The sequence below is a fragment of the Rhipicephalus sanguineus genome, chromosome 10, assembly GCF_013339695.2.
Source record: "Rhipicephalus sanguineus isolate Rsan-2018 chromosome 10, BIME_Rsan_1.4, whole genome shotgun sequence".
NCBI lineage: Eukaryota > Metazoa > Arthropoda > Arachnida > Ixodida > Ixodidae > Rhipicephalus > Rhipicephalus sanguineus.
The window spans coordinates 77,672,227-77,744,079 of NC_051185.1; the positions used below are offsets into that span (position 1 = coordinate 77,672,227).

The window sequence follows — 71,853 nt, forward strand, 5'->3', positions numbered from 1 at the left end:
CTTTGTATCGACCCCCCTTACAGCGGACTACTGTGTAACTCTTTTGTCCAACACGCTGTTGCATTTCTTTTATGTGTTTCAATCTTGCCTATTCATGTGACATACACATGACTAGTTTTGTACTTGGATATTATTCTGGTGTTGTTGATGTTGGTCTGCATTGTTCCTACTGGCTTTGATGTTAACCCAATCTTTTCTTACTTTGCATCGACCCCCGTTACAGTGCCTTACACGCCTTTGCGATGCTTGTAAGGCATTTGTAAATAAATAAATAAATAAATAAATAAATAAATAAATAAATAAATAAATAAATAAATAAACAAACAATTAAATGTCTTAGGTTGGTTGAATAGACTTCGACGAGGGCGAAGTTCTCGTGAGCAGTGCCTCACATTTTATCTGCTTAGGAGTCCGTATACTAAACTTGGGCTGTAGCACATGAAGGACACACAATGAAACACCTGGGCGTCGATACGCGGTCCTTGCTTAGCGTGTGTGCTTTGGCCTGAAAGAACATGTTCTGATCACTTCGCTGCCTCATCCCCCCCCCCCCCCACCTCTTCTCATGTAGGGCAGCAAGGGGTGGGAAGTATAGCTAGGGTTTTATATAAAATATAGCTAGATTGAATTTGAGACTATGAGCCAACTAGCCTGGCAACGAAGTCTGTACAGCTGGGTTATCCATGCACATTTTCTAACTAGCCTTCCTGCCTTGCCTTCCATCGTTTCCTCTCTCTGCTCTCATACATATGGCCACTGTGGGCTCACTGGGGGTCCTACTTCATACGCGGTGGACCTGGCGGAAGCATGGCTCTAACACGGCCATTCTTTTATCTTGTGAAGGGATTTTTTTCTCTGCATCACCGAGAACCTGGCTTGCTGTCGGTTTTCCTGTGATTCGACGTATTTTTACCAACCTGTCGTCATTCATGTGTCTTCGATACCACCGGAATCAAGCAACCCGTATCAAGTATTTGGGCAATCTACCACCAGCCACAGATCTGCGACGTCAAGAAGCTACGCCGATATAAAACAGCCGCTTCAGAGCTTCACCTTCAATGGGTGCGGTGGACCTGGCGACAGCATGGCTCTAACACGGCCATTCTTTTACATTGTGCAGGTTGGTTTCAATGATTATTCCGTCCGTAGCGACTGTCGTTTTTTAGTGATCCTGCCGTGCCCACAACAATTTTTCAAGGCAGTGTATGAGTGTTTCTATGCTCTTAAAATGTTTTTGTGTAGTGATGTTGAACTTAACTCCGGTCCTACAAACGTCGAACTGCTGTAAAGGTTCTTGATGGCCAAAATGCGTTGAAGGAGCAAATATCTGCACTTAACACTAGAACTGAAGAAATGATCACTGACATTTGCGCTCGGCTATCCGAAATTGAAAGACACTTGTCTGAAGTTACAGCCAAGACAGCTAATCTAGCTAATCTTAGTGACTTGGATGTTGCGGTCATATCATTCCAATCTCCGTGGGTTTTCAGTCTGGCAAGCTTCCTGATATTGAAGATAGAAGCAGACGTTCAAACGTAATAATCTACGGGCATCCTGAGGAGTCTGGAATGACCTCAAACGTAAAGTAATCGGTGAGATATTTGAGGGGAAACTTGGTGTGAAGTGCTCATCTGTTAGCCGCATTCACCGACTTGGAAAGAGGGCTGCTGAAAGGCCTGTCATCATTTTCTTTCAAGACTACAATGAAAAGAATTCTGTTTTCAAGAACGTTGGCAAACTAAAAGGAACAAAATTTTTTTGTTCAGAATGATTACTCGCGCGAACCTTTGAGGAAAAGAACTTTGCTCTGGGAGAGTGCTAAATCTGACAAACAGCTTGGAAAGAAAGTATCACTGATTCATGATAAGTTACGCATCAAGGTGATTTGTTTTTTTGGGACGAAGCAAAGAATGCAGGTCAGTGTGTTTCAAATCGCCATGAAATATCATAGTCTTCGTGAAATTCTTCGCTGGACAACATCAGAATTTTATAAATGTTGACGCCCGTAGCCTTATCACTAAAATAGACCAGCTTGAGGCCGTCCTTCTCTCTCATGTCCACACGTCACCGTTATCACCGAAACTTGGCGCACAAAGATATTTCTGACGATGTCTTGATTCCACCTTCGTACAAAATATTTCGTCGTGATCGACGAACTAGAGGGGGCAGAGTTGCTGTAGTAGTTAAATCTAGCATTGAATGCAGTTGTCTAGATGCAATTGCTGATGTTGAATGTTTATGCCTCAAGTTGAACCTGCCTGGCACTGTTTTTCTTTTGTCTGCGCTCTACAGAACCCCTGATTCATCACCTGATGTTTTAATTGCTTTACGAAATCACTTACGACGACATAATAAACAAAAAATCATACTTGTCGGCGGCTTCAACCTCCCGTCAAATAACTGGAGCCGCTTATCTTACAATCCGGAATCTGCACGCAATGCTGATATAATGTTTGATATTCTTCCTGAAAACAACCTTGTTCAGATTGTCGAGGAAACCACGCGCATTGCCAATAAACGCAGGTTCTGTGCTTGATCTTGTGTTCTTAGATCGGCCCATCGCTCTTTACGATGTTTCTGTTGAAAAGGGCTTCTCTGATCACTTGCTAGTTTTTGTTGCATTTGCACTTCTTGATAGTCATGTGAGGCATCGGTCTGGGCTCAAAACTGTGAAAAGCTACATGCGTGCCAATGATGATGCAATTTTGAATCATCTCGAAACAGAACTTGCTGTATTTTCTGAGAGCGATCCCTCACTGCTTTGGTTGAATTTTAAAAATATTTGCCTTCACTGCATTGACCATTTTGTACCCAGTAAAGTTAAAAAAAACGGCCAAACATACCCCTTGGATAAACAGACACATTGTTCACTTAAAACGTAAAGCTAAGCGTCTGAGAAACCGGTCACCTTCTTCGCATGCATAGCTCGAAGTTCGATCAGCACTCTCTGAGGCTCTTCAAAAGGCGAAAAACTTTTACTTCAACACCACCTTGCCTAACTTTATCACATATGATCCGTAGAAGTATTGGAATTACATTAAAGAGCGCAAGGTGCCAGTAAATAAAATTTCGCATAATGATAAAATACTGGATGATCCACAGGCTGTAGCCGATCATTTGAACAACCAATTTCATAGCGTGTTTGCTGTTACTGCTGAGAATCTCCTCGTTGAATTCATTTGATGTTCATCTTGTATCTTATGAGGGAGTCTTTAAGATGCCTCTCAAACTGAAAGCAAAATCATCACCTGGACCGGATGGAATACCTAACGCGTTCCTTCGCCGATATGCCGAGTCTTTAGCTAGGTTTCTTATAATAATATTGTAATCTTCTTTAAAAACCTCTTACATTCCTCATGATTGGAAATCGGCACGTGTGCTTCCCATACTAAAAAAGGGAGATCCGTCGTCAGTTTTAAATTACCGCCCAATATCTATAATTCCTTCCTGTTGTAAGCTCATTGAGCATGTTGTGGCCACCTGCATAACAAAATTTTTACAGGACAAGAACATACTATCACCCCACCAACATGGTTTTAGAAAAGGTTTTTCCACCGTTACTCAGCTGGTTTCCGTTGTTCATTTTTTAGCGTCCGTTCTCGACAGGGTTGGTCAAGTCGACATGATCTTTTTAGAATACAGCAAAGGCTTTGATCGCGTTCCTCATGATAAATTAATTCAAAAACTATACATCATTCGCCTTCCCGATTATCTTATTTCCTGCGTTTCCGCCTGCTTGAACAACCGCACACAATATGTCGAAATAGATGGGAAAGCATCAGGCCGGTATCGGTATCTTCAGGGGTGCCCCAGGGCAGTGTCCTGGGGCCATTTTTGTTCCTCATTTACATAAATGATTTAGTTTCAGTTATTGATGAACCAATGAAGATAGGCTTATTTGCCGACGATGCGTATTATATAACGATATTCATTCCTTTGACGATCAACTCGCGCTTCCCGTAGCCTTCAGTAATATCTTTACTTCGTGTGGTAAATGGGGCGTGGAGCTTAACTCTGATAAGACTGTACTTCTTCGCGTCACAAAAAGACTTCGCTCCCTTAAATTTTCTTATTCCATAGGTCTTAAACCCTTAACTGAGGTTTGTGAATATAAATATCTCGGTGTCACTAACAAATAACTTATGTTGGAACACCCATATTGCTGGCACATGTTCTGCTGCGCTTCGCAAACTTTGCTTCATACGACACAAGCTTAAAAATTCACCATCACATGTTAAGCGTCTGGCTTATGAGCACATGATCCGACCTAAGCTATAATATGCTTATATTATATGGGACCCGTACACCAACGTCAGTATTAACGCGCTTGAAAAAATCCAGCGAAAGGCTGTGCGATTTATTTTTTCTTTATAGGGCTACCAGTTTTCCGTCATGTCATTTATGGAATCTCATCAGGTTTTTTCTTTGCAGTCCCGGCGCAAAGATCAGCGTTTAAACTTTTTGTATTCCTTGCTTAATGGGAAGCTCGGGCTCGACCCAATAACATACCTATCTCCACTTGCATCGCAGTTCACTCGTCACAATCATCCGCTTCCTATAACTCTTTACTTTGCCAGAAAAAATGTATTAAAATTCTCATTCTTTCCGCAAACAATTACAGAATGGAATAACCTGCCACCTGACCAACTATTGTCCTTAGCGCAGTCAAGCCTCCTCCTAGGTTACTCTGTAAACAGTCTCTTTTTCTAGTCTTATTAAAATTGGTTCTATTTCATTCACTTGATGATTTGTTTCACTGTCACTGTATTCACAATCATATATTTGTATTGCCTTTTCATCGCCTGTATTACCTGCATTTCTTCTTTCGGATTCTGTTGGTATTGGGGCTTGTTATCCACCTTTGTGGTGCAAAGTTTTGATGTTTTTGTATTCTCACTCCTGCTTGGGCCATGTGACCTGCAGTGTTTCTGTAAATAAAAAAAACAAAAATAAAAAATATATATGAAAGTAGGATCCACAACTGGTTGCTGGCATCGAGACTTTTGGCTTTTGTTTGATGACAGCGAGAAGGCACGCTCTCGGCCGAGTGCTGCCGAGGTGATAAAGCGCCCATAATGCCCTGCAGGCGACCCGATCGCTCGCTTTAGAGCGGCGCGATAGCAGACCCCTAGGCCTTGTTGAAAAAAAAAGGTTGCAGTGGCTTATTTCGGCTATGCCAGGATAACGTAGCGTTAGCAAAGGTTCAGGTAATTATTCTTATCTTTCCTCATTGTCTAGGATTAGCTTGATTATCATGCTTACTGCTGTTCGAATGATACACACGGTATACGTATTATGTGGCACATGTATATTTATTTTGCCAGGCAACTACTTCGGGATCCGATGAGTTAAGCTTCTCCGCTCTTCTGCGCCGTTGAGCAGCATTTTCGCTCTCCTTCTCCATGGCTATACCACACTGGCAAGCGCCAGTCAGAGGCGCTATCAAGCGGCTGCAGCGCAGTGTCAGACGGCGACTGCACAGCGAAGGCGAATAGCTGCGCGCGCGCCGGCGCCAATACGTCTGCCAAGGCTGCGACGTCACTCTTCTGGAGAGCGCAGACCGGTGGCGACGCTGTGCGCGGGAGTTGCCGGCTCCGGTGCGTGACATCACTGATCCTCGCGCATGCGCAGCACGGCTCTTGAGGATCCACGCGAAACTGGCTCGGCTAGGCCAGTGTAGCTAACGCTACAAAGCACATACCAAGGTCTATCCACATAGGTCGCGAAGCTTGGAACGAAAAGCGGTTCAGAACCTATTGCCACCGGCATCAACATGGGGAGTTATGGGAGGGGCAATTAAAGCGCGACTAGGTTTGGAGGGAACAAACACTAATAACAAAAAACCAGTTTTATTCAACAATAAGACAAGACTTATATTTTGTGAACAAGATTTGTTTCTAAATCACGTTTATTTATGCACAATATGCAAAGAATTTATAAAAATGTTTACTCATTGTCAAAAACTATTTTATAGCGCCCTCTGAAGAATGGCACATGTCATTGATCTGTAATGCAGGCCTTGTTGTGTTCGGAAAGGTGCGCGTAAAAGTTCGTCTGCTAGGAAACGCCCCCTCACGTATTTTGGTGTCGTGCATCTACGTTCGTTTTTCCTAAATAATTCGTTGTGAAGTTAATTTTTGCTGTGCGTGGAGTTACGAGGTGCGCTGTATCGCGGGTGAAAACGTTATTAGTACCGTGCCCGACGGGTACGGTGTCCTACGGGACGATGCGGCCAACGGTTGGCGCGGAACCCTTTCCCCGGTACCCACGGAAACGATGTGCTGTACAGGGCTGCAGCAGCAACTCCCGTACGCCCGGCGTTTCACTGCATCGTTTTCCTCTTACTTCCACAAGGTAAGGGAAAACTATAGCACTACCTGTTAATACGTGCACGGGGGCTAGTATAAGGGGCCGTCGTGATGCATTAAAAAAAGAAGAGGGGGGGGGGTCTAAAACTTGTTGTCACGTTACAGTAATCACTTGATTTTATCTCAGGTTTGGCTCGGAGGAAGTGGTGTCAAATAATCTAGGACTTCTCAGCGTATTCCAATAGTGCAAGTATTGTGCGAAACTCTGATTGCTTCAAACGATTCGCTTTAATTGTCAATCTGAATGTCTTCCTTATAATGCATTGCGATGCTTATAGTGACCGTTGCTTCCTGCGCTTGCATGTACCTGCAATCTTTTCATCGCAGTACTGTGTTGTGTTGCTCTTTGCTGCGTTGGTGCCACATCTTTCCTGTTTTATGTGTTTTTACTTACTGTCGCCGTTATCATTTGCATCGATCAATTTCTCTATTCACTTGTCTGTTGCGACACTAGCCTAAGCAATGTAACCACGAAATTTCAGGCGTGAATCCTGGGTCAAGTTCTGCAGAAACTCATCTCTGCTTGACAAGACGCCGGGACAGCTGCGGTTCAGAGTGGCGTGTTCGCTGCACTTTCGTGAATCGGCATTCCTGCGGCCCGGTTTTCTGCGTCGAGACGCAGTCCCTACAATATTTCCTGTTATCAGTAAGTAGATCGCTGAGCTGTCTTTCTCGCTACCATTCTCATGCATGCACATTTATTCGTACGAAAAATAGTGCGTTTATATTTAATATAGCAGGGTTGATATATTTCGAGAGATTTGATAGAAAAAACGGCCTTAACAGAATCATAATAAGTCATTCCTAGGTAAAAAAGTAATACGTGCATACTACATCTTTCTAACAGGTTCCGATTCTAACACCCATGATGGTACGTGTGGTGATCGCGGACAGAACCACGTCCAGCCTTCCGAAACTGAAGGTGAGCTTCGGTTCAACTTTTCACATAGATTCACGGGGCATAAAATAAATCTTTCCCGTCGCGTCTGCAGAGTCGGGTTCGCCAGGCCACGAGAGCCCGTACAATCCTGCAAATGCATCGTCCATGGGCTGCAAACTGCCTGATTAGACGGCAGTGCGCATAGTGTCCGGAGTAGAAGAAACCTTTCTTTTTGAAGTTCAGGCAACATATAAAGAGCGAAAACCAGAATGCTGCCCTGCAATAAGCTACTATTCCCCTTTCCAAATGAAGAAACAGCAGGGCGGAACACAACTAAGGACCACGGCGACCACACCTACGCCCGTACATCGCATGGATACGTGGCACCCCAGGAAGTCCCAGGTATCTCCTGGCCAATGTACTCTCTGCGCCACTCTCGCAGACCTCTTCCTTTATTCTTCTTTTGTTCCTCGTTCGACATGCTATATTGCACCATATTATCTCCCTAATTCGCAGAACACCGGTACAACTACCCATTAGACAACGCTGTTCCTGCACAAGATTCCGGCACTGATGCGGCTCCACAGACTCCATCGATCCTCGAGCCGACATACATTCGCTACTTCCTGAAGGCAGTGCCTCCGTGGCAGAATGCTATGGAGTAGAAGGTAACCCTGCATCTCGGAGCTAAATTGAGCAACGTATATACAGCGGAAGGAAATACCACTGTTCTCAGACAATAACCTCAAGATAAAAAAACTGCAGGGGGCAGCGCAATGAGGAATCACTGCGACTACACCTACGCCCGTACATCACATGGATGCGTAGCACCTCCCCAGGAAGTCCCAGGTATCTACTGGCCAATGTACTCTCTGCGCCACTATCGTAGACCTCTTCCCTTATTTTTCTTTTGTTCCTCGTTCGACATGCTATATTGCACCATATTATCTCCCTAATTCACAGAACACCGGGACAACTCTCCAGTGGATAACTCTATTCCTGCACAAGAGGCCGGCGCTGATGCGGCTTCACAGGCACCGCCGGCCGCACAGGCTCCAACAATCAACTCTGTCCCTGACGTAGCTTCTGAAGTTTCAAGCAAAGGTGAGCATAGTTATATAGTGCAAGTCATCTTGAACGTCAGTCTGCTATATTATTTCGCAAAAATGTAAAGCAAGAATAAAAGCCATAACTACAGTAAAAATTTTCTCACCATTGCAAAAGTACGTTCTGAAAGTCAATACGTCCTTAATTAAAATACAAAGACACCTGTTGATGCGGTGTACTGCTATTGGCTATTTGTCTAGAGGTCCCTAAATTATTATCGTAGTGAGGTGTCAAATATCGCGACTAAAATATAATTTGCTGCATAGGCAGATGTTAACGATAAGAAAAAGTAGTCTTTCAGAAAGATAACTGTGCCTGCAAAGATTTATGCAACACCGTAACACAAACAGAAAAGCAATTTCTGTGACTCTTTGTGCATGTATCGACGTACGCACCATAAAGAGTGACCATTCGATTAGGCCTATGTTCAATACATTGTTAAGTTTTCTGTATCTACGAATATTTATTTTACTTGACCTCAATGCGCTGAGCGCAATCTCATACGACACGAAATGTATAGAGCAGACAGGTCAGCCAAGGCGCAACTCGTCAAGCGACCACTTCTTTCCTGAAATACGCCGAAATATTCCGTCTATGTCACTCAGCAATATGAAAGTTCGCAGGTGTACAGTATACTCCATATGCCTTAATATTGCACAAATAACTATCCAAAAAATTATATATATGCTTTTTTGGATAGTTTCTACAAATCTTCTTTCATGCATCTCTGACGTGAAAATTCTTCAAGCGTATCTCACAAGCTTACTCTGCATTGACGTTCTTATGTCTGAATAGACAAAGTATAACCTTATATATGTACTAGATGCATTGTTTCTGAAAGGTGTAAGGTCATAAAGAGAAGACGCTGTGTATTGCCGCCATGTAGTGTATTGCTTTTTCCATAGAGCAACTGTTCCCAATGGCATGTGCGCAATAACTAATGCTTAGAATTTTGCATCGCTTCTTTAAGATATAATGAAGTTTGTCTTTGAAACTCGGAACGATGTCACAAAGAGTGGTCAATATCACACGCTCACCTTACGACTTCTAATATACATTAAACATCTCCACAGTGCACTCCCTAAAGAAACAAAAACCGCATCTCCCACAGCGCCCTGCTTGAGTCACCGCGACGTGCGGAGAAAAACCAAGGAACTCAAGGCGAAGCTGCGGAAACAACGGGATTTGAACCGGAGGGTGCAAGCAAGGTTGCAGAGGCAGCGTCAAGCCCTAGCACTTGAGGAAGTCGTCAGGATCGTCCGCTCACACGTATCTCCAGCTGTTGCTGTACTGGTGGAGGCTCAGCTGAGGACGAACAATGTGAGCCGCTTTTGTCGTCGTTGGTCTAGCCAAAACAAGTCCTTTGCCCTAGGGCTGTACTTCCATAGCCCAAAGGGCTATAGGTACTGTAGGCGAGTCCTCAGGCTTCCGTCAGTGCGATCCTTGCAGTTATGGCTTAAGCGAGTGCCTTTAAGAGTTGGGTTCTTCCCGCAAATTTTTGTCTTGATAAAGAGACGAGCGGCAACCTTTTCCATGAGTGACAGAGCCTGTTGCATTGTTTTCGATGAAATGAACATCAAAAAAGAGCTTTCATACAACCCATCACGTGACCGGTTCGAAGGCCTGGAAGAATACGATGGTGTTCAAGGCAATAATCTTTGCAACAGGGCTCTTGTCTTCACGGCGAAAGGTATCCGATCGTTATGGAAGCAACCTCTTGGCTATTTTTTTGCTCATCGAGGGGCACCTGCGAGTGCTTTAAAGGACCTTCTTTTTCAATGCTGCAAATCTCTTGGGGACGCTGGCTTGGAACCAGTGGCTGCTGTCTGTGACCAGGGAAGCCAGAACGTGTCCCTTTTTGCAAGTCTTGTGTCTGCCGAAGAGCCCTGCGCGGATATAGATGGAAGGACACTCTTTTTCATTTTGGACGCTCCCCACTTACTTAAGTGTCTGCGAAACATGCTGTTCAAGTATGACTTCAGAATAGGGGATCATCTTGTCAAGAGTGATTACATTAGACAGGCCTACGAAAAGGACCGCATGCATGAGATTCGTTCTATCCCAAGGCTGAGCGACAGACATTTCAATCTGACATTTGCATCAAAGATGTCAGTAAAGCTGGCCGCACAGGTTTTCAGCAACCACTGCGCAGCTGCCATGTACACGTTCGTAACATTTCAGCAGCTACCCGCCGAAGCGATCCATACCGCACGATTCGTCGAAAGGGTAGACCGCTTGTTTGACTGCCTCAACAGTTCTCGAAAAGTGGGAAAACCTTACGCACCTGCGATCTGCAATGGTTCTCTACATAGAAAGTTTTTGAAGGAGTGCATTCAGGTGTTCGAGAACATGCAGGTAGTTGGGTGCCCGAGGCAGCCGCCTTGTGTGCGCTGGTTTTGTTTGACAATGAGGTCTATTCTAATGCTTTGTGACCATCTCACCAATCATTTTGGATTTGCCTATGTATTGACTAGAAGGATGAATCAAGATGCGCTTGAAAACACCTTCTCCATTGTAAGATCGAAATCAGGGGCTAACACTAACACAACGGCTCGTCAGTTTCAGGCCGCTTTCAGGCACCTTTTGGTGAGTAACTTGTTCAAGCTCTCTGAAAACTCCAATTGCACCGAGGACATGACATCAATCTTGGCTACACTCCCCACCGTCTTTTCGGCGCCTTCTTCGGCTCTTGTTATCGAAAACATAGCCCCACTTGAGATGGAAGATGATCCCTGCGCTGACGAACCCTCGGAAATAGAGCAAAACAACCTTGTTTTTTTTGCAGGTTGGCCAGCGGCAAAATTTTTAAGGTCGCATTCGTGTGTCGGGAAAGCCCACAAATGTATTCTTAGGGTCGAAGATGCCAAGTTTACCGAGGGCAACCAAGTTCTTATTTACTTGAGTGCAAAAGGGGCTGCAGAAACAAACTTTGGAGGTCTCTCAGTGCCTCCCCCCCCCTTTCGTGTCCTTTGTTGAAGGCTGCGAAAGTGTCTTTGAAAACGCCATTGATAGCCTTTTCTCCACGAGCAGAGTAGGGCACACGCTGTGTGTGCATCTTCGCGAAAAGGTCGAAAAGACTCTGGCCGTTTGTGAAGAGGAGGTTTACGACGCCTTGTTTAGTCTCTTCGCTCGAGTCCGGCTGCACTGGTTTGCACGAAAAAGAAATGCCGAACTTCAAAGTGCACAAGTAAAGCGTCAAGCTATGCAGCAAGCGCAAAGACTCAGCAATTAAGTTAATTTTGTCAAGGTATTTTCCAAGCGGGTCAGCCGCCGAGCACCGTTACCCCTGTGGCAGAAGGTGGTTGATTCAGTGACCGCCGTACCTAAAGGGTAAACAGCAGAGGTGATTCGCATGTGCTGCGATAGGGTCGAACCCCTCAATAACGAAATCGACGGCGAAGCCAGTTTTGTTCGTTATCGTGAGGATTTCGTTGTCGCGAAATTCTCTTATCTTGCTCTGTTTCACGTTGCTTCGAAGGAGCTTGCCTTATCGTGCCTTATATTTTAATAAGCTTTGCATACCTTCGTTGTCGTGGGCGCAGAGGAAAATGCGAATGATTTCAAAGCATCGAGAACTTCCTGCGAACTTACTTGCCTTTCATAGGTTTTGTCGCTTTCGTCACTCTCGCCGTCACTCTGACATTCTTTGCGCACGCTTTCAATGACAGCTTCGTCGTTGAACTCTTCGTGAATGATCTGGACGGCTTCAGCGCACGAAACGTTGTGTACTTCAACAGCCTTGAACTCGTGGCTACACCATCATCCTCATGAGGTTCATTATTATTATCATCCGACCTAATGTGAACAACCTAATGGTCGCAACCATGCTGTTCGTATGTGTCTGACTTGTCGATTTAAGGGTGCTGCAATTTTCGAATTTCGTGGTTCCGAACCAGTTCAGGGGCTGGAAAAATGTTGTGGATCACTTCTGAAACATACGTTATTGCGGGAGTGCGTTTTAAAATCTCTTCGCTGTCGAGAGGGGAAGGAAGGAAATAGCAGAGAGAGAAAGGCAGGGAGGTTAACCAGTGTAGGCAAACGGTTTGCTACCCTGCGCATGGCAAGGGGAAATGCATTGAACTCTATGGACGCTTGCCGGAGACGCCAGACTTCGTTGTCGCGAGAATTTCGTTCTTGAGGACCTTCGTAATTGTGAGGAATTGAACTGTATTTCCTGCGGCGAGTCTTGGATGGTAGAAACCATGGAGATGATCCTCATAACCTTCGGGGAGGGAAAGGAGAACTCATGATTTGGAATGTCCGTTTGCAAACACAACCATGCATGTAGTTTCGACAGTTCTTCTGCGAGTTCGTGAGAATGCGGACTTGGCAATTCGTGGAGATAGAAAGAGTGATTGCTTCTTCTACCATTGCACGCACTCCGAATATCATTCAGGCTGTTCCCATTTACTGGCAGTTAAGAATGTAAATTGCAGCCAAGGCTGCAGCTGTGAAGACGTCCAGATGCGGTCCTGTACTATTAAGATAAAAAGCAGTTGACTGTTGATCCCATGTTTTTGATAGTTATTCAGCTTGAAGTGCGCGCTGATCGTGTTCTTGAGCTGGGTGAATGAGTCTTTGTGAGCATTGATCGGTTGACTTCGATGTGGGAGCGTACGTCACGCGGGGTATCATGCGACGCCCCGATGCTGCTTATTTCATCGGGACTTGCTATCCTGCCTTCTGGAACAATGCACACCAGCATTTTAATCATGTCTTATTGCAAAAGATTTGCATACACTTTAGATTGCGCTGTATGCGCCCCCTCAGATTACCAAAGTCAGGCTGGCGCGTTAGCTTGCTTATTTTCCTGCGACCCTGAGACAAAGGCTGTCTAATGAATGACTTATAAGATGTTCAAGCCCGCTGCTTTGTTTAAGAAGCGTGTAAACCTGACCATATTAACAGTGAAAAAATTAACCCCCCTGAATGTTAACTACAAAGGTTCATACCTGCCTACCTGCAGGGGGGAAAATGTTAAAATGGTGTGTATTTGCCGCACTTACTCAAACAGAGGGTGAGTTTTCATTTTTTATATGTTTGACTCCAGATGAATCCATACATTTATAGTTTGTTAAGGCAATGCACTGGTTATTTTTTCTTGTTTCGAGGTGAATCTGTTGTTGAGACTTTCATTGCAAATAATGCTATGTGTTACGGGAACTGTTCTAACACCCTGGTTACGGCTAAGAAGGTCAATTTTTTGACGCGTAAAGAAAATCGTAATGCATATTGTGTGCACGATTATTCTGTACGTATTTCCATAAGTGCTCATTTTGTACATTGTAATAAAAATGCATTATGTTTATCCCGTAATAAAATTGAAATGTCATCAGTACTGCGCGACTATGCTTTATTTCTTATCTTTGAACTGAAGCACACAAACCACTAAAACATAATTTATATATTCTTGATCAGTACATAAGACACGCTCGCAATTAACCTGCGCATGTGCAACGCAATTAAACAACCAAGCAGTGGCGCAGGCAGGAATATGTATTGAAGGGGAGGGGGGCACGTTTTTTTAATGAAAGGGGCAGGGAGAGGGCGGCAAGCAGAAGACAAGTGTGGTAGTGTTATTTTGTGCTCTGTATCTCATGGCAGAAAAAGAAATTCGACAGGGATGGAAAAAACGTGCCCGATTCCCGGTTTGCCAACCACTGTAATCAAGGTAAACAACTGCTCGCTTTTATTAAGCAGCGTAATACATGAATACAGCATAAAGTTTCCGAGAAAATGCAAGATATGTTGTCACCAATTCCGAGGCGAATCGTACTACAGTATGCTTAAGTACACTTCTCTGATCACGGGTCTGTACTAGTTGAGTTGACGTTGATTTGAAAAACACTCGCGAAGCTTGGGCTCGCCAGCTCGCTCGGCCCACGGCGATCAAAAGCCTGCAGAGCTATTTTGAAGTCAAATTTCGCGCTAATGCCATTAAAATGAAGTCACTTGTTACCGGATATTGCGTCACATCCGGTTGATTTTTTGTTCCGCCGGAAGTGTTCCCTCCTCACACAGATGGCGCTAAGGCCCATGAGCAGCATAAGAGCCGTCATTTTTTGAACGTATAGGCTTCTATGGAAGCTTCGCTACCATTTACATTTACCTTGCACATACTGCGGAAAGCTGACACGGCTATGAACTGCTCAGTAAAATATTGCAGTCGTGCGCCCCGCGTAAAGGCTGCAAGCGAAGCGCAAAGTTGCTGTTTTCTCAGGCGCCCTCTTTTCAAACAGAGGCCGGTTCTCACTCTCGTCGGTGCCCGCAGCGCCTTCCGGTTGGCGTCATGTATCTGCTGCTCCACGTCGCAATGGACATAGCATCCTCATTGGCTGATAGCCGACATAAATCGAGAGCGGCGTTCAGACAAGATGCGCTTCTTGCCACGGGGTGCCGCCACTTGTCGGAGCCGCACTCCTCAGTCTGCTAAATTTACACGGTAGCCACACTGGTGCGCGCGAATCATAGCGGGAGAGCGATCGCGTTTCACGACGCGCGCTGACGTAACATCTGTCCGCCGTGCCATCCACCCCTGTGTAGCTTCTAGTGCGCTCGTTGGGACCAAACAAGAGAGAAAGCGCTGAGAGCGTGCGCCAAACCCCGGTAACTCCGCTTGTTATTGACGGATTCGAGAAATTTTTGCGGCAATGATTCGGGAGGCGGTAAACTCCGACACTGAGGCCATCAGATCATTATTTGGAAAATTGGTGTATAACCCCTTAAAAATCTTGGCCACGGTTTTAGAAGTACAGGTGCAACGACGCAGCACCGGCGCTATGCGCTCGCTGCGTCGAACTTCGGTTCCTCCGCGCAGTCACGCCGCGAGATGGCAGGAGCAGTCACGTGGCTCACAGCGGCGCGCGCCGGCCTCTGTTCCGCCTTAGCCAAAGCCACGGTGACAATGCAGTTGTCGCCACGTTGCTTTCTCGTTTAATCCTTTTTGTGCGATGGCAGGTCACGCTATTCGAGTGAGAAAGCCGTGAAATGGGCAAAAAGTGTTTTGTGCCGCGGTGGAACTCTGGGTACAAGACCTGCACTGAAAAGTCAATTTTTGCTGCACACCGAGATTCGGAACGCCTCAAGGTTGAAGGGGTCCGCTCTATGCATGGCTGGTGCAGAAGCCTAGCTCCGGTCCCAGCCGCAAATAGTCGTACCGTGCACGTGTCAACAGATGAAGGGGTCCGCTCTGTGCACGGCTGGTGCAGAAGCCTAGCTCCGGTCTCAGCCGCAAATAGTCGTACCGTGCACGCGTCAACAGATGAAGGGGTCCGCTCTATGCATGGCTGGTGCAGAAGCCAAGCTCCGGCCCCAGCCGCAAATAGTCGTACCGTGCACGCGTCAACAGATGAAGGGGTCCGCTCTATGCACGGCTGGTGCAGAAGCCTAGCTCCGGTCCCAGCCGCAAATAGTCGTACCGTGCACGCGTCAACAGATAAAGGGGTCCGCTCTATGCATGGCTGGTGCAGAAGCCTAGCTCCGGTCCCAGCCGCAAATAGTCGTACCGTGCACGCGTCAACAGATGAAGGGGTCCGCTCTATGCATGGCTGGTGCAGAAGCCTAGCTCCAGTCTCAGCCGCAAATAGTCGTACCGTGCACGCGTCAACAGATGAAGGGGTCCGCTCTATGCATGGCTGGTGCAGAAGCCTAGCTCCGGTCCCAGCCGCAAATAGTCGTACCGTGCACGTGTCAACAGATGAAGGGGTCCGCTCTATGCACGGCTGGTGCAGAAGCCTAGCTCCGGTCCCAGCCGCAAATAGTCGTACCGTGCACGCGCCACCAGATGAAGGGGTCCGCTCTATGCATGGCTGGTGCAGAAGCCTAGCTGCGGTCCCAACCGCAAATAGTCGTACCGTGCACGTGTCAACGTCCCCTTCCCCTAGCGCGAGTCATCGCAGCTGCGACGGTTTCGGGCGAATGAGACAACAGGCTAGAACAACAAACAACACTTTATTGCTACTCTAGCAATAACGCGTAAATGTCGCGTAGAGAGATAGTCCGCTCTAGCAGAAAACAAAGGGTAACGCTTACACCTTCGGTCGATGGTCGGCTCGCGGGTCTTGGGGCGGTGAAGTGGTTCCTGGCAGGTCAGCAGAGCAAGAGAGCCCGTCTCCCCGTCTGGTCTGCTGTTTATCCGCCTCCCGTCTCCCTCCCCATCGCGAGCGTTGTTTCCTTCGCAGGGCGAGTTCACTTTCTCGCGAGCCGGGATGCGAGGATTGGCGCGAGGAGTGGCGGGAAAGAAGGGGTTGCCCGGAAAGGGCGACGGTGCTCCTCTCCTAGTGGCCCCTTGGCTCCCGCCGTCAGTTCGCGATCATGCCAGCCTTAAGGAAAGGAAATGGGCGCGCGTGTTCTCCCACAAGGTTTGGCACCATGCGATTCCGCGCAAGGAACGCGAGCTGCAGTCGACTGATTACGTGTGCAAGAAGCACTTCGAGCCGATGTACATAACGAAGGCGTGGCAAGCAGTGTACAAAGGGCACGTTCGTGTTTGCTCAAAAGGCGGCTCTGGCTAATGACGCCGTGCCGACGAAGTTTTGAATTCGTATTGAGTTCATCGTCTTGAGTTCATCCACGCCGTGTGTTGGCCCGTTTTTAGATGCGAAGTATCTTAAGGCCGAGCTCAATCCGGTGGTGGTGGTGTGCGGCGTGACCACCCTTACTGCGCATGCGCATACCCTCTCCACACACCTCTCCACTCACCCTCTCCCTCCCCCTCCCCACTTTTCCTCTCACTTTCCCTCTCCCCTTCCCCTCTCCACTTTCCCTCTCCCGTACCCCTCTCCCCTCCCCCTTTCCACTCTTCCTCTGAAACGCGGGCTAGACATGCCGAAATTCTCTCCTGCGCAACGCCGCGATGAGCTCGAGCAATGCCACCTAGAAAAATATTCTAGAGGGCGCTGGCTCGAGCGAATGCGCGTCCCCTCCCCTTCTCTCTCCTCTCCTACGCTGCCCCCGTCTCGCCCGCCTGTCGACCGCGTTCCCCGCTCGCCCTGTGAGAATTAACGGCCAGGCTAGATGGAAGATACGACGCGCGTAGCGTCCCTCTTCGCGTTCCACGACGCGAGGTCAGTAGCATGCCCAACGAACGCCAACGGAACGCGATCGTGCAAGTGCTTCGGCTTCGCATCGCCTCATGGTCCCCTTTAGCGGGAGATGGTGTAATTTGATTTATAACCATACCTACATGCGTGTGCAGTCTTTCTCTCTCCGTGGGAAAGCTACGCTTGTTAACAATGAGAATATGTGGGGTTTTACGTGCTGAAACCATGTTGTGATTATGAGGCACGCCGTAGCAGAGCTCCACAAATTTTGGCAATGTGGTGTTATTTAACATGCACTGACATCGTAGAGTACACGGGTCTCTAGCATGTCGCATCATCAAAATGCGACCGCCGCGGCTGGGATTGAACGAGGGAGCTTCGGTCAGCAGCCGAGTACCGTAACCGGTGTACCACCGCGGTTGACTGGCTACGCTCGTAAAGACTCTACACACCGCGATCGACGTGTTCCTTGAAAGACAAAGTACTAATGCTGCCTTCGGGTGACTATGCGAGGCATAAACAGTGAAAAATATCCCTCAATTGGCAACAGAGAAGAATCAGAGACACATATCCACTACTCTTAATGTCTCACCTTCTCGCAGTGCCAAACCAGAATGCTTTTCCATGTCCTTCGTCGGTGCCTCAAACTTAGCTGCTGGCATTCTCTAAAATTCAATATTTTATGCACGACCAGCTAAAAAGTATTCGTCACACATTTCTTGATCCGCGATCAACGACCGCAAATTACTTCGAATGTTCGGTACAGCAAAGACTGTACGCATTTTCTGCTGTAATACTACTGCTAATAGGTTATTTTTTTCCAACTATCTAAACTATACTTCTACAAATAGAACTAGTGGCTGTCATAATTCAGCGTGGCGTCACTGTCATATGTTTAAATGCACGATTTTACATGTCCGAATGAGGAAAGCATCCTCCTATTGCGAACCTTCGAGGTGGCAAAGTCAACATATTCAGCAGATAACGGCTGTATCGTCCAAATTTCGATTTATTCGCAGCTTTTATTTATTTATTTATTTTTGCCCTCGTTACTGCGCGAATGCACAGCTTTTTATTCATTTAGAGGGGCGTTCGCGGCTTCGAAGAGAGCATGCCCAATGCCGCTCATGAGCCACCGGTGGTGTAGCGTCATCTAGGGCCCTGCGCACAAAGCGCCACAAACCGCGGACAGAAGTTCGCCGCTTCCGGAGGCGCCGTCGGTCCACCTGTAATACTTCTAACACCGTGGTCTTGGCTAATGTTATGCGGCGCGCTCTGTACATGAGACTATTATTACGATGAATACACGTTATTTAGCACCCTCTTATATTGGCCTCGAGGAGTTACGGAGTCGCCCTCTATCGGACGCGCCTCGATTGCGTGCTAGGCAGGATATCGCCGGCGCGCTCCCCATAGGTTTTGCTGTCGGCGCTCTACAAAAACACCTCGCGGAAGCCCTCCAGGGCATTTCTGTAAGTACTTTCGAAATGAACTGTGCTATTTAATGTCAAGATAATCATTTTCGACGAACTGAAAGCACAAGATAGTCTACAGTCGCTGTCTCTTTGCAAAAAACGGAGCACCCGCTTCACGCTGTCACCGCGTTGGAGACCCCTGAACCGACTTCTTGCGTGAAAAGTAGTCACTCGCAGAGTGCAAACTATGTGAAATATCTCGTTGGAGTAGACTGCCTGTATAACCAGCGGAGCATAACAGAAAGAAGCCTCAAGCCAGCGATAGCACGGGTTCGCGACGACTGACGGTGCCTCTGCATGTATGAGCGTCTGCATGTATGTTCATACTGATGGTTTCGCTTGTGCTACGAGCGCGTTTTGGCACCGCGCTGTGAACTTTAGGCCGCAAAACATGAGAATTTGTGAGTAAACAATTAACTACTGTTGCGCGGACGCTATCAGAGCAGTTCAAAAACAATTTCCTTACAACTGCGGCTTCGGTGCGCATGGAAACTTTGTGATCTGCCGTCCCGACGATTCAGTGTTTTTTTTTTCTGTTTCGGTCTAAATTCGGGTACATTTCAATGTCATTTGACAAGCTGTCGCGCACTGCGTATTGATCGGTCTTCTCAGCGCGCAAATGCCGCTGCTTCTGTTTCTTTATGCAGCGCATTCGTTTTGTTTGGTGCTCACACAAAACGTGAGCAAATGTGACGCCTTTTTTTAATGCTCCTTAGTTATCGTTCCGTTTGCATTCCAGTGAATTTGCCGCTCTCTGTCATCAACAAATTCATAGACCAAAGCTTCACCACTTCGAGATTGCTGGTGGAAGAAGAACCAGTCTACGAGACTGAGCATGTAGTAGCATGCGACGCCTAGGGAAAGAAAGAAAATCAGTAACGTTTGCCGGACTTGTTCCGCAAGCGTCGGCTGTGAACTAGGACCCACATGAACTTGAAATAGCGCTGAATAAAATAGAAGTTATTGCAGCAACCAGCAGCCGCAAAACAGGATAGTAATTATTTGGCGAGTACCCCAGCAATTTTGGCAGCAGTGTCGTGTCTAACGCGAACAGGGTGGCATCTTTCCTACGTAAATAAATGAGGCTCCAAGAAAATACATGGGGTTGGCCGGTGGCCCGATCACCGAGGCAATGCAAAATTTATGTAGCTTATGAAGCAATGCATGCCTCATCAAATGGGAAGGTTGCCCGTCGGCGTCCCGCATCGGCGGCGTCAACACGAGTGATGCAAAAAATAATCGTCACGTGATGGTGTCACCATATGACGTCATCATGATGTCACAGATCGCCAAAATATGTAGCGTCATTATGACGTCATATAATGTGACGTCAAATGATGACGTATTCACACGTCATGGTCGCCTTGCATTGCCTCCGTGATCGGTCACGGAGGCCGTGCAAAACCGCGTTAGGCGCAGAACGCTTTTGGAGGGGGGCGCGGGAGAATCAGTACATCGACTGACAAGAAGAAGATGGCTTTCGCCTTCTAGTCATCTTTAACAAATGCATAAGGGACCCTGTGCGTTTCTTTAATTTAACTTATCTAAACAATGACTTGCGCATCTGCAGTCGATTTTGTGGACGCTGAGCACGTGGCCGACGATCAAGAGGTCGCATCGGAGGCTTCTGAGATGGCATCGCACGTGGTAAAAGTAGCGCTTTTACCATCCTGTGGCAAATAAGCATCATTTGCCGGCGGGGAGCGCGCGCGAGCCATCGTCTCAGTGCGCGCTGTCTGCTACTCACCGAACATCGCAGGCCCGACGCAGTAACAAGTCTTCGTCGCGGAAGTGTTTGTTGCACACAAGACTCGTAGCGGATGGCTACTTGCCGGTTCTTAGCTTTCCAACCCATGCTTCACGCTGTTTCTTGTCCCGCGGTTACCAGTGCAGGCTGACACTGGGCTCCTTTGTGTAAGCGCGGCACTGCGGCACCGAGCAGTAGAGCCCCATATTCGTCGTCTTCGGAGGCAGCCACTCTATTACAATGGTTTCAATTGTGTAGAAAATGAGAGAAAACTTCCGAATTTGAACAGACCGCAGCGCATGTGGGACTTGAAACTCGTTTTCAAAGCACGCGGCAGTGCGTCACAAGCAGCCGACGCGGCCGCTGAGACCACGTGATCCTGCCAAGCACGTGACGCCGACGGTGGCGCCGGCGTTTCCAGTGGTGGGCCTCGAGGCCAATACTTCCGTAGCTCGGCGTGGGCGTGGAATGAGTAGTCGATTCTCATTTTAAGTACTGTTGTTAAGCCGGTAAGGCATGGACGATGCTCAGGTGATCTGTCTACAAAACGACAAAAAAAAAAGCAGCAGCAGAGCTGATTTATAACCTCATTCCGCTCGATTACAATGTATTTTGAATTACAGCATCTTTCGGAAATCGAACTTTACAAACTACACCGCGACCGCTTTTCGTGGCATCAAGGCTAAGTCCTTTCTACAAGGGTATGCGTGCCACCTCGGATAATTCTTTTTTTAATGCGACTTCTACAAAAGGTAATCAGTGCTAGTTTCTTTTACCGAATGGGTAACAGCACAAGTAGTTTGGAGAGTGTTCATCTCAATTTCATTCTTCAATTCCTTGTTTTTAACGCAATCGTTTTTGGCCACCTACGTCGATTACTGAACCTCGACGTATTAGAATTGTTGCCTTGTGAAAGTGTGCTCTGTAACCCAACGAATTAGGAGCGGCATTTGACTTACAACATGTTTTTCAGCGCCGGGTCAGTACAACAACAACAACCAGACGAAACAATTTTCAGGTATAAATGTCCGCACAAATTTCGCATTTCCCGTGGGTTGGTCAATCCGGGGGTGCAGACTACGTAAAGCCAGGGCCAAAGGGGCGTGCTGCCTGTGCCGGGGGGCACTAAAGGTCGAATCACCAGGCGTCGGCTCAGTCCCCAGGATGCCCTTTTCCCTGGACACGGCAAGGCCACGCACGTATAGGCGTGGGAGGGGGTCGAAATCCCCCGTTGGCTCGAGTCCGTGGTGACGCTTCTCACCAAACGCTTGCTCGCGCAGACGCCCCTGCGCCCATGTAACGATCCAATTTGTTGCTATCGATTCATTGCTAGGCCCTTGCGGCGATACTGTGACATTACTTTATTCAGAGCAACCGTACCAGAATAATAAAAAAAATTCTAGAGAGCGACCTGCGACACCACAACGAGAATATCCTAGTAGCCTAATATGGGCATTAAGGTCGCCTGGTAAATGCTTGCTTGACGGAACTGACCGACGTGTACTTCAGGTTCCTGAAGTTGTTGACTCTGAACCCTTAAGTTATTCACTCCGAACGTCAGAATTATTAATTGCTGGAGTTTCACCTCCCAAAACCACGATATGATTACGAGGCACGTCGTAGTAGGGGACTCCGTATTGATTTTGACCACCAGGGGTTCCTTGAATAATTAAGTACGCGAGTGCTCTTTCTACTTCCACCCCCATCGAAATGGGGCTGCCATGGCCACGAATCAAACAGGTTCGCCAGAACTTAGCAGCACAACACATAACGTGGAAAGCTACCAGTGTGGGTAGCGAACGTCAGAGTTCGTAACCCAGCCTTTTGATCACGTGGGCACAGGCCGTGTTGATGTGCAAAGCGTCCTCGGGCCTGATTTGTCGCTTCCAAGCGTTGACCACGTCTTTGGAGTTTCTGGAGGTAGCGTACGCGTCGCGTTGTACTTTGACGTTTGTCTCGTGGGTGTGGGAATCGATGAACTGTCTAACTGACGTTGTCAAAGGCAGTCCGAGTGCGTTGTACATCTCCGAGGTAACGTTTAGCGTGTTCAGAGCAAGGTCTTCCAAACGCACCTGTGAAAGCAAGAACCAGTCGAATGTGCACGTTAAACGATATTTAACATTAGAATAACATAATACTACAAGAAGGAAAGAAGTGTTAATTTTAAGGGCTCGTTTTTCTTTGTTATACACAATATGAATGAGCACTCACAGTCAATAATTCCAAAGAACTACAAGTAAACTTCTCGAATTATCAATCTTAAAAAAAAACGCGTCGACAATACTTCGACAGATGCGTCACAGTATTTTTTTGTTCTTTTTTTTATTCCTATAATTCACGATGTCAATGTATAATGCCTCTCGCTTTGTTAATTGTTGTTTTCAATGCGCAGAATGCAAGTGCACATGCCTGTGTTTAATTTTGTCTATTAGTGTAAATGCCTGTGTTCGCTGTATGTCTCTATTTTGTAACGTATTTCATGACCATATCTTCTTTTTTTTTCGCTTGAATTTCAGCATTTATGTGTATGCTATTTCATTGTATGTGTTTTCCACTCCTGTAAAAACCCCAGCTTGGGGTTGACAGTATTAATAAACAAACAAAACAAACAAACAACCTCTCTTCAAGGATAGTATGTTCGATGTTTCTGTGTCAACATTAACGTGACTTTTTGGGAATTGTCTGAAGCATACCGTGCAGGATTCAGATGAACTATATGCGCCGAGCCGGACGTTACTTGTGCAAGAAATTTCAATAAAGGTTGAAATCCGTAATAAGATCTTGCTTTCTCAGTAACTGCTCTCGCACAAAAATGACAACTTTTGAAGCTGAAAATCATATTTATTAGCTATGGTCACTGCTCAGTAGGGCGATGCGATATCTCATTCGATGACCTATTATCCACAGCTCACGCGGGCAGCTTCATGCAGAGCATCATGGCGACGCTAAGAATTAGCCTATCATCTTCATCGGCCTGACTGTGCCTGACTAAGCCTTACTAGCAGAAGAAAGGCCTTCCAATGTATCGCCAGTTAACCCGCTAACGTGCTTGCTGCGGCCACGGTACGACAGCGAACTTCCTAATCTCATCTGTTTCTCTTAATGAGAAGCAGTTACCTTGCCTTCCGCGCTACATGCCCGGCCCATGTCCGTTCATGATAGCGACTAACATGTCCTGAGCACCCTTTTGTTCTCTGACCCACACTGCTCTGTTTTGTCTCTTGAGGCTACACCTGTCATTTTTCTTTGCATGGCTCGCTGCGTCGTCCAAAATTTCAACTGAACACTTTTCGCAAGTCTCCAGGCTTGCGCTCCGTAGGTGATGCCGCTGTTAAATACTTTTCTCTTGAGGGGTACTGTCAAATTACCATTCATGATCTAAGAATGCCTGCCGAATGAGTTGATGATATATGGTGCCTATTGGCGCAAGGGCCATTTGATGGCCAAAGAGCGCCATGACATGATAACGAAACTGAACAATGGTCATGTTACCTGGCTCTATAGGGGCCTTAAATTCCTCGCGCTAAAGGCGGGTAAAACATATATGTAATAAAATCATGAGAGTGACGTGAAGCATGGGCATGGAGAATGAATGGCAAGTAGTCATGATGGTAAAACAATAGCGATATGGTGGGAGCACGAATGCCTCCTCAAGGCCTTTTAGATCAAAGGCAGGGAGCCAGGTGCTTTCTCTAGTATAGCTAGAGCACAACCTCTTTTCAGAGGTCGTGCTACGGATTCCCTGGGTATATGACGTGAAAGCTATCCACGTCTTTAAAAAACGCGAACAGTGACTGATGTTTAAAAACGGGTTCCCTACCGACGAACATTGGTGGGTGTAGTGGTAATTGTTGCCGGTAGGGTAGTAGGAAGTGCTGTTTTCTAAGCGTTTCTAGTTCCTTACACTGTATTAAAATGTGAATTACAGTTAGTGTTTCACCACATCTCTCACACATGGGTGGATCATCACCGGATAGAAGGTGTGAGTGTGTACTGTGTGTGTGTCCTATTCTTATCCTGGTAAGTGTTACTTCTGTGCGGCGTGACTTTGTTACTGACGGCAATACGCGATATGTGGCTTGATGAGACGAAGTTTATTTTGTGTTTGCCTGTCCCACGACCGCTGCCAGTGGTCCCTGAGCTTTCTTTTAGGGAATGGTTTTAGGTCGAGTGAAGGGACAGCTATGGATGTATTCGCGGCAGCGTTTTCTTGGGCAGACGCAGCTAGTTGGTCCGCCAACACATTTTTCCCGATTTCGCGGTGCCCTGGCACCCAGCACAGTACAACATGTTGTTTTAGTGTGTAGAGCGTGCATAATAGGGAGTCAAGGGACACAAGGACATGATTTTTATGTTTGTTCAACGTATTTAAAGCTTTTACAACGCTCGGAGAATCCCTGTATATGACTGCACATGTTAATTTTAATTCTTTAATGTGTTGAACGGCCACAAGTATCGCGTAAGCTTCTGCGGTGAATATACTTTAATTAGGGTGCAGAATACCGGAGTCGGAAAAGGACGGACCAACGGCTGCATATGACACACCGGTGTGAGACTTTGAAGCATCCGTAAAGAATGCAGGACAGGTGTATTTTTGCTGCAGTTTGAGAAAGTGAGTACGTATGTGTGCAATAGGTGCGTGTTTCGTTACTTCTACAAAGGGAACGTCACAGTCTATGAGCTGCCACTGCCACGGCGGCAGATATGCAGCGGGGGCCATCAAACGGCGTTCATGAAGTAGCACACCCGTTTCCTCAGCAAGGGCCCTCACACGAAGTGAGTAGGGCTGTCTCACCGAAGGACGATTGTTAAACAGGGCAGAACTGGACAAATCATTGACGGTAGAGTGTGCGGGGTGTTCTTTGTCTGCGTTCACTTTTAGGTGATATAAAAAGGACATGCAAGATCTATGCAGGTGGAGCGACCACTCGTTGCATTCAACGTAGAGGCTTTCTACGGGGCTCGTTCGAAATGCGCCCGTAGAAAGGCGAATGCCCAGATGGTGAACAGGGTCACGCATCTTCAAGGCGCTTGGTGTCGCAGACTGATAAACAACGGCCCCGTAATCTAGGCGCGTGCGAATGAGGCTTCTGTATAGATTCATCAGGCACTTGCTGTCACTGCCCCATGCAGTGCGTGACAGCACTTTTAGGATGTTCATTGTTTTCATACACTTGTTTTTTATGTGCTTTATCCGTGATATAAAGGTGAGTTTTGAGTCCAGTATTAGGCCTAGGAATTTATGTTCCGCGTCTACAGGTAGTCGCTGGCCATACAAGGCAATTTCGGGATTTGGGTGGAGGCCTCTCTTTCTAGAAAAGAGGACACAGGTGCTTTTTTGTGGACTTAACCTGAACCCGTTTTCGTCTGCCCATTTAGACACCTTGTTCAGACAGAGCTGAACATGCCGCTCACACATAGCAATATTGCAAGACCTAAAACCGACCTGGACATCATCCACATATGTGGAATAGAATATGTTATGTGGGATGCAGAGAGGCAAGGAATTCATTTTAGGGGCGAAGCTCCTTAAGGCGGCACCCGTTCGTCCCTCGTAGTGGTCGTAGTAGTGAGTAACAAGTCTTACGCTTTGACCTCCAAGGTGGTGCCGGTGGGAGATTTCTCCTGTGCGTTGTTGAACAATAAAAAATTCGCAGCGTGCGCGTTAACTAAAAGCCGAATTCTTCTGTCTCTCATTCCCCATTAGCAGCCATTGGCATGTTCCAGTAGGAAACGTTAGTAGAAGTAGAAGTGTAAGTGTTAGCTAAAAGCCGACTTCTTCTGTCTCTCATTGCCATTAGCAGCCATTGTTTACCTCCAAGGTAGTGCCTGGTGAGATTTCTCCTGTGCGTGATTAAACAATAAAAATTTTGTTCAAAACGCCGTTGATTGATGAAATAAACCAACGAAAGACGCCAGATGTTTTGTAAAAGCAGAACGAAAGAACGCCAGATGTTTTTCTTAAAGTGTAGTAGTAGTAGGGTAGTAGTTGCATGTAGCCACCTCGCCCGATCGTCAACGGGCGAGGTGGACCGGCAACGGCGCGAGGACCCTGCCGTACGAGAGTTAAATCACACTAAAAGACATACTTTGCGGGCGATACACTCTAGTGAGCTTTCAACTTTTCGTCTTAGTGTACATGATAAAGAAATTATTTCTACGAAAAACGCAAGGCACACCTTGAGCAATATGTTTGGTTTTGGGACGCTAAATGGAACCATGAGGCGATGCGAAGCCGGAGCACTTGCACGATCGCGTTCCGTTGGCTTTCGTTGGGCATGCTACCGACCTGGCGTCGTGGAACGCGCGTCCTGTCTTCCCTCTAGCCTTGCCTTTAATTCGCACAGGGCGAGCGGGGAATGCGGTCGCTCTTGGCGCTCTTTCGCTCGGGAGTGGACTTCTTCCTTGCATTTCACCGATCACAAGTGATAATGAAGGGACCACGTAAACCAACAGTACAATAAAAGTTTGATGTTTAATATATACACGATGTTTCACACTCTTTATATTATGTACTGGGCGCATTTCACGGAAGAGTTTCACGGTTTACAGATGATTCCCTCCGTAGCTTCGCCCCACTCATCATCATTCACCCCGTGGATATGCTGTGATTTTTTTTATAATAAAAAGGGCGCAACTCAGCACACCACCCTGTGGTACACCAGTTTCCTGCACAAATGGTCGCGATAATACATTACCCACTCGAACACGAAATGTACGATTGGACAAGTAACTTTCAATTATTGTTAACATCGTACCTCGTATACCTAACTGTGAGAGGTCTCTCAGTATTCCAAACCGCCATGTTGTGTCGTATGCTTTTTCCATGTCAAGGAATACTGAGAGAAAAAACTGCTTATGTGCAAATGCTTCGCGGATTGCAGACTCAATGCGGATTAAGTGGTCGGTTGTTGATCGACCTTGTCGAAATCCTCACTGGTATGAATCTAGTAATTTTTTTGTTTCGACAAAGTGTATTAACCGGCAGTTGATCATTTTTTCAAAGACTTTGCATAGGCAACTTGTCAGCCGATGGGCCTGTAACTTGTGACAGACGATGGATCTTTTCCCTGTTTCAGAACATGGATCACGATAGCCTCTTTCCAGGAAAGGGATAACGCCGGAAAACCATATGGTATTGTACAGGGAAAGCAGTGTTTTTAGTGTTTCATGGGATAAGTGTTTCACCATATTGTATACAATACGATCAGAGCCTGGGGCAGGTTCGGTGCAGAAGCTCAGTGCTGCCTGCAGCTCTGCTAAGCAGAACGGTTCATTGTATGCTTCATTATTTATTGATTTTCTTTCCAACCTTTCTCTTTCCACTCTAGTTTTGTACCTTTGAAAGGTTTTGGAATAGTGTGTAGAACTGGATACGTGTTGGATGTGTGCTCCCAGAGAGTCAGCTTGATCTTCCAGGCTTTCACCCTGGGTGTCAACTAAGGGTAAGGAATAAGCTGGCTGACCTCGAACTTTCTTAACGCTATTCCATGCCTTGGCCTCATCTCTATAGGAGTTAACACGCGATATGAACCTCTCCCAGCTGTCTCTTCTGGCCGGCCGGCACGTCCTCCGTCCTTGAGATTAGATCTGTTTAAAATTGAAGAGGTTTTCTGCTGTGGGGGATTCGCGCAGACGCCCTCACGCTTTATTCTGTTTCTTTCGAGCCTCGCGGCACTCGTCGTTCCACCAGGGCACACGACGTTTGCCTGTCGCCCTGGTTACTTCAGGTATACATTTAGAAGCGGCATTGGTAATAAAAGCGGTAAAAACCTCTATAGCAGCGTCAATACTTAAAGGAGCCGTATCCGCCCACGAGACATTAGTAGTGTTGTGAAACTCCTCCCAGTTGGCTCTGTCAAGGTTCCACCGAGGGGCCTGGGGTGGAGATTCGTTCTGTCTTTGTGGTTGGAGGAATATTGGGATGTGGTCACTCCCATAAGGGTTTCTAACCACTTCCCAGTTAAAATCAAGTAAAATAGATGCAGAGATGATGCTAAGATCAATGGATGAATACGATTTATTTGCGAGGCTAAAAAACGTGGGTTCTTTTTTGTTGGGTAGACACGCGCCCGTAGAAAACAGAAAATTCTCTATGAGGCGGCCTCGCGCGTCGGTGCGAGAGTCGCCCCACAGGCCGCTGTGAGCATTAAATTCGCCGAGAACGAGGTAAGGCTCGGGCAACTCATCAATAAAAGATTGAAATTCGTGTTTGTGTAGCTGGTAGTGTGGGGGTATGTATACTGAGCAGATAGTGATGAGTTTATTTGCAATTATAGCTCGAACGGCTACTGCTTCCAGTGCCGTTTGGAGCGGAAAGTGCTGACATGCTACGTTTTTGTCTAGTATGATGGCCCCGCCGCCATCATACTAGACACACCGCCAGATGATGCGAGAGCATTCTGGCGGTCTTTCCTAAAAACAACATAATGATGGAGGAAATTTGTCTGTGTAGGATTAAGGTGTGTCTCCTGTACACACAGCACCTTTGGACGAAATGTGGTGAGGAGTTCTTGTATATCGTCAAGATTGTGTAAAAGTCCTCTAGCATTCCATTGTAATATGTGGTCCATTTTGAATGTCTGTGTGTGTGCTGTGTCGCAATGGAAGGAGAGTCACTTATTTTAGAGAGCTTTTGCCAGGCCCTGTGATTAGCGTTTTGTCTTTTTTGGAGCGGTCGAGGGATGCTCGCCGCTCCATCGGCGCAGCTTGCTCCGATGGACCAGTAGTGTCCATCGCCTCTTGAGAGGCGACAGACAGTCGCTCTACCGAGCGCTGTTTGCGTACTGTAGACTGCCAGAGCTTGTGGAGGCCACTGGTGTGGACTGAGTGACAGTGGGCAGGGCAGCGCTGGCTGCTCCCGCCGTAGGGGCGAGTGGCGTTAGCTTCGGCACGCTAGGCGTGGTCCGGGCAACTGCCAAGGGCCTTAGTGGTGCCGCCCCTTGTTGCCCCACTTCGGCGAAGGATGTTTTCAGTGGGAATGACGATGCAATCCGTTGTCTTGCTTCGCGGAATGATATATTCTCCTTTACCTTTATAGTGATTATTTCTTCTTCTTTCTTCCAGGTCGGGGAAGCTCTGGAGTATGCGGGGTGACTGCCCTCGCAGTTTGCACAATGGACCTCCTCATTCCTGCAATCGTCAGTACTGTGGCCGGTGGTGCCACACTTAGCGCAAATAAGCTGCCCTCGGCAACTCTGCGATCCATGACCAAATCTCTGGCACTTGAAGCAGCGCCTCGGGTTAGGGATACACGGTCGGACATGAAGTTTCACATAGCCGGTTTCAAGAGTCTCGGGTAGTGTAGTTGAAGTGGAGGTAATTATTAGATGCTTCGTTGCAATTTCGGTGTTGTTCCGTCTGATTTTGATTCGTTGAAAAAGAATTACACCTTAGTCTCTCCATCCGTCGATGAGTTCGTCTTCGTTCAATGTCATCAAGTCTTCGTCCGACACTACGCCTTTCACTGTGTTCATCGTTCGATGTGGACTTACAGATACAGGTATGTTATCAAAAGCTACTAGGTGTGCGAGTTTGTTGAACTGTACGTTGTCTTTTAGTTCGAGCAGCAGATCCCCTTTTGCCATCCTTGTGGCTTTGTAACCGGCTCCAATCGTCTCTTTTAGGCTCTTGGCCACTAGGAATGGTCAAATAGCTCTAGCTTTTGTCGTTGGTTGCTCACAGTGAATCACATGAAATTTCGGGAATGTTTCTTTGCTTTTGGGAGCGAAGAGTGTCGTTGCGTCGGTGCGTACCCTTTTCGGGGCACGATCGGTTGAAGAAGGGTTGAAGATTCCCATAAGAAAGTAATTTGTTCGGAAACGGCGCCTACCAGCCACCACGGAGCCCAACAAGGGGACGTCGCAGAACGTGTGAACAAGTCTGCGCAACGCCAATAGTGTGCCGTTCCTATAACCAAATATGGTTTACCGTAGGTAGGATAGCCACACAAGGTTAACCCTTGCCGCCAGGAAAAGTGGAAGTAAATGGAAGAGAGCAGAGGACAGGAAAGAATAAAAGTGAGAGGTAAAGACGAAGATGAGGGGAGAGAGAGACAGGAAGAGGCGACTGCCGATTTCCCCTGGGTGGGTCAGCCCAGGGGTGCCGTCTACGTGAAGCCGGGGCCAAAGGGGCGTGTTGCCTCTGCCGGGGGGCCTTAACGGTCCAATCACCCGGCGTCGGCTCAACCCCCAGGATCTACTTTTCCCCGGACACGGCAAAGCCACGCACGGCAAGGCGTGGGAGGCGGTCGAAACCCCCCCCCCCGTTAGCTCGGGTCCGTGGTGTCGCTACACACCAAACGCCTGCGTGCGCAGATGCCCCTGCGGGGTGCCGAATGAGTTCCACTTCATTCTTACTCCTCTAGATAACTGACCCATATTTGCTATTGCTGTGGTGGCAATTACGCTTTAGTGTCTCACCTGTATCGCCCGACCGGGAAACCCCCGGCTAATATTCTCGAAGATGTCTAGGTCGTGCTTCATATCGTTGCAAAGCATGGTGGCGCTGGCACATCTAGGACGACACCACTTGCGTCGCTGACGTGACAGCCAGATGGCGCGCGGGTCGCGTACTAAGTGTACCACCCTGAGTTCTTCCGCAGCCGCCATCGGCCCATCCAGTAAATAACGCCGTACGGTATCCATTCCGATGCGCACCACTTTCATAACCTGCGCAGATACATGAGAGATTGAAATTATTCAATATAGCAAACAGAATGACCCTTAGCTAAATGATTAAAATATTCTGTACCGGTTGAAAGGACATGTGGGTCTTAAATTTGCCGTATGTACTCCATTGTTTCTTTTAATCAATAAAAGCATTTCCATGAGCTAAAAGAGCGTTCTCAGAAAGTAACAAGGAGCGGTTAAGTGGCGCGTCTTGCTACTCATGTTATCGCGAGATATAAGGAGCTGTGAAGTTCTACTCTGCGCTGTTCATATTATCGTAGGATATCAAAGGCATTCACGTGCAAGGTCGAACTTCAAAACCTTTCCACATGCAAAATAGCGTCGATGTTTGCGTCTGCTGTGCGACTGCTGCATTTATCCCATAAAAAATCCAGATCTATTTACAGTAAATTTACATGAAATTTGTCATAGTAGTTTTGGGCTTTTTTCCCTGTCACACTTCCGTTGTTTTTGGGCCTATTACTACACGACTTTCTCTGGCGGTGTTTGGCACCTCATGAGCAAGGAACTTGAGGAGAAATTTCAGTGGATCCCATTCCACGTAGGATGTTAGGAAAATGTTGATGCTCTTGCACACGAAGCACTACCATGTGCTCCAATATTCGGAGCTCCAAAGCTGTTGCAGGACACAGAGGACGCATTAGGCATCACGTTAGGGTGACCGGCAAAACTTAGTATCGAGGCTATGAAATTTATGAAGTTACGCGTGAAGGAACAACTTTTCTGCACTGTAACCCACAAGAACTAACTTTGTACGCACCACACTTCACTGTGTAAAATGGGCGACGCGCTTTCCCAATTAGTGCCTGCTTTGGGAAGCGAGTGGCATCAAGCAATATATCTAGCCACACGTGGCCTGACGTAGGAATGCCTCCAAAAGAGTCAATTTTTAAAAATTTTATAGTTGTGCCCTAGACTGAGCAAAATTTGGTGTCAGAGACACACGAACAAGTATGATTCATGTAGAAATTGTGGCAGCGAACGATGAAAGGGTCCATAGATACAACGATCGGGTCGCGTGGTTGGCTACGCTCTAGGCCTGTTGTTCAAAGGTGGCGAAGGCGGCTTAATTAGAGACCTGGGAAGGACACCAGCAAGCGCGTCCCTGTCACATTGCGGATTGTGGCGTACAGAATGGCTACGATTCACCATAGAGGTCGAGGTATTGTCCCAGCCGAAGTGTCGTCGCAGACAGAGCGTAAAGCCGACACGTAAGCCTTCGCACAGAATTAGTAAGGTCCTACATACTGGAAGTAGGAAGGTCCTACATACTGGACGTCCTCTTCCACTGAAAATACCGCGGCATTTAAGAACGCTTACCGACTGCATATTGCCTTTCTACAAGAGGCAGCCGTTATCAACCATTGGTGAGAGGCCCTTGCCATTAACGAATCTAAGGCTCTGGCAGAGCAGTTGCCAGCTATTTATGCCAGGCTAATCCAGTCTGTTGCAATAGCACTGCCGCCACCACCACCGAAAACACGAGCAGACTTGTCATGTAATCTCCCGCTACCATTTTGGAATGTGAAGGCGATATGCGTGACTCAAGGGTCTCTTATGCATTCGCCTAAGGTGACTCGAAGGCGAAAGCTATCTTCTTCTTCATTTTATTCACAGTCTATGCACTGATACATCGATGCCCCCCTCCGTAAACTCCTTGCGCCTAGCGTGGTATTGAACTGCCTCCAGGATCGAAGGCATTGCAACATTTCCGCATCTCACCTGGTTTTTCACTGCCTCCGTGATCGGCCAACCTTTCACCAAGTGATCATGTCGTGTGATGAAGTCATCACACGACATGAACAATTCGGCGACATAGTGACGTCGTAATGACGTCATATGGTGACGTCGTTACGTCATGAGGATTTTTTTGCTTCACTCGTGTTGATGCCACCGAAGGTCAATTGCGCGCTTGTTGAGGCATCAAAGTCTTGCGCCTTAAAACGAAAAATTAAAGAAATCGTCTGCAGCGTATTCTGCCAGCTAGGCTTACCTGCATCGGCGCCGCCTTGCAGACAGCGTTGAGAAACTCGGGATCAAGACAGACCCGTTTGATGCCCTTGCACACGCTCCACAGGTAAGTGTTCTGTCTAAAGGGGTGCGGGTACTTTATGCCCAGCCGAAGGTGGTCCAAATGTTTGGCGAAATCACAGCCGAAGAAATCCGTGATGTAATCGAGCCCTCGAAGGGCCTCTCTGCCGTACAGCCGGGGACCTACGGGCAACGTCCTTAGTGGCTCGAAGTGGTAGAACGTCCGTGGATTCGCCGAGAGTAGCTGACCCAGGAAGGAGGATCCCGAACGGAAGTAGGCGACTTCCAGTATCCTCTCCACTTTCGAGCGTTTTTGTTGAGGGTCGGTGTCTGCGAATTGCTTCAGTAGCACGGCTTTCATGGGCTTCGTAATGTTAGTGCCAAAGGAGTAGTTTGTCTTGCTCCATGAGGCTGCGGACTTCGCTGTAGTATTAGCATCATCGTGTGCACTATAATTGACTAGATGTTTCATTAAGAAGGTTTCTGTAACATTAGCACCGATCGGGGCTGCAGCTGTCGTGCTTGTCTCTGCCCTTTTCGACGCCTTTGTAGTTTGGATCGCCGAGGCATGTTCTTGAACGACCTCGGTCACACGTTCGGGTTGCGTCGAAGGCGGGGTTGAGCTTGCGAGAGCGGCGACGGAAGTCGTTATGTTTTTCAATTTTACTTTTTCCGTATGTTGATGACGGGAATGTCCATCAGCGGCACTGCTGTGACCTATGGTGTATGTAGCGATGTTCCAAGAAGGCAACAGTGAGCTGTGCTTCATTCTGTTGCAGATGATGTAGATCGTCGTCACCACTAGGACTGCAGCCAGCAGCCACAACAGTCGGATACATGCTGAAATCAGAAAGCGCCGTTAGAAACTTGGTCATCAGATCAGACAGTCTTACTACAGCGGCTATCAGAGTCACATGCTGCAATGCCGATGAACAAAATTAGCTTAGCTATAAAATTGCTGTTTAAGTGCGCTCAAATTCTAGCAAGGTAATGTGACGTATCACTTCCTAACGGGGAATGAAATTGGGGGGTTTATCTTCGGCCCAGCACAGCTTGGTTTATCACGAATGTTTACTGTAAGAAAATGTGTTACAGTGAACATTAACACCCCGAGTATATCCTTAATGTCTGTGAAACTGGCAAACGGCCCGATAATTCCACTACTTGCAAGTTCTCTGAAAAACCGCATATGAAAGAAGTAAGACTCACTTTCTCTTCTAGTGGAAGACGTGTTCACGATCAATCTCGACAGTTTTCTGTCGAGGTTGATACGTACATATAGTGATGATTGATTGGTATATATAGTGTTCCTACATATGCACGCGCACACTTTGTTTAAAGAAAATGTTATCACGCTTATGAAGCTCCCGTCTATAATGGTAAATATTGTGTTCACAGTGCTGTGGCCACTCTGTCACCGGGCGCGTTGGCCGTTTTAATCCAACAATTCATCAACGCAAACTCCGATAACAAGCGTGCAAGGGTATGAGTGCTCGGCTGGTCTGCTGCAAATACACAGTGCGTGACCACGTCCGTCTGGTTAAAGTACACGCTTGCCGCCGCAGACATACAGCCCAGCCTCCGGCACCTCCCAATGAGCCTTTTGCGCGACAGAGACGGCCGGCACGTTTCATGTCCGTTAAAGCCCCGATTTGCTGAAGCAATCACGCACATTCAATCGCAGATGGAACATACGAAACGCCGGGCAGTGTTATCATTTCGGACTTTGTACAGAACATGACGGCGACGCCGACTGCACGATTGTACCGGGAGCGTCCGTGTAATTATTAACGCAGTGCAGGGAGAAGAAGCAAGCGTGAGGAATGAATAGAGACATCAACGTGGAACGTTATGTGGGATGAAGGTTAACGAGGGACTCACCTTTTGCACGGGCCTTGCTGTATCCGCTTGCCATGGACGCAATCCACGCAGTCAGAGAGCTTCTTTCTTAACAGCCGCTTTGCGCTGATACAAATCATACGACTAGATACGAAGGAGCTTTGCATGTATGGCCGAATCTGGAGAGAAAAGAAGGTGAACATTCAAGTCGCGCTTATTACGGCAAACGTTTAATACACGGCATGTGAGCTGCTCTTTTAAAACAAAAAGCCGTCACATGTCGCCCCGGCTCGTTTCCGAAACAAATTTATAAGCCTGCAAATGTCATCGCGTTGACGACGTTGGCGAAAAGTTGAAATCAAAACACCAACAGTTAGGAAGTATTGGTTACAATGTTGTTTCGAAACCGGTGGAGAGAAGCTGTAAAATAACAATATAATAGTAAGAATTTTTTTTTAATTAGCGCAGCCTATACCAAGTTGCCCAAGGCTGGGTCACAGCAGAGCTGCTGGGCACCTTGGTGGCCCTGCTTTGCTAAGCTTTGCCCTCTCCCCTATCTCTTTCCCACCCCTTGCTATACCATACTGTACACGGCTATGCTTGCTCTCTCCTATAACGCGTATGTCCTACAGACATTGGGCAAATCCTGCAACTCACCCTGCTGGTCCACTAAATCTTAGGGGACCATACGGGCGGCAAACACCAATTAGGGGCCGCACGTTTCAGCTCCTCTTGTCAACGATCTGTACCGAGCGCTCGGGTGGGTATTGAACCCGTGTAGGTACATGGTGATGGTAATTTTCTATCTACGACACACGATAAAGCCCGTCCATAACAGCTCTGCTCTAAAAGATTGACGCATTTCTTTAACGATGCGTTCGTAGTTCTCAGTGGAATACATGAGCGTAAGAAACTGTCATCCGTACATCACATCCAAAGCAGCCGCCTCGGAATATTTCTAATTTAAGTCTGGAAACGTCCTATGTAAGTTCAGGAAACTCAGTTGCAAAACCCAACATTTGAGATTTTTATATTCGACAGCGAGTGTTCAGTATACATTTATCGATGAAACCGCTTATTTGCTAAATAATTACCTCATGCACTACTTACGTACTTGAGAATACCTTGACGTTATCTCGGAATAAAGCAGGAGTTAAGAAGATAGTTAATTCAGTTCTTTATGGCGCAATAGGAGCTGCGGCTATGCTGCGCCAGGCACAAGGGGATAGGTAATGAACGGTGAAATGATGTCGTTTACAGCTTATTCAAAAAGTCACGTGCTCTTAAAAAGTTCAGCACAGCAGACAAGGGTACAAGGCAGTGGGTAGACAGGGGGGGGGGTGCACACCACGCCCGTGCCCCCCCACCCCCCAAAAAAATGTCTGCCTACGCTACTGGTACAAGGGGATCATCTCTAAGTAGAGCAGGGTGGTTAGGCGTCTGTTGTTTGTATAGGTGGCCGAAATATTGTCTCTGCATAGCAGTGTGGGGACGTGTGAGTAGGATGTGTACAACTGTTAAGGGTTCTTGACATTTTATTGCGATAGCAATTATATGGACACTCGGTGGATTGTTGCGGTCGCCGTCAGGTCACGGATATGCATATGTATGTATATATAATTAAAACCAACAAAGAAAAATAAATCACAAGAAAAACAATGTCGAAACCGGGATCCGAACCTGCGACCATTCGCTCTTCAGCGCGCCGCTTCAAACATCTCGGCCACGCGCCACCGTTTGTGTAGAATACTAACGGCCAGCTATTTATATACAGCATTTAACGCTGGTGGTATGCAGATCTCGGAGGTGCTTTCGCGTGTGCAGTACCAGCCGCGAGATTGCCCGCAGGGCGCACTTTAAAGCAAGGCTTCTAGATTTTGCTTCTGTTTGAAAACTGCCCTTGAAACGTGCACTAAAAAGTGACCCATTTCTGCGCCCACCCGCGATGTGGAATGCCGGCTAAATAATGCGTCGAACGCCACCGCGGGGCAGGAGAGGTGGGGGGCCACTCCACGCGCCGAAGTTTTCAAGAAAAGAAAAATATCTCAGTGCGTTGGGTTGTAGCGCGCCGCTCGAACACGAATAAGTAACTGGGACAGTTAGTTCGCGCTCGAACCTGTGTGTAACTGTGCGTTCCTTTCGAGCGTCATTCGTTGTGTTTGAGAATCGCAGCGCGCTGCAAGTGTCGAGCTGTTGCCGTTGTTAGTTCGTGGTCATGCTGTGAGTGTTATTTTTGTGAGTCCTTTGCGCTTGATGGGCGCGCTGCATATATCGAGCTGCTTGGTGTTCTTCTTGTAATTTTTTAATTTGTTGCTATCGCATTCATTGCTTCGCCTTTGCGGCGAAACTGTGACTTTTTCACAGGTTGTCTGTTCGTCGTTTGTGAGTAAAAAGTTGTGTGCCAGGTGTGTGTGTCCAATTCGGAGTCGGCATAAAATGACCTCAACAAATCGTTCTTGGTGCCGACAGCTCTTCCATTCTCCATGTACGGGTTTTACTAGGTGGAGCTTAATATTTGCGTACGAGTCTTTTTGCTACTGCCATTTGTCAAACGAAGCTGTACGATTTATTCGCTGGCTGTCTTTTAAAGGAATTTTCGTTTTTGTAACTGTTTTGAGTGAAGATAAGCAGGCATATTTATCTACTTTTTCGTTGCCAGGTATCCCAGCATGGCTTGGTACTTATAGAAACGTAGAAACGGCCTCGCTATTTCCAACAATCATATTTAAAATATCGCCAACTAAGGGTTCACATTCAGATTTCATAGGTGGAGCTTTTAGTGCACTTAACGAGTCAGTGTATATCATCGCCTTCTTTTGTTTCCCGGCGGTCATATTTCGAACTGCTTCATACAAGGCATAGACTTCTTACTATCACGTATTCTTATATAAAATTAATCCGAAAGTTAGTCTCAGTAACATAAAGAAGTGCTCAGGAGGCTTCAGGAGGGGGTGGCCTTCAAACCGATCAACTGTTCTCTCAACTAGGTGCTAAGTGTCCGTATTGCTTTGTTACTGTTACAGTGATGCAAGCAGATACATACTCTCTTATACGAAGATGTCAAGGGTTACAGTCGGAACGCTGCCGTCACCTCCTGCAAGCGGGCCTTCCCTACAGTGACACCACTGGATGCATTACAACAGATTTCACAAGGCACTGCTTCACTTCATAGACAACTGTGGTCTTACGACCGTCATCTAATACATATATGCACACAAAATAATATGCCTTAAGAGAAAGTCCATGTCGCAATAAAGAAGTATGACTGGCATTTGACTTGCCAAATGTTCTTGACCCCCCGGCAGGGACAACAACGAAAATAAATGACATAAATTTTAGGTCAGGCGGCCCCGTGACGCGAATTTCCCGCAGGGTAAGTGACCTCCCAATCGAATATGTACTTCGTTGTGCCGAGCATCTGGCCGGATGCGTGCTTGTACCTATTACACCAGCAGGTGCACCGAGGCAGCAATGGTCGGCCTCCTGTAGCGGTGGTGGGTGCTCGACTATTTCACGAAGGCTGTGGTGGGTTAAAGGGGCACTGACATATCATTTCAAGCTCGATATGTGTCCTTCATTCGATTGTTCGGTATGCATAAGTATTTTTGACCAAGTTTGAATGGCGTCCGTCACCTGGAAGTTATTTTATTTCGAGGGCAAAGAGCGTACGAAAGCTCAAAGGGGTTTTCATCATCCTGCGACATCGACACTACTGTGACGTGTATGGTGTGGCGCATACCATCCTGAGTGACGATGCACTAGTAGCGATGACGTCCACGATTCGAGTATTTTCATCGTGGCGCCGACGCCTGGAAACTTGATTAGTGGAGTTTATTGGCGCAAGGGCCAGATGTGGCCAAAGAGCGCCAGAGCGATGATAATGAACTGTGCGTTACGCAGTGTGGATAAAACAGATGTGACGTGGCTGTAAATGGGCTTAAAAACAGTCGCTGTAAGTGCGTAAGATATACATAGAGTAAAATTATGGCAATAACAAATGATGTGTGCCATGGAGACATAAAATTCAAAAAATGATACGAATATCAAATAAAAACTTGGCGTGGAGCACTAGTGCCTCAGCAGAGCCCTTAAAACAAGGGCATGGAGGCATGGGCTCATTGAAAGCTGCTATCATAGCGGCGTCTTCTGGACAGAGGATGCGCTATGAACTTGTTGGGCTAAAAACATTCAATACTACATCTTTTAAAAAGCCAAGGACTGGCTTTGCGTCAAAAAGCGGCTCTTCGCCGAGAAACATAATAGGATGTAGAGGAAGATGATAGCGGTATGCTAAAGGAAAACATTTCTTTCTCTCTCTTTCAGCTTCCGGACACTCCAGGAGGACGTGAAGGACGGTCAACCTCTCGCCACATCTACCACATGTAGGAGGTTCATCGCCAGTCAGCAGAAAGCTATGGGTACCATATGTGTGTCCTATTCTGAGGCGACAGAATAGGAGATCAGTTCGCCGTGTTCTCGTAGCGGAGGGCCAGTAACCTAACTGCGGCTTAATCAAGTGAAGCTTATTATTTATTTCTGTGTCCCACAAGCGTTGCCAGTGGCTTCGCAGTTTCTCACGTAGGAAGGGTTTTAGACCTGTTGCAGGGACAGGAGCGGTAGGGTTAATAGCGCGCAATATAATTGACGTGGCCATTTGGTCAGCTAACACATTGCCCTCGATGCTTCTATGTCAGGTACCCAGCAAATAGTAACATGCTGGTTAGACATATACGCTGTACACAGCACGGAATACAGCTCAATTATTACCGGCTTTCTGAACCTAAAAAATCCGGCAGATCCCACGCACTGTGGGAATCGATGTAATGCGAAGCAGCCAGCAAAGAGCTGCATACATCGCCTTGTTTGTCTTTGAGCCAAATGAAATCATTCATGCCATGGCATCCAGTGCACCATATATCGCATGTTTGCCATGCACGCATCCATGCACAATCTACTATACACCATGCCAATGAAACGCATATTCTGGTATATACAATGCATGACCTGCCGTTTATGTTCATCACGCACTCGTGTCATACGATACCAATTTTGGTATATATCCAGTTAACAAAACGGCCGGAAGCGCACCATGACAGTGGCATGTAAATCATACCGTACATGACATGCATAACATGATTCGCATGTTAAGACCTCTCATTTATGTTCGTCATAGAGTCGCGTCGCGCAATACCAATTTTGGTGTATATCAAGCTAGCGAAACGGCCGCGAATGCACAATGAGCGCGGCATGTAAATCATGACATACATGACATCATGTCACGGATTTCATGTTACCACCTGTTATTCATGTTCGCCATACAGTCGCGTCGCGCAATGCCAATTTTAGTATATACCAAGCTAGGAAAACGGCCGCGAGTGTATATCCGGAGTGTGGCTCAATTGCAAATAATGTCGTACATGACCTGCATGCCACGATTTCCATGTTACCACCTCTCATTTACGTACGTCATGCAGTCGCGTCGCGCAATACCAATTTTGGTGTATGTCAAGCAAGCGAAACGGCCACGAGTGCGTCATGAGCATGGCATGTAAATCATGTCGTGCATGTCATGCATGTCATGATTTTCATGTTACCACGGCTCATTTACGTTCGCCATACAGTCGCTTCGCGCAATACCAATTTTGGTGTATATCAAGCTAGCGAAGCGGCCGCGAATGCATCATGCGTGTGGCATGTAAATCATGACATACATGACATGCATGTCATGGTTTTCATCTTACCAACTGTTATTCATGTTCATCATACAGTTACATCGCGCAATACCAGTTTTGGTGTATATCAAGCTAGCGAAACGGCCACAAGTGCGCCATGAGCATGGCATGTAAATCATGTCGTACATGCCATTATTTTCATGTTACCACCTTTCATTTACGTTCGTCATACAGTCGCGTCGCGCAATACCAATTTTGGTGTATATCAAGCTTGCGAAGCGGCCGCGAATGCATAATGAGCGTGGCATGTAAATCATGACATACAAGACAGGCATGTCATGGTTTTCATCTTACGAACTGTTATTCATGTTCTTCATACAGTCACATCGCGCAATACCAATTTTGGTGTATATCAATCTACTGCAACGGCCGCTAGTGCACCATGAGCGTGGCATGTAAATCAGGTCGAGCATGACTTGCATGTCATGATTTTCATGTTACCGCCTCTCACTTCCGTTCGTCATACAGTCGTGTCGCGCAATACCAATTTTGGTGTATATCATGCAAGCGAAACGGCCGCGAATGCACCAGAGCGTGGCATGTAAATCATGACATACATGTCATGGATGTCATGGTTTTCATGCTACCACGTGTCAGGTATGTTTGTCATACAGGAATGTCTCGTCATACCAGTTTTCGTATATATCCCTTCATTCAAACGGGCGCGAGCGCCCCGAGGCCATGTCATGTAAATCATGCTGCACATGACATGCGCGTCATGATTTGCATGTTAGGACCTGTAATTATGTTCGTCATGAACTCTTGTGACGCCGCACCAATTTTGGTATATATGAAATTAACGGAACGGCCACAAGAGGCCAAGGGCCGTGGTATGTAAATCATGCTCTTCATGACATGCGTGTCATGATTTTCATGATATGACCTGTCATTTATGTTCGTAATAAGGCCATGTTATGACACACCAATTTTGGTATACATCCGATTAACGAAACGGCCGCGAGAGCACAAAGTCGTAGGCGGCTAGATAGATAGATAGATAGATAGATACGCTCAAAGTCGCAGAAGTTCGCTAAGAAATGCTTCGCATTTAAAAGTGATCTTAATGCATTTACGACGCTTAACGAGTCTGTAAATATAATTGATTTTTGTATCTTTGATTTCCGTATATGCTTCACAGCCGACAATACTGCATAACCCTCAGCCGTAAAGATACTTGTTTCCGGGTGCAGTACACCGGATTCCGAAAAGGATGGTCCGACGGCTGCATAAGCCACCCCTGCATGCGACTTAGAAGAGTCGGTATAAAACTCTACGCATGAGTAGTTGGACTGGAGTTCTCCGAAATGCATTTTAATATGTTCTTCTGGTGCGTGTTTAGTGATCTCGACAAATGAGGTGTCACAATGTATAAGCTGCCACTGCCACGGCGGTAAAAGTTTCGCTGTGGGCATAGGACAAAGTTATAGCAGTGGAACATCCATTTCCTCACTTAAGTTTCTCACACGCAAAGAGAACGGCTTTCTCACTGCGGGTCGATTATGGAAGAGGGCGGCAGCGGTCATATCGTTTATAGTTGAATAAGAAGGATGTTTGATGTTTGCGCGTACCTTTATAAAATATGTGAAACTACTATAGGATCGCTGTAGGTGAAGTGACCACTGATTCGACTCTACATAGAGGCTCTGGATCGGACTTGTCCTGAAAGCACTGGTTGCAAGTAGGATACCCAGATGGTGAACGGGGTCTAAGATTTTTAATGCACTTGGCGTTGCGGAATGATAAATTATAGAGGCATAATCAAGGCGCGACCAGACAAGACTTTTGTACAACTTCAAGAGGCACTTTCGATCACTACCCCATGTTGTACGTGATAGAAGCTTTAGGACGTTCAACGCTCTCAGACATTTCATTTTTACATATTTAATATGGGGTATAAACGTGAGCTTAGAATCTAAAGTGGTTCCCGGGAATATATGCTCGCTGCTCACAGAGAGTTGGTCTCCCTTGATCGCAATACTTCGTAGTGGCATTACCCCTCGTTTGTTGGAGAAAAGTACGCAAGTACACTTCTGGGTGTTTATTTTAAAGCCATTCTCATCCGCCCATTTAGAGAATTTATTCATTCCAAGCTGCACCTGTCGTTCGCAGATAGACATATTGCATGATTTGAAACTCATTTGCACATCATCAACATACACGGAATAAAACATCGCGCTTCGAATTACTGACCGCAGAGAGTTCATTTTTACAAGAAAGAGTGCGCAACTAAGCACGCCCCCTTGCGGGACACCAGTCTCTTGGGTGAATGATCTAGAGAGAGCATTTCCCACTTTTACGCAAAAGGTTCGGTTAGACAGATAACTTTCAATTGTGTTTAACATGTTCCCATGGATGCCCATGGCGGCAAGATGGCGTAGAATCCCGTATCGCCATGTGGTATCGTACGCTTTCTCTAAGTCTAGGAATACCGAAAGTACAAACTGCCTATGAATAAACGCATCTCTAATGTATGTCTCTATGCGAACAAGGTGGTCTATTGTCCACCTCCCCTCTCTGAAACCACACTGAAGGGGGTCTAGTATACTGTTACTTTCTAGAAAGTGAATTAAGCGCTGGTTTAACATTTTCTCATATAGTTTGCATAGACAGCTTGTTAACGCTATTGGCCTGTAGATGGCGGCTAAGGACGGGTCTTTGCCTTGTTTAAGTACCGGGATGACTATCGCTTCTTTCCATAACAATGGAATATACCCAGCTGCCCAGATAGTATTGTAGAGAGTTAGGAGTGTTTTTAGTGCTTCGGGGTGAAGATACTTGATCATTTCGTACATTATGCGATCGCCACCTGGCGCCGAGTTGTTGCAGCACGCAAGAGATGCCTTAAGTTCAGCTAATGTAAATGGGCAGTTGTAAGCCTCACTGGATGGACGTTTACATTTAAGGGGCTGCCGCTCTTCGCGTTCTTTGAATCTTAAGAACGTTTCTGTATAGTGTGATGCACTTGAGACATATTCAAAGTGTTCGCCTAGGCAGTCCGCCTGCTCCTCCAGGCTCTCACCTCGGCTACTTACCAACGGTAGGGGGTGTGACTCCCGACCCATTAACTTGTTTACACTATTTCAAACCTCCGTTTCAACGGTGTAAGAATTTATACCGGAGTTGTACCTATTACAACTTTCTTTCTTTGCAAGACGACGCGTTCTTCTGGCTTGTGACTTAACCTGTTTGAAATTGACGAGGTTTTCAGCCGTTGGGTAATTTCGGAGTAATCTCCAAGCTTTATTTTGACTATTGCGCGCTTTCCGACAATCGTCGTTCCACCATGGGATGCGACGTTTATTAGTCATTCCGTTGGTTTGCTTAATACATTTCACTGCAGTCTCAATAATAAAACCTGTTAGGTATGCCACAGCATCGTCTATATTAAAATCAGCAATGTCATCTCCATCTAAACATGTGTTTTTTCGGAACAGTTCCCAGTTGGCTGACTTGGTGTTCCAACGAGGAAAGTCAGGCGAGCATGTATCTTCTTTTGTTAACTTCTACATAATCGGGAAGTGGTCACTCCCAAGGGGGTTATTGAGAACGGACCACTCCATATATGGAATTAGTGTACTCGAGACAATACTTATGTCTATAGAAGAGTATGTGTTGTGTGTAGTGCTATAATACGTTGGTTCTTTTTTGTTAAGTAAACATGCGCCTGACGAAAACAGAAAGTGTTCTATTAGGCGTCCTCGTGCATCCAAACGGGAGTCGCCCCATAGGGGATTATGTGCGTTTAGATTACCAACGACTATATATGGCGGAGGAAGTTCATCAATGAAGCTTTGGAATTGTGTCTTCGAAAGTTAATAGCACGGAGGAATGTTAATAGAAGTAATTTTTAGTAGCTTACCGATTGATTGATTAGTGGTGTTTATTGGCGCAAGGGCCAGATGTGGCCAAAGAGCGCCAGAGCGATGATAATGAACTGTGCATTACGCAGTGTGGATAAAACAGATGTGACGTGGCTGTAAATGGGCCTAAAAAGAGTCGCTGTAAGTGCGTAAGATATACATAAAGTAAAATTATGGCAATAACAAATGATGTGTGCTATGGAGACATAAAATTCATTAAAAATAATACGAATATCAAATAAAAACTTGACGTGGAGCACTAGTGCCTCGGCAGAGCCCTTAAAACAAGGGCATGGAGGCATGGGCTCATTGAAAGCTGCTATCACAGCGGCATCTTCTGGACAGAGGATGCGCTATGAACTTGTTGGGCTACAAATATTCAATACTACTTCTTTTAAAAAGCCAAGGACTGATTTTGCGTCAAAAAACGGCTCTTCGCCGAGAAACATAATAGGGTGTAGAGGAAGATGATAGCGGTATGCTAAAGGAAAATATTTCTTTCTCTCTCTTTCAGCTTCCGGACACTGCAGGAGGACGTGGAGGACGGTCAGCCTCTCGCCACATCTACCACATGTAGGAGGTTCATCGCCAGTCAGCAGAAAGCTATGGGTACCATATGTGTGCCCTATTCTGAGGCGACAGAATAGGACGTCAGTTCGCCGTGTTCTCGTAGTGATGGGCCAGTAACCTAACTGCGGCTTAATCAAGTGAAGCTTATTATTTATTTCTGTGTCCCACAAGCGTTGCCAGTGGCTTCGCAGTTTCTTACGTAGGAAGGGTTTTAGATCTGTTGCAGGGACAGTAGCGGTAGGGTTAATAGCGCGCAATATAATTGACGTGGCCATTTGGTCAGCTAACACATTGCCCTCGATGCTTCTATGGCCAGGTACCCAGCAAATAGTAACATGCTGGTTGGACATATACGCTGTACACAGAACGGAATACAACTCAATTATTACCGGGTTTCTGAATCTAAAAAGTGATTTTAATGCATTTACGACGCTTAACGAGTCTGTGAATATAACTGATTTTTGTATGTTTGACTTCCGTATATGCTTCACAGCCGACAATAGTGCATAACCCTCAGCCGTAAAGATACTTGTTTCCGGGTGCAGCACACCGGATTCCGAGAAGGATGGTCCGACGGCTGCATAAGCCACCCCTGCATGCGACTTAGAAGCGTCGGTATAAAACTCTACGCATGAGTAGTTGGACTGGAGTTGTCGGAAATGCATTTTAATATGTGCTTCTGGTGCGTGTTTAGTGATCTCGACAAATGAGGTGTCACAATGTATAAGCTGCCACTGCCACGGCGGTAAAAGTTTCGCTGTGGGCATAGGACAAAGTTCTAGCAGTGGAACATCCATTTCCTCACTTAAGTTTCTCACACGCAAAGAGAACGGCTTTCTTGCTGCGGGTCGATTATGGAAGAGGGTGGCAGCGGTCATATCGTTTATAGTTGAATAAGAAGGATGTTTGATGTTTGCGCGTACCTTTATAAAATATGTGAAGCTACAACAGGATCGCTGTAGGTGAAGTGGCCACTGATTCGACTCCACATAGAGGCTTTGGATCGGACTTGTCCTGAAAGCACCGGTTGCAAAGTCGGATACCCAGATGGTGGACGGGGTCTAGGATTTTTAATGCACTTGGCGTTGCGGAATGATAAATTATAGAGGCATAATCAAGGCGCGACCAGACAAGACTTTTGTACAACTTCAAGAGGCACTTTCGGTCACTACCCCATGTTGTACGTGATAGAAGCTTTAGGACATTCATCGCTTTCAGACATTTCATTTTTACATATTTAATATGGGGTATAAACGTGAGCTTAGAATCTAAAGTGGTTCCTAGGAATTTATGCTCGCTGCTCACAGAGAGTTGGTCTCCCTTGATCGCAATACTTGGTAGTGGCATTACCCCTCGTTTGTTGGAGAAAAGTACGCAAATACTATTCTGGGTGTTTATTTTAAAGCCATTCTCATCCGCCCATTTAGAGAATTTATTCATTCCAAGCTCCATTTGCCGTTCGCAGATAGATATATTGCATGATTTGAAACTCATCTGCACATCATCAACGTACACGGAATAAAACATCGCGTTTGGAATTACTGACTGCAGAGAGTTCATTTTTACAAGAAAGAGTGTGCAACTAAGCACGCCTCCTTGCGGAACACCAGTCTCTTGGGTGAATGATCTAGAGAGAGCATTTCCCACTTTTACGCGAAAGGTTCGGTTAGACAGATAACTTTCAATTGCGTTTAACATGTTCCCATGGATGCCCATGGCGGCAAGATCGCGTAGAATCCCGAATCGCCATGTGGTATCGTACGCTTTCTCTAAGTCTAGGAATACCGAAAGTACAAACTGTCTATGAATAAATGCATCTCTAATGTATGTCTCTATGCGAACAAGGTGGTCTATTGTCGACCTCCCCTCTCTGAAACCACACTGAAGGGGGTCTAGTATACTGTTACTTTCTAGAAAGTGAATTAAGCGCCGGTTTAACATTTTCTCATATAGTTTGCATAGACAGCTTGTTAACGCTATTGGCCTGTAGATGGCGGCTAAGGACGGGTCTTTGCCTTGTTTAAGTACCGGGATGACTATCGCTTCTTTCAATAACAATGGAATATACCCAGCTGCCCAGATAGTATTGTAGAGAGTTAGGAGTGTTTTTAGTGCTTCGGGGTGAAGATACTTGATCATTTCGTACATTATGCGATCGCCACCTGGCGCCGAGTTGTTGCAGCACGCAAGAGATGCCTTAAGTTCAGCTAATGTAAATAGGCAGTTGTAAGCCTCACTGGATGGACGTTTACATTTAAGGGGCTGCCGCTCTTCGCGTTCTTTGAATCTTAAGAACGTTTCTGTATAGTGTGATGCACTTGAGACATATTCAAAGTGTTCGCCTAGGCAGTCCGCCTGCTCCTCCAGGCTCTCACCTCGGCTACTTACTAAGGGTAGGGGGTGTGACTCCCGACCCATTAACTTGTTTACTCTATTCCAAACCTTCGTTTCGTCGGTGTAAGAATTTATACCGGATATGTACCTATTCCAACTTTCTTTCTTTGCAAGACGACGCGTTCTTCTGGCTTGTGACTTAACCTGTTTGAAATTGTCGATGTTTTCAGCCGTTGGGTAATTTCGGAGTAATCTCCAAGCTTTATTTTGACTATTGCGCGCTTTCCGACAATCGTCGTTCCACCATGGGATGCGACGCTTCCGTTAGATTGCTTAATACATTTCACTGCAGCGTCAATAATAAAACCTGTTAGGTATGCCACAGCATCGTCTATATTAAAATCAGCAATGTCATCTCCGTCTAAAAATGTGTTTTCTCGGAATAGTTCCCAGTTGGCTGACTTGGTGTTCCAACGAGGAAAGTCAGGCGAGCATGTATCTTCTTTTGTTAACTTCAACATAATCGGGAAGTGGTCACTCCCAAAGGGGTTCTTGAGAACGGACCACTCCAGATATGGAATTAGTGTACTCGAGACAATACTTAGGTCTATAGAAGAGTATGTGTTGTGTGTAGTGCTATAATACGTTGGTTCTTTTTTGTTCAGTAAACATGCGCCTGACGAAAACAGAAAGTGTTCTATTAGGCGTCCTCGCGCATCCAAACGGGAGTCGCCCCATAGGGGATTATGTGCGTTTAGATCACCAACGACTATATATGGCGGAGGAAGTTCATCAATGAAGCTTTGAAATTGTGTCTTCGAAAGTTGATAGCACGGAGGAATGTAAATAGAAATAATTGTTAATAGCTTACCGAACAGCACTTCTCGGACAGCAACTGCCTCAAGAGAAGTTCGGAGATTTAATTGCTTACAGGCAACACCTTTATCAACTATTATAGCGACACCGCCCGACGAGGCGGCAGCGTCGTCACGGTCTTTGCGGAAGATGGCATATTGCTTTAGAAAGTTCGTTTGTGTGGACTTGAGATGTGTTTCCTGAACACACAGCACCTTTGGAGTATGTTTATTAAGAAGTTCTCTAATATCATCAAGATTATGGAGAAGTCCTCTCACATCCCTATTGCAAAACCCAGCGCCACTGGGTACCAGCGTCCAGTGCCATGCCTGATTATGGGCCCAGCGTCGCGCTGGATACTGGGCCGCTGGAGCGGCGTTTTACTGGGAGGCGCTGGGTACTCAAGCTCAAAACGGCTCTACAGCGTTAAAACAGCGGTGCCTACGTTCCCTACATATATAAATTACTAAAAAAAGTCATATAGAAAGCATTAGTGCAATAAAAAAAAGAAAAAAAAAGCCGTAAGAAAAAAAAAAAAAAACCTCCACCACGAGGATTCGAACTCGCCACCTCTCAATCTCCAAGCGAGTACTCTACCACTTTTTTTTTTTTCAATAAAAAAAAAAACACTGCGCCAGCCGAAACACGTCAACATCGCTGTAAAAGAGCTAGTCAATACAGTAAGAAAGCGTTTCGTTTCATATGTCTGTGTCGTGCATTCAAGGAAGACGCAATCTTCCTTTCCGGATCACGCTTGCTTCTGTATTAGACACAAACAGAGGTTGGCCGGCAAGGAATGAAATGCCCAAAATGGGAAGAGCGCTAGGTTTCTTTAAGAATTCCCGTTTTAACTCCGAAAATTATCAAATGGATTGAGGAGCCGGGTACAGTTTGACGGCTGTTACTGCCGATTTTTAATAGCCGTTCCTCGCCCTTGCTAAAGATGAACGTGTACAGAAGCTTTATGATGACTCGTTCGATAAACACGCGCTTACATGAATTCATACTGAGTAGTTTTGTCGCGCGAGCGACGATATTACTGCGGGGCGGGCGTGGTGTATTCTGACTTGCAGTTCTAGCGATACCTACAACTATAAAACCGCTCAGCAAAAACAAATACATTTAGTTGAAAAAAGATGCCGGTGTGTTAGTTCACTAACGCGTACCAGTTGACAGGTATGTGTTCTGACGTATGAGTCAGAGAAGTACCGGCGAGTGCGGCCGGCTGCCTTCGGTGAGCCTACGTTCGTTGCTGAAAGCGCGTCGCATCGATGGTCATCGCTCCTTGTGGGAACACCGTACACAAGAAAAAATGGTTAATTTAGGTTAACGAATGTCCAGACTATACTTTACAGTAAATCTTACACGTTGGAATTGCGTGTACTTAAACCAAGAAGCGCCGGTGGCATGCAGACGGACTCGGCCGGTACGCTAGGCCTAACGCTCGCTGGGAGCCGCACTGGGTAGGACCGATCTAGGCGCAGATGAGTTGCGATGGTTGAAGTTTCTGCATTTTAGCCTCGAAACCTTTTTAACTGATACCTAACGTATAGCTGAAGTAAGTGGAAGTGCAAGAATTGCCTGAGATGCGTTTCTGGTGCGGCGATAACGAACGACGGCTGTTTTTCTGGCCTCCGTTAGGAGGGGCCGCGAAGCCAGAGCTCATTTACTTCTTGCCAACCGCATGGCGATGTAACGATTTGCTCTGTATGTTCAGACCAACGCCTCCAGACTTAGAAACATTACAATATGAAGTCATAACCGCAACACATCACGGATGCAAAACTGATATATATGATCGGCATGCACAAATTGTGTATTCATTGCTACTACGTGCTCCGCAAAAATTAACGACGTTATTGGCACTGCATGAATAAGAAAAAGCGTGGCAGAAAGCAAAACAATCAGTGTTGGCTGCTTTGGGTTATTAACATATTTTTCTTCACATTCGACAGGGAAACATTAAAAGTGACCGTGATTTCACATATATATGTATATTATATCACGTATATCATGAAAATAGTGCGCATCTCCTCGTCTTTCTCTGCCAAGCTAGAATTTGTGACACATGTTTGAGACCCATTAGGATAGCATCTATCGGTACCATCGAATCAGACATTCGATATTCAACGATACCAAAGCATTCTGCCGCGCACGACACTGAAAGCAGCGCGCGGCACTGGCAGAACAGTGCAGGCTCCAGTATGTGCCAGCGCACGCCAGTGAGAATTCCAGCGTCTCCAGAGCTTCCCAGTGAGCGCCAGCGTCACAGCGGCAAAGCCAGTGGCTCTACCAGTGCGACCCAGCTCTTTCCCAGTGCTTTCACCGGAGTCCCAGTGAATTCGAGCGTATACCAGTGTTCCCAGTGTGGTCCAGCGCCAGAAAACGTACTGGTATCACGCTGGGGGTACTGGAACGGCGCTGGTTTTTGCAATAGGGATTCCACTGTAAGATCTGTGTGTCCATTTTAGATGTGTTTTGTGCTGTGTGCTCAAGGATGGAAAATTTGCTCACGGTCCCTTTCCAGGGGCCGTGACGCGAGATTTTTCTTTTTCGGATCGGTCGACGTAGTCGCGCCGATCCTTAGGCGCTGGCTGCGCCCTCACGCTCGGTGTTGTGTCCATTGCCTCTTGCGAGGCGCTGGACACGCGCTCTTGCGAGCGCAGCGTTTGTTTTGAGGGCCTCGCCTCAAGAGACGAGACCTTCGCGCCCCCCAGCCCGCAGTTTGGTGGGTCCTTCTTAGATGGCGGAGCAGCACTGGCTGCAACCGCCGAGGGGGCGGGTGGCGTCACCGCCGGCTCACTACGCGTGTGCCGGACAGCCGCCGGAGGCCGTCGTGGCGCTGCCCCCTGACGCGCCACTTCGGCAAAGCTGGTTTCTGGTAGGTAGGACACCTGCCTTCGTGCCTCCTTAAATGAAATGTTTTGTTTTACTTTAATTGTGACAATTTCCTTTTCTTTTTTCCAGCATGGGCATGGCCGTGAGTATGCGGCATGCTCCCCATTACAGTTCGCACAGAGAAGAGAGTTTTCACAGGCATCAGATGTGTGTTCTTCAGCACTGCATTTCGCGCAAGTTAGGCGGCCTCGGCAGTTCTGTCAGCTGTGGCCGAACCGCTCAGCCTCCGTCAGCCCTAACAAGTCATCATCTGAAACAACGCCACGGGTGGTATTCATGGTTCGGTGTGGGGTTACTATTAAGTTGGTATCTCCAAATTTCGCTAGATTAGGCAGTCTCTCATATTGTTTCTGGTCGCGGAGTTCCAAGAGGAGGTCACCACTTGCCATTCTCGATACTTTATATCCTGGGCCAAAGATTTCGGTCAAAGACTTCGAAACTAGAAAAGGTGAAAGCGTTCGCACTGGTTTGCCGGGTGCGTCAGCGTGGATAACATGGAATCGGGGGAAAGATACTCTCTGGTGACCAAAAAACTGGAAGACTTCGTCGGTGCGCCCCCTTTTGTGAGGGCGATCAGGGAGTGGGGGGAAGGAACTAGCCATATGTAGATGTTTACATTTCGGCAGCAGCGCCAGCCACCCACCATGGAGTCCTACAAGGGGACGCTGCAGGGTCTGTAAGCACAGGCCCTGCAGGCGCCAGCTGTACGCCACCACTATAACCGAATATGGTGTATCCAAGGTAGGATAACCACACAGGGTTAACCCTTGCAGCCAGGAAACACGGAAGTCAATGGAAGAGAGTAGAGGACAGCAAAGATTTAAAGTAAGAGAAAAGACGAAGATGTGAGGGGAGAGGCAGGAAAAGGCGACTGCCGATTTCCCCTGGGTGGGTCAGCCCAGGGGTGCCGTCTACGTGAAGCCGGGGCCAAAGGGGTGTGTTGCGTCTGCCGGGGGGCCTTAAAGGTCCAATCACCCGGCGTCGGCTCAACCCCCAGGATCCCCTTTTCCCCGGACACGGCAAAGCCACGCACGGCTAGGCGTGGGAGGGTGTCGAAACCCCCCTGTTAGCTCGGGTCCGTGGTGTCGCTACACACCAAACGCCTGCTTGCGCAGACGCCCCTGCGGGGGTAGCTTACCGAACAGCACTGCTCGGACAGCAAGTGCCTCAAGAGAAGTTCGGAGGTTCAATTGTTTACACGCAACACCTTTATCAACTATTATAGAGACACCGCCCGACGAGGTGGCAGCGTCGTCACGGTCTTTGCGGAAGATGGCATATTGCTTTAGAAAGTTTGTTTGTGTGGACTTGAGATGTGTTTCCTGAACACACAGCACCTTTGGAGTATGTTTATAAAGAAGTTCTCTAATATAATCAAGATTATGGAGAAGTCCTCTCACATTCCACTGTAAGATCTGTGTGTCCATTTTAGATGTGTTTTGTGCTGTGTGCTCAAGGATGGAAAATTAGCTCACGGACCCTTTCCAGGGGCCGTGACACGAGATGTTTCTTTTTTGGATCGGTCGACGGAGTCGCGCCGATCCTTAGGCGCAGGCTGCGCCCTCACGCTCGGTGTTGTGTCCATTGCCTCTGGCGAGGCGCTGGACACGCGCTCTTGCGAGCGCTGCGTTTGTGTTGAGGGCCTCGACTCAAAAGACGAGACCTTCGCGCCCCCCAGCCCGGAGGTTGGGGGTCCTTCTTGGATGGCGGAGCAGCATTGGCTGCAACCGCCGAGGGGGCGGGTGGCGTCACCGCCGGCTCACTACGCGTGTGCCTGACAGCCGCCGGAGGCCGTCGTGGCGCTGCGCCCTGACGCGCCACTTCGGCAAAGCTGGTTTCTGGTAGGTAGGACACCTGCCTTCGTGCCTCCTTAAATGAAATGTTTTGTTTTACTTTAATTGTGACAATTTCCTTTTCTTTTTTTCCAGCATGGGCATGACCGTGAGTATGCGGCATGCTCCCCATTACAGTTCGCACAGTGAAGAGAGTTTTCACAGGCATCAGATGTGTGTTCTTCCGCACTGCATTTCGCGCAAGTTAGGCGGCCTCGGCAGTTCTGTGAACTGTGGCCGAACAGCTGGCATTTGAAACATCGGAGAGGGTTTGGTATATATGGCCTCACTCGAAGCCTGATGTACCCAGCCTCGATGGAGTCGGGCAGTACACTTGAATTGAAAGTATCTGGTGCTTAGTCTGGACTTCTTTGCCATCACGCCTCATCCTAATTCGTTTCACGTTGATGACATTCTGTTCGCTGAAACCCTCCAGGAGTTCAGCCTCCGTCAGCCCTAACAAGTCATCATCTGAAACAACGCCACGGGTGGTATTCATGGTTCGGTGTGGGGTTACTATTAATTTGGTATCTCCAAATTTCTCCAGATTAGGCAGTCTCTCATATTGTTTCAGGTCGCGAAGCTCCAAGATGAGGTCACCACTTGCCATCCTCGGTGCTTTATATCCTGGGCCAAAGATTTCCGTCAAAGACTTCGAAACTAGAAAAGGTGAAAGTGTTCGCACTGGTTTGCCGGGTGTGTCAGCGTGGATAACGTGGAATCGGGTGAAAGATGATGATGTATGTTGTTTATTGGCGCAAGGGCCATGTGATGGCCAAAGAGCGCCAGGACATGATAGCTAAAGTGGACAATAGTTATGTTAAGTGGCTGTAAAGGCGCCTAAATTTCCTCGCGCTAAAGGCGGGTAAAACATATACGTAGTAAAATTATGAGATGACGTGAGGCATGTGCATATAGAATGAATGACAAGTGGTTGTGACGATAAAACAATGAGCGTATGTTGTGAGCACGAATACCTCCTCAGGGCCTTTGAGGCCAAAGGCAGGGAGGCAGGTGCTTCCTCCAATGTAGCTCCCGTAGCACCAACCTCTTTTCAGAGGTGGTGCTACGGACTGCCTGGGTATGTAACGTGAAAGCTGTGGACTTCCTTTAAAAACGCGAAGAGCGACTGATGTTTAAAAACAGGTTCCCTACCGATGAGCATAGCTGGGTGTAATGGTAATTGTTGTCGGTAGGGTAATGTAAAATGTTTTCTTCGTAGTGTGTCTAATTCTGTACATTGAATTAAAATGTGGAGCACGGTGAGTGGTTCACCACATTTCTCGCACATGGTGGTTCACCACCGGATAGAAGGCGTGAGTGTGTACTGTGTGTGTGTCCTGTTCTTAGCCTTGTAAGTATTACTTATGTGTGGCGTGATTTTGATACTGGCGGCCAATCACCCAGATGAGGCTTGATAAGATGTAGTTTGTTTTGTGTGTGTGTGTCCCATGTGTTCTGCCTATAAGCCCTGAGCTTGCTTTTAATGAAAGGTTTTAAGTCCAGTGGAGGAACGGAAAGGAGTGTATTGGAGGCAGCATTTTCATGGGCGGAGGCTGCTAGCTGGTCAGCCAACACGTTGCCTTGGATCTCGCGGTGCCCTGGCACCCAGCACACTACGACGCGCTGTTTGAGTGCGCAGACTGTGCATAGGAGTGAGTACAGGGAGACGAGGACGGGGTTTTTGTGTTTTTTCAGAGTTTTGAGGGCTGTTACCCCGCTTAGGGAATCGGTGTATATTACTGCGCTTTGGAGTTTTAATTGTTTTATGTGTATGTAACGGAGGATGGGTCCTTGTCCTGTTTAGAATCGGAATAATGATGGCTTCTTTCCAGGCCGAGGGGATCTCGCCGGAAAACCAAACCGCATTATATAGGGAAAGGAGGGCTTTTTGCGTTTCAGATGGCAGGTGTTTCAACATTTCATACACAACACGGTCGGAGCCTGGGGCGGAATTATTGCAGCAATTAAGCGATGCTTGTAGCTCAGCCATGCAGAAAGGTTCATTGTACGCTTCGTGTTTTGTGGACTTGCGATCTAGTTTCTGTTTTTCGATTCTTGTTTTGTATCGCTGGAAAGCTTCAGTATAGTGCGACGAGCTGGACACCTGTTCGAAATGTTCGCCGAGGAAGTTCGCCTGGTCTTCCAAGCTGTCGCCTTGTGTGTTAACTAAAGGAAGAGAATGTGCTTGTCGGCCTGCTACCCTAACAACCATGTTCCAGACATTAGCCTCCTGTGTATATGAATTGATGCCCGATAAAAACCTCTGCCAACTTTCCTTTCTTGCTTGTCGGCGCGTTCTCCTGCCTTGAGACTTTATGTTTTTAAAATTGTCAAGATTCTCGGCTGTCGGAGAGTCTCGAAGCAACCTCCATGCTTTGTTTTGTTTTTTGCGCGCATTTCGACAACCATTGTTCCACCACGGCACAGTCTTTTGCCGGGCAGTCCAGTTTGTGGGATGCACTTAGTTGCAGCATCGATGAGAAAAGCTGTAAAATAATCTACTGCTGCATCTGTACTTAAGTCACACATACAGTCCAACTTAAGCAAGCAACTTTACGAAACTCCTCCCAATCGGCGTTGTCAATGTTCCATTTGGGAACTTGTGGAGGAGATTCATTAATTGTTGGTGCACTCCGAACTATTGGAAAGTGGTCACTTCCGTAAGGATTAATAATTACTTTCCAATTGAGTAAGGGTAGAAGCGATGGGGATATAATGCTGAGATCAATGGAGGAGTAGTATTGTTAGCGAGGTTATAATATGTTGGCTCTTTCTGATTCAACAGACACGCACCGGAAGAGAAAAGGAATTGTTCAATCAGACGACCTCGTGCATCACAGCGAGAATCACCCCATAGACTGCTATGTGCATTGAGGTCCCAAGGACCAGATAAGGTTCTGGTAGCTCATCTATTAAAGACTGGAATTCACGTTTTTGCAGGTGGTAGTGTGGAGGTATGTAAAGAGAACAAATGGTGACGAGTTTGTTCAGAAGAACCGCTCGAACAGCCACTGCCTCAAGGGATGTTTGGAGAGGTAAGTGTGTACACAGGCGTCCACTGTTAAATGGAACATCAGAGCGTGTGGCGGCAGCTCGGCGCCACCGCCGGCCGTTGGCCGCAATGAGATTCGCGCAGGCGCAGTGAGCACCGTGCCCGGTGCGCTTTCGTGGCGTCAGCGATTCGCTTCGCGACGATTCGCAGCGCGGAAGCAGACGGCAGCAGACGAAGAAAGAGCACGACTCACAGCGCGCACTGCGCCTGCGCACAACTCGTTGCAGCCTCTGGCCGGTGGTGGTGCCGAGCTGCCGCCACACGCTCCGACGTTCCCTTTAACAGTGGACGCCTGTGTACATGCTATTCCTTGACTAACTACAAGTGCTACACCACCGGATGACGCCATGGCTTCATCCCGGTCCTTACGGAAAATGATGTAACTGCGTAGAAAGTTCTTGTGTTTGGATTTTAAGTGTGTCTCTTGTACACACAGAATTTTTGTGAATGTTTGTGTATAAGTTCTTGGATATCGTCGAGGTTTCTGAGCAGTCCTCTGACGTTCCATTGTATAATTTGTGTTTCCATTATGGAGGTAGTGTAGTGCTGTGTGTACGAGAAGGAAGTGGCTGTTGTTTAATCGGAAAGTTAGAACTCAAGTAGTAGGGCCGTTGTTGGGCCCTGTTATCGGCTTTTTAGTTTTCTTGGCGCGCTCCAAGGAGCTACGCCTCTCTTTCGGTACCAGAGGTACCGGAGTCGTGTCCATTGCCTCGTGTGAGGCACTGGACGCCCGCGTACGCGAGCTGCTGGTTTGTTTTTCCGACCTCGCCGTGGCGAGGCGTGGTCGTGAGACCCGACGACCCTGGAGTAGCCGGGATTTCTGGCTTAGTTGGTGGAGCAGACTTAACTGCTGCCACCGCGGGGGCAGCCGCCACGGTCGGTGGCTCACTTTGCGATAGCTGGGACAGTGGCGGTGGCCGACGCGACGCAGCCCCTGACGCGCCGCATCAGCATAGGTTGGGCCGTGAAAGACCGAACACCTTCTACGTGCTTCTTTGAAAGATATATTCTCTCGGACCTTCAGTGCTATGATATCTTTTTCTTTTTTCCAATTTGGGCAAGAGCGTGAATACGCAGCGAGGTCGCTGTCGCAGTTCACGCAGTGTGGTGTTTCATTGCAGGTGTCCGAGGCATGGCCTTGGGCACCACATTTTGCGCAGGTAGGTCGACCACGGCAGCTCTGAGAGCCATGGCCAAATCTTTGACACTGAAAGCATCGGCGAGGGTTGGGGATGTAAGGTCTTACAGGTGTCTTTGTGTAGCCAGTTTCTATAGTCTGCGATAGTTCGCTTGTGGAAAAGGTAAGGATCAAGTGTTTGGTGGGGATTTCCTGGTTATTTCGTCGGATGATGATTCGCTTTACATTTGTGACATTTTGTTCCTTCCATCCTTCCAGTAGTTCAGCCTCGGTGAGGTCAAGCAGATCAGTGTCGGATACGACTCCACGTGCTGAATTCATGGATCTATAAGGTGTTACAGTGATTGGAATGTCACCAAAGGTTACGAGGTTGTGTAGTTTCTCAAATTGTGCCTTGTCACGGAGTTATAGAAGGAGGTCTCCGCTTGCCGTTTTTGTAACTTTATTCGCAATGCCCATAGACTGTCGCGCCGCCGAGCGGAATTCAGGAGCGTCCTCTCGAGGAGGGTTAGTAGACGACAAAATGGCGGCACTATGCAGCCGCTCCCTATTTCAGCTGTGCTAGCCTCAGTGTTAACGCGTTGGCAAGAAAGGAACACTACGACTTTGCATGTTCCCTGCAACAGTGAACAAACCGGGCCCTCCGTGACACGAGAAATCTGATTCGTTCTTGCGAGACGCGAAGTTTTCGTGAAAATACGTGGCAACTCGCGCTTTCAATGCTAGCCCACAGTGTACACATACTATCAGCTTCGCGAGGCTTTTGTAGCCACGTAGGTAAGTTAAATGTTATCGTCTGACATATTCAGTTGAAGCTCACCCTGTTTTACTTGCATATATAATTGGTCAGTGTTTCTTGTAGTGCATGAGTCCCATAACACTGTACGCGGGAGGGAGGTCGCGCGGGCTCGCGATGTGCTCATGTATAACTGAGCGATCTCAAGTTGGCGATACATTAAAATAAGGCCTCTATCCTTTGTCAGCAAAGCGCTGTTACGAATCGTGCGAGCGACGTTTCAATCATTCGAGGACGCGTCTGCTCGACGCCTTTCGTGGAGCGAACGCTTTCCATCCACGCCGTCCTTCGCCAGTGTGTTGGGTTTCATAGCCACCGCTGCGCCGCTTGTTTTTGTACGTTTGTTGATAGGTGGCAGCACACTGCAAGCGATTTGCTTGTTGACCGGTCTGAGAGCAAAACCTGGCAAAACGTTCTCCGCGCCCAGACGTCTCTCTAATTGTAAACGTGGTGACGCGGAGTGGTCGAAGTCGTTCGGCGGAGGAAATTATTCAGATTGCTTTCAGCAGTGATGTTGAAAGAAACCATCTTGACGATGAGGATTTTCCACTGGACGTAGAAGACTGTGAAAGCACCGAGAGTGACAGCGACGATGAACCACCAGCTGCTAACTCACGAGGAGCGAGTTGCACTTCACGTCCCCTCGTGCGTTAATGTTCTTTCACGCTCGTAAGTCACTTTGATTGTATTTAATGTGTAATATCCTTGAGCGAGATCGAAATAAAAGCATAGTTCCTCTTGTGCATTGCATGTATCACAATTATTGTGGATATTATGGAGTGCCGCATGCCGCCAACACGCTCGAGCTCGGCCAGCTAAGCGAAATGGTTAGAGCGATGGAACGTGCAGTCACGGCCACAATCCACGCCTCTCGGCGAACTTCTTCGACGTTGCGAAAAGCATACGTGTGCATTCTTTTCGATATTCATGTTTAGATCGTGCTGATCGAACCTGCAACATGCTAGTGAACACACGGCTAGAGTATCAGCATGGCTGTGACACAAGCGCTACTGAATGGCATGTTAAATGCTTGTGTTCCGTTGAAGACGTAACTCCGCGTTTCAGACTGCACAAGTAATGACTACGGGGTATTATCACAGAACACTTTTATGTTTGCAAGCCATCATCACGCAGCAGCGATGGCGCTACTCGCTGGCGGCCTACTACTGCGGCAAATCCGTTAGGCAGGCTCGGTACGTACTACCTCGGAGTGCCGTTCAGCTCATACGTCAATTCCAGGTCATACAGGTTTACGTAGCACGCACAGGATTTCGCAAAGCATCGTTATGCCCGGTAACGGAGCTGAAATATAACCTTTCACTTCGCAGCAAATAATTAGGTGGCGAGTACTTAGCACTTTCCATGGTTTGGGAAAGTATTTTAGTCTCATATCCATTTCAGCGCAGCTCATGACTTCATCCGGTGAAAGTGGCACGGTCCGTACGTCCGCACGTCCTATCTGTTCCTATGCTAACAAACGGGTTGACCCTCCTCCTGGCGCCATCTTGAAAAGCACGGCGCGCCAGTTCGTGGGCATTGCGAATAGCCAGCACCTAAGGTGGCTGTCAGTGCTCTTGATACTATGAAAGGGGACACGTTTCTTGCTGTTTTGTCGGTCTTCCCGCTGTGTACCACATGATAGTGTGGGAATACTTCTATGGGTCGGCTAAGAAAAGTCAGGTCTTCGGTGCGTACGCACTTTGAAGCGGCACGATCACTAATGAGGGGAAATGCTCTATGCATACTAATTGAATTGGATTCGGCAGCGATGGCGGCCACTCACCACGGAGCCCAACACGGGGACGCTAGAAGATTCATGCTGCTGAAAACATGCAGACGCCAGCCGTACACCGCTACTATAACCGAATGCGCATAGACCAAGGTTGGCTAGTTGCACAGTGTGGTGCAACCCAGGCCGCCTACGAAAACTGGGAAGTAACTGAAAATTGTAGGAGACAGGACAGCGAGGAAAGTTGATAGTAAAGTGAAAGATCAGAGAGGGGGATAGGAAAAGGCGACCGCCGATTTCCCCTGGGTGGGTCAGCCCAGGGGTGCCCTCTACGTGAAGCCGGGGCCAAAGGGGTGTGTTGCCTCTTCCGGGGGGCCTTAAAGGTCCAAACGCCCGGCGTCGGCTCAACCCCCAGGATCCCCTTTTCCCCGGACACGGCAAGCCACGCACGGCTAGGCGTGGGAGGGGTGCAAACCCCCCGTTAGCTCGGGTCCGTGGTGTCGCTACACACCAAACGCCTGCTCACGCAGACGCCCCTGCGGGGGGGGGGGGGGAGATACTCTCTGGTGACCAAAAAACTGGAAGACTTCATCGGTGCGCCCTCTTTTCTGAGGGCGATCAGGGAGTGGGGGGAAGGAACTAGCCATATGTAAATGTTTAATTTTCGGCAGCAGCGCCAGCCACCCACCATGGAGTCCTACAAGGGGATGCTGCAGGGTCTGTAAGCACAGGCCCAGCAGGCGCCAGCTGTACACCACCACTATAACCGAATATGGTGTATCCAAGGTAGGATAGCCACACAGGGTTAACCCTTGCCGCCAGGAAACACGGAAGTCAATGGAAGAGAGTAGAGGACAGGAAAGATTTAAAGTAACAGAAAAGACGAAGATGTGAGGAGAGAGACAGGAAAAGGCGACTGCCGATTCCCCCAGGCGGGTCAATCTGGGGGTGCCGTCTACGTGAAGCCGGGGCCAAAGTGGTGTGTTGCCGCCGCTGGGGGGCCTTAAAGGTCCAATCACCCAGCATTGGCTCAACCCCCAGGATCCCCTTTTCCCCGGACACGGCACAGCTACGCACGGCTAGGCGTGGGAGGGGGTCAAAACCTCCCTCCCGTCAGCTCGGGTCCGTGGTGTCGCTACACACCAAACGCCTGCTTGCGCAGACGTCCCTGCGGGGGACGCCTGGAAACGATCTCACTCTTCATGCCTGATCTTCGTCGCGCCGCTTTGAATGATTTCATGAAATTAGAAGACGCAAACTACCAAGAAAAGACGGGTGAAAGGAGAGAGCATGATTCGACGTGTGTTCGTCAGTCAGCGTGTCGGGGAATTCTGTTGTTGGAAGCGCGGAAAAAGCGAAATGAGTGTGCCGTTTCATCACACGTGAGGTACACGCCGACACGACCACAAGTTATCAGTGTAGCTTATAGATAAATATCATCGCTAACAAGTAACACGCAGGTAGCGTTAATAGTGAACTTTTGTTGAATCGTCCGTAAACTTCGTTGCGCTAGCGTAATACCGGGTTACTGCAGCCGTAACCGTGAAAGGCTGGATAGGTGGGGCCATCTGGCGGCGCAAAGAACTTTGCGAGCACAGAATTGCTATTGTAGAAAGCTAATGTATTCTATTTCTCCGCTGGTGTGCATTCGCTATACCGATATTCCATAGACCCTTTGCGTATACCGGAATGCCGTGCACGCTGAAATTCTCTAATATAGCTAATTGAGACACACCAGCGAGCATGGCTCAAGCGTGTGTCCCCGAGCACCTCCTCGTTGCTGCTTGGAACGGCGTCCATTTTTGAATCGCTGTTTTGAAAAGCGTGGAAGCGAAGGTTATTCGCAACGTCGCGAAAGGCGGTGATTCCAAGTTCCACAATGTCGTCTTCAACACTAGTCGACATTTATGACGGCTAGTCATACAAGGTATGACTGACTGTGTGCGCCTAGCAGACGAAATGTTAGCTGAGGAGCTGAGCCTCACGTCACTCCTTTCTGTAGACAAGTGGTCAGCTGGGGCGCGGTCTGGAGGTGGCGCTGCCGGCGCTAAAAAATGGCGGGGTTGCCGGACGTTTTGAATACTTCTAGATACCGGTGATCTAAATCAATAAAACAGATAGTTATTCGTTCCTCAGTGGCACTTTGGGTCGCAAATCGCTACTAGGGGGTCGATAACTACTCGTGGAAGCAGAAATCTTGACATGCGTAAATTTGATGTCAGTGCTCCTTTAAGGTGTGTCCAGAGACCTTCACATACATCTATGGGGCCAACTTTCGAGGTGAGTAACCATGAACCACCGAGCGCCTGATAGGTGTATTCTACCCATTACAAAAACCGGTGGATTCCCCGTTGGCACTAAAGATGGAACCAGGTAGCTGCCGCATTGGAAGTGTACGCTATACCTTTTCATCACCTTCTGTACACTTGGAAATCCTTACCGGGCACCCAGCGAATGGTACAGGAGATTTATAGCATTCCGACTCTACCAGAATGCAGACATGTCAGAGGGTATCGAACCGACGAGCTCTCGCTAAGCATTGCTACGCCATAGGAACACAGCTATCGTAGCCGAGCCTTTCAATAACATGGAGTTCTGTATGGAACCATACACACGCGGTAAAACATGAAACCAATTGTACTCACTTCAGAAAGCGAGCGCTCACAGAAGCGTAGACGTATGCACTGAGCGAAAACTTCAAACAAAACCCCAGATAAGTGCGTGGTCTTTGTGATCCGAATGCTATTTGCGATGTGAACAAGCGCATCCGGAGACAGATGGGTCCATCTATGGGTCTCGATTGCAAACTACCCGAAGCACGACAAGAGACGCAGTCATAATGCTCGCCTCCGGCATCGCAGCTGTTTTCGAAAGGTCTTTGCGCGATGAATTTAGACTGTGTTTTGTGTTTTTCGTTCTTCCCCTTTGATGTAACGAACCACTGGAATGACAAGAAAGGTGAATGCGGACTGGAATTCCTAACCTTTTTTGACGTTAGCGAACGAGCGTGACAGTCAAAGGCTAGGCTGACGTCGCAGACAATGTGCACCTGTACTGCATACAAATTTTGAAGCTTGATCGTTTTGGTTGTAGTACATGGTGCTGTGCTGTAGGCAGCAAAAAACTGACTTACGAAATCTATGATTTCTTTTCTTACGTCCGTGCCTCCCCACCTCATTTTCATTCATAATGAATACCTCAAGACTAGCTCAACTTTCATAGGGATCCTCCCTTTCGTCCTTTGCTAAAATCAAATGTACCACACAGCCATATTATAGCGCGCGTTGGAGACACGATTCCTTATCAATCGAAATCTATTTCCTTGTCCCTTTGTTGATGCTGAAAATAGGGCTCCGCCGATTTACTGATTTGTTCATTTATTGATTCATTACAGAGAGAAGTTGTCGCGGAAACTTGATGAAAGCTGAGAGTTGGAAAGGCAGCAACAGGACCCTATTGCGTGGACAGACACCCTGTGATGACGTAACATAGGTCTTGATGGTGATGATGATGATGATAAATGATGCTTTATGGCGCAAGGGCCACTAATAGCCGAAGAGCGCCAGTACATGATATGGCATGTGGATGATGACGGTGTTCAGTGGCTGTATGGGGGCCTAAAATTCTGCGCCATGCAGCGCGTAAAACATATATTCGTTACAATCATGAGAGTGACATGAGTGGGCATAATGGGAATGAGTGGCGAGAGGTCGTACCAGTAACACTGTAAGAATAGCGAATTAGCACGAATGCCTCGTCAATTCCCTTGATTCCAAGGGCTGGGAGGCAGGTGCTTTCTATAGTGCAAATACCGCAACAGCAGCCCCTGTTGAGAGCCCCTGCTACCGATTACCTGGACATATGACATTGACAGTATGCACATCTTTTAAAACCTTTAAAGGTGATTCGTGTTTCTCTACCTAAAAGGTTCTCTACCTACAAAATTGGCCGCGTATCTGCGTGCTCCGCTGCAAATGCCGTGTAAAGACGATAGAGGAGGCGCTGCGTCTACGCTGCGTGAGATATGGACGCCATCTGGCAATACATCGGTAAACATGAGCTTTTGCAGAGGGTTTCCTTCCTCCGTGGCAGAGGGCTTTCGTCGGCGCCCATAGCATGGCATTTTCCGCGCAGCCGCAGCCGCACCTTAAGAAACTATGGTCTTTAGAATTATGTATCTATGTATTTTCTATTAAAGAACACACCACCTAATACTTACCTAGTGATGTTGCGCCTCAGATATGCGTAATATTTAATTTTTGATCGACAACGTACACAAGTATGAACAGCCGTACCACTTCAAGATGGGTGGGCGGTAAGCAAGTGGTTCAACTTTGACCATGTGGCTGAATCGGGTGAAGACAGACAAATAGAAAGACAGAGAGACAGTTAACAGACAGACCAAAATTTCTGCGTTTAAGTTCCCCAAGAAACACTATCGTCTTTAAAACATTACAGGATGGAAAGGAATTTGCCGCTTGTAAAGTAATAGGAAATGCTTTCTTCTGTACGGCTCTAGTTCTGTGCATTGTCGGAGGATGTGCAACACGGTCAGTGGCTCACCACATCTATCGCAGCTGGGCGACTCACCCTCAGACAAACGGTGTGCGTGTGTACTGTACGTGTGCCCTATTTTTAATCAGCAGAGTGACTTCTGTACGACGTGTTTTTGATGTTTGTGGCCAGTTACCGAGGTTTGGCGTAACCATGTGCACTTTATTCTGTGTTTGGCTGTCCCATAGACGTTGCCAGTATGACTTTAGTGTTTTAATTAGAGCGGGCATTAGGTCCAGTACAGGGACCTCCCTGGACGTGTCAGAGCCGTCCGCATAGGCAGATGTGGCAAGCCTGTCAGCCAGGTCACTTGCATCTGCCTATTTAGATACCTTATTGAGACCAAGCTGAACCTGTCTCTCGCGTATTGCAAGGTTGCGCGATTTAAAGCCTATCTGGACATCATCTACTTATGTCGAGTACTACATAGTGCGTGGGATACACGGACGCAAGGAATTCATTGTTATTATAAAAAGCGTGCAGCTAAGCACACCACCCTGTGGTACTCCGGTTTCCTGGACAAACGGGCGTGACAGAACGTTGCCCAGTTGAACACAGAAAGTGCGGTTCAACAAGTTGTTCTCTATTAGTTTCAGCATTTTACCACGAATACCTTGTTCTGAGAGGTCTCTCAGTATTCCAAATCGCCATGTGGTATCGTACGCTTTTTCCATGTCTAAAAACACACCAAGAAAGAATTGTTTGTGAATGAAACGTTCACGAATGTGTGTTTCAATCCGTATGAGATGGTCAGTGGTGGACCGTCCCTCTCGAAAGCCACATTGATGTGGATCAAGCATGCACTTTTATTTCAGGAAATGTATTAGTCGACGGTTTATCATTTTTTTCAAAAAGCAGAGGCTACTTGTCAAAGCTAGTGGTTTGTAGCTCGAAACAGAGACGGATCATTGCCCCGTTTCAAGATAGGAACTACAATAGCCTCTTTCCAGGAGGTAGGAATTGCGCCGGAAAACCATATGGCATTGTAGAGAGAAAGGAGGGTTTTCTGTGTTAGGTAGGTAGGTGTGCCAACATTTCATATACTGCACGTTCGGAACCTGGGGAGGATTTGTTGCAGCAGTTTAGCGATGCATGGAACTCATCTAAACAGAAAGGTCTATTGTACTCTTCATATTTTGTACACTTCTGTTCTAGTTTCTGTCCCTCTATTATTGTTCTATACCATATTTAAAGAAAAGCGGCGCACAAAAATATGTGCGCCGCTATATTGCCAATCATAAAGAATATGCGCATAAAGAATATGCGCAATATAGCGGCGCATATTCTTTAAATATGAATATACACCAGCTCGCCCAACTTTTTATTCTGTTGTTCTATACCCTTGCAAACGTTCAGAATAGTGCAGCAAGCTGGAGACGTGTTCGAAGTGAGCGCCCAAGAAGTTTGCTTGGTAATCCAGCGTATCGCCCTGCATATTAGTCAAAGGAAGTGGGAGTGTGGCCTCTTATCATGTGTGGCCAAAGTGTGGCCTCTTATCACGCATTGGAAAGGTCAAAGATAATCCAAAAAACTGCAGAAGGGGAAGATGAAAGCTTGCGATGAAAAACATCCGTAAACAGGGGGTGGGTGCTCGAGCCATGGACTTGTCTTCTTCAATGCTGGAACTGATTTCTGTTCCAGCCTTGAAGAAGACAAGTCCACTTGTCGAAACGTCGGCTCGAGCACACACTTCTGTTTACGGATGTTTTCAATTGTCAAAGGTGATTGTTGAAAGCGCCAATTGTGTGAAAGTGAAGATTGAGATTGAAAACCATGCGATAAGTTTTCGCACAGTCTGTGCAGTGCCCTTGTGCTTTACGGCGTACGGCGGCACGAAATCGTTTTCTCGACCTCCATACGGCAAAGAAGTATCGACCACTACTTTGGCGTGTTGGTTACCTTAAGGTACAGAAGGACGTATGTGTCGCACCCTATAACTTCTTTGTTAGAAACACAGTTATCTTTTTCACTGCTTTGTTGCTCTTTGTAAGGCCAACAGAAACAAAATACATTTTATCGAGTTGCTAGCCTCTACTTTTCTTGTGTACCTCGGATGGTTAAAGCATGCTACAAATCCCTGCAACTCCGCTCGTATTCGACAGATTCTAAGGATTTCTGCGGAAGTCGATTCGTGAGTCAATAAGCTCCTTCAGTGAATTATTTTGATTAATATTTAGAAAAATGTTGCAGGGCCCCTTCAACACACTACAGCCTTAGTGAAATACTCGAGCATTCGCCGTGTCACAGGGATGCAGGGGTGTGCTCCCTCTGTGTACCTGGCGGTGGAACGGGTGGAACGGCACATCCGGCCAGGTGCTCGGCAAGTTACGCAGTCGAGTTGGAGTACACTCACCCTGTGGGACATCGGCGGCATGGGACTGCCAGACCAAAAGATTACGTCATCCGACTCTTGTTGTTGTAGCTGCCCAGGGTTCAAAAAGCATTTGGCAAGTCAAATTTCGCCCGTAATTTATTGTGTTGCTAAGACTAAGCGTCAGAAAGCTGATGATGATATGTGGTGTTTAATGGCGCAAGGGCCAATTGAGGGCCAAAGAGCGCCAGTTCATGCGACAAAGGATGTGAACAATGGTTGCGGTAAGTAGCTGTATAGGGGCCTTAAAATTCCTCGCGCTAAAGGCGGGCAAAATATATATATATATATATATATATATATATATATATATATTAAGATCATGAGAGTGACGTGAAATATGTGTAGTGGAATGAATGACAAGTGGTCGCCAGAATAAAACTATGAAGATATTACATCAGCACCATTGCCTCGTCAATGCCCTTGAGTCCACGGGCCGCGAGGCAAGTGCTATCTTTAACGTATTCACCGCAGCAGCGACCTCTGTTTAGAGGCCGTGCGAACGGATCACCTTGATATATGACATGAAAACTCTGTACATCGTTTAAAAAAGCAGACAATGACTGATATGTAAAAAGCGGGTCCCTACCGATGAACATTGAAGGATAAAGTGGAAATTGCTGCCGGTAGGGTAATGAAAAGTGCTTTTTTCTGATAGCATCGAGTTCCTTGCACTGGATGAGGACGTGAAGGACAGTGAGTGGCTGACCACGTTTATCACACAAAGGTGGCTCGCCACCGGACAGAAGGTGTGTGTGTGTACTGTATGTGCGACCTATCCTAAGTCTGTAGAGTGTAACTTCTGTGTGGCGTGATTTCGATACTGGCGGCCAATTACCCAGATGCGGTTTGACAACGTGTAGCTTATTTCGTGTATGCATATCCCATGTGGTCTGCCAAAACGCTCTGAGCTTTCTTTTCAGGAAGTGTTTTAGGTCTAGTGGGGGAATAGCTAAGGATGTATTGTGACTGTTTTCGTGGGCGGATGCTGCTAGCTGGTCCGCTAACACGTTGCCTTGAATCTCGCGGTGCCCTGGCACCCAGCACACTACGACATGTTGTTCGAGTGTGTAGATCGTGCTTAAAAGAGAATACAGCGAGACAAAGACGGGGTTTTTGTGTCTTTTCAGAGTTTTTAAAGCTTTTACCACGCTTAGAGAATCTGTGTAAATAAGTGCCTTTTGTAGTTTTAATTGCTGAATGTGTTTAACGGCCGCAAGTATCGCGAAAGCTTCTGCCGTGAAGATACTTGATTCAGGGTGTAGAATACCGGAATCCGTAAAGGATGGCCCAAGCTGCGTAAGACGCAGAAGTATTGGACTTTGAGGCGCCCGTAAAGAATTCTGCACAAGTGTATTTGTGTTGAAGTTCAAGGAAGTATGTACGGATATGTGCAATAGGCACGTGTTTCGTTACTTCCACGAAAGAAAGATTGCAGTCTATAAGCTGCCACCGCCACGGCGGTAGTTGTGCAGCGGGAGCCAATAGACAGTGTTCGAAAAGTGGCACACCCGTTTCCTCAGCTAGGTGTGTGACCGGGCTAGTTGGTATTCCATATTGACGTGAACAGCGCGTGTAATACACAAGGACGCTAGTCCTTGTCGTTTCTTCGTCCTTGTGTATTACACGCGCTGTTCACGTCAATCCTCAGCTAAGCCCCTCACACGAAGTGAGTAGGGCTGTCGCACCGAGGGACGGTGGTCGAAAAGGGCAGAACTAGATAAATCATTAATTGTGGGGTGTGAGGGGTGTTCCTTGTCTGCGTTCACTTTGAGATAGTATAGAAACGACATGTAGGATCGCGGCAGGTGGAGCGACCACTCGTTCGATTCGACGTAGAGGCTTTCCACGGGGCTGGTGCGAAAAGCACCCGTAGAGAGACGAATGCCCCAGTGATGGACAGGGTAAAGCATCTTGAATGCGCTTGGTGTCGCAAATTGATATATTATCGCCCCATAATCTAAGCGCGTGCGTATGAGGCGTTTATAAAGATTCATCAGACACTTCTTGTCACTATCCCATGTAGTGCGTGACAATACCTTTAAAATATTCATGGTTTTTATGCACTTGTTCTTTATATACTTTATGTGTGATATGAAGCTTAGTTTCGTGTCTAGAATTACACCGAGGAATTTATGCTCCGTTTTCACAGGTGGCCGCTGACCATGCAGATCAATGTCCGGATCGGGATGGAGGCTTCTCTTTCTTGATAATAATACGCAAGTACTTTTTTGCGGGTTAAGGCTGAACCCGTTCTAGTCTGCCCATTTGGTTACCTTGTTCAAACCAAGTTGCACCTGCCGCTCGCACATTGTAAGGTTGCAAGATTTAAAACTGATCTGCACATCGTCGACATATGTGCAATAAAACATATTCCGTGGAATACACAGACGTAGGGAATTCATTTTTATAATAAAAAAGTGTGCAACTCAGGACACCACCTTGCGGCACTCCAGTTTCCTGGACAAATATTCGGGACAAGACATTACCCACTCGAACACGGAACGTGCGATTGGACAAATAGCTTTCGATTATGGTCAACATCTTTCCTCGGACACCTAAGTGCCTAAGTGGGATAGGTCCCTTAATATGCCAAAGCGCCACGTGGTGTCGTAGGCCTTTTCCATATCGAGGAACACCGAAAGGAAGAATTGCTTGTGGGCAAAAGCGTCGCGAATTTGTGCCTCGATACGGATAAGGTGGTCAGAGGTAGATCTCGAAAACCGCACTGGTATGGGTCAAGTGATTTGTTTGCTTCGAGGACATGTATAATTCGGCGGTTTATCATCTTTTCAAAAAGTTTACACAGGCAGCTTGTTAGTGCAATGGGCCAGTAGCTCGCAACGGAAAATGGGTCCTTGCCCTGTTTTAGAATGGGAATAATAATGGCTTCTTTCCAGGCCAAGGGGATCTCGCCGGAAAACCAAACAGCATTATACAGGGAAAGGAGGGTTTTTTGTGTTTCAGATGGCAGGTGTTGCAACATTTCATATACAATGCGGTCGGAGCCTGGGGCGGAATTATTGCAGCAATTAAGTGATGCTTGTAGCTCAGCTAGGCAGAAAGGTTTATTGTATACTTCGTGTTTTGTGGATTTACGCTCTAGTTTCTCTTTTTCGATTCTTGTTTTGCATCGTTGGAAAGCGTCAGAACAGTGCGACGAGCTCGACCCCTGTTCGAAGTGTGCGCCTAGGAAGTTCGCCTGGTCTTCCAAGCTGTCGCCTTGTGTGTTTACTAGAGGAAGTCAATGTATTTGTCGGCCTGCTACCCTACTTACCATGTTCCAGACTTTAGCCTCCTGTGTATATATTCCCGATAAAAATTTTTGCCAACTTTGGCTTCTTGCCTGTCGGCGAGTTCTCCTGCCTTGTGAATTTATGTTTTTAAAACTGTCCAGATTCTCGGCTGTCGGTGAGTCCCGAAGCAGCCTCCATGCTTTATTTGTCTTTTGCGCGCGTTTCGACACTCAGTGTTTCACCATGGCACTCGTCGTTTGTCGGGCAGTCCAGCTGTTTGTGGGATACACTTCATTGCAGCATCAATCAAAAAAGCTGTAAAGTAGTCTACAGCTTCATCTATGCTTAAAGCACGCATGTTGGTCCAACTTCAGAGAGCCATTTTACGAAACTGTTCCCAATCGGCTTTGTCAATTTGCCATTTGGGAACCTGTGGAGGACATTCATTAGCTATTGGGGTGCTCAGAACTATAGGAAAGTGATCACTTCCATAGGGATTATTAATGACTTTCCATGTTAGTAGGGGCAGAAGTGATGGAGATGTGATGCTGAGGTCTATGGATGAGTATGTATTGTTCGCGAGGCTATAGTATGTTGGCTCTTTTTTATTCAAGAGACATGCGCCGGAGGAGAAAAGGAACTGTTCAATGAGATGTCCTCGCGCGTCGCAGCGAGAGTCACCCCATAGACCACTATGTGCATTGAAGTCCCCAAGTAAGGATCTGGAAGTTGATCTATTAATGACTGGACTTCATGTTTTTGGACGTGGTAGCGGGGAGGTATGTAGAGAGAGCAAATGGTGACGAGTTTGTTCGAAAGAACTGCTCGAACAGCCGCTGCCTCAAGGGACTACTCCCTGATTAACTACAACAGCTACACCACCGGATGACGTTGCGGCGTCATCTCGGTCCTTCCGGAAAATAATGTAACTGCGTAGAAAGTTGGTGTGTTTGGATTTTAAGTGTGTTTCTTGTACACGCAGCACCTTTGGTGTATGTTTGTGTAAGAGTTCTTGGATATCGTCGAGATTTCTTAGCAGTCCTCTCACGTTCCATTGTATATTTGTGCTTCCATATTGGATGTTAGGTAGTGCTGTGTGTACAAAAAGGAAGTGGGTGTTGTTTAGGTCGAGATTTAGAGCTCAAGTAGCAGGGCCGTCGTCGGGCCCCATTATCGGCTTTTTGGTTTTCTTAGCGCGCTCCAGGGAGCTACGCCGCTCTTTCGGTGCCAAGGGCACCGGAGTTGTGTCCATTGCCTCGTTTGAGGCACTGGACGCCCGCGTATGCGAGCTGCTGGCTTGTTTGTCCGACCTCGCCTGGCGAGGCGTGGTCGTGAGACGCGACGACCCTGGAGTCGCCGGGATCTCTGGCTTGGCAGGTGGGGACTTCGCCTGGTGTGACGAAGTCTTGGACGCCACGGAGCCGGAGGGCAATGTGCTCTCCTTGGCCTCTACGGTGCCGGAGCTTGTAGTGGCCGCCGGTGTGATCAGATTCAGAGTAGGCGGGGCAGCCTTCGCTGCTCCTACCATGGGGGCGGGTGGAGTTTCCCTCGGCACGTTGCGAGTGGTCCGGGCAACCGCGATAGGCCGTTGTGGTGCTGCCCCCCGTCGCACCACTTCGGCAAAAGATGTTCTTGGTGGAAATGACGATGAAACTCGCTGTCGTGCTTCGCGGAACATTATGTTTTCTTTCACTTTTATCGAGAGTACTTCTTT

General features: G+C 47.3%; 2 protein-coding genes across 2 annotated transcripts; both read right to left on the minus strand.

Moving 5' to 3' along the window:
• Window positions 1–21,966: 21,966 nt before the first annotated feature.
• On the minus strand, window positions 21,967–35,334 carry LOC119406877 (carbohydrate sulfotransferase 6-like). The gene is made up of 4 exons (XM_037673646.1): window positions 35,222–35,334; window positions 33,303–34,180; window positions 31,040–31,288; window positions 21,967–22,690 (listed from the first exon to the last, which is right to left on the minus strand). The coding sequence occupies exons 1-4, from the start codon at window positions 35,253–35,255 to the stop codon at window positions 22,421–22,423; spliced, it is 1,431 nt and encodes a 476-aa protein (XP_037529574.1). The 5' UTR covers window positions 35,256–35,334; the 3' UTR covers window positions 21,967–22,420.
• Window positions 35,335–39,310: 3,976 nt separating this feature from the next.
• On the minus strand, window positions 39,311–46,298 carry LOC125760041 (uncharacterized). The gene is made up of 2 exons (XM_049419632.1): window positions 45,460–46,298; window positions 39,311–39,676 (listed from the first exon to the last, which is right to left on the minus strand). Exons 1-2 carry the CDS (start codon window positions 46,217–46,219, stop codon window positions 39,342–39,344), a joined length of 1,095 nt encoding a protein of 364 aa, XP_049275589.1. The 5' UTR covers window positions 46,220–46,298; the 3' UTR covers window positions 39,311–39,341.
• Window positions 46,299–71,853: the final 25,555 nt, after the last annotated feature.

Excerpts from the sequence above, each read along its gene's own strand:
- LOC119406877 (XM_037673646.1), bottom strand. The coding sequence starts at position 35,255 with ATGGCAAGCGGATACAGCAAGGCCCGTGCAAAAG. Across the intron at positions 34,181-35,221 it reads CAGCAAGGCCCGTGCAAAAG|CATGTATCCGACTGTTGTGG; the intron begins GTGAGTCCCTCG and ends TTCTGATTTCAG. Across the intron at positions 31,289-33,302 it reads GCAAGGCGGCGCCGATGCAG|GTTATGAAAGTGGTGCGCAT; the intron begins GTAAGCCTAGCT and ends GTATCTGCGCAG.
- LOC125760041 (XM_049419632.1), bottom strand. The coding sequence starts at position 46,219 with ATGACCGCTGCCACCCTCTTCCATAATCGACCCGCAGCAAGAAAGCCG. Across the intron at positions 39,677-45,459 it reads CTTGATTAAGCCGCAGTTAG|GTTACTGGCCCTCCGCTACG; the intron begins GTTACTGGCCCA and ends AGCCGCAGTTAG.